The following is a 67603-nucleotide window of genomic DNA, read 5'->3' as shown; positions in this document are numbered from 1 at the left end:
CATGGCCAAGATCACTTTCATCCTTGCATGGTTGATAAATGCATCATTCTTTACATGAATGGTAACATCAACACCTCCTTTATCAATGCCTTCCTCCTTGGCAATACTTAACTTAACACGCTCCCGCAAGTCAATCACCAACTATCGGAGATTGAGCTTGTCTCTTAGCATACAAAAGTTAGGCTCTGAAATAGCTTTAGTGAAGATATTTGCAGGTTGATCTTTAAAAGATATAAACTTTATATCTATTTTCTTTTTGACAACTTTTTTCCTAAGAAAATGATAATCAATCTCAATATGCTTGGTTCTGGCATGAAATACAAGATTAATAGCAAGGTACATAGCCCCAAGATTATCACAACATAGTGTTGAGTTATCATTTGGGGTTATGCCCAATTCAATAAGAAGACTTTTCAACCACATTAATTCAGACATTGCTCCAGCTAAGGCTTTGTACTCTGCTTTTGTGTTGGATTTTGCCACAATATGTTGTTTATTGAAGCTCCATGATATGATGTTAGGCCCTAATCAAGTAAAGTACCCACTGGTGGATTTTCTATCGTCAGGGCACCTGACCCAATCTACATAAGAAAAGGTAGACAAATCCAGAAAATTGGATTGGAAAAATTTTAAACCATAATTGCTTGTGCCTTAAAATATTGAAGAATTCACTTGACATGGTGCCAGTGATCCTGAGTTGGTTCATGCATGAACTGACAAGCTTTATTCATAGAGACTACAACATCAGGTTTGATGAGAGTACACTACAACAAAGTAGTAGATTAGCGACGACCACATTCCATCGCGAATCCGTCGCTAATCCGTCGCTAACCATGTTAGCGATGGATTAGCGACAACGAGGCGACAGTATGCTTACGTCGCGAATATTTCGACGCTAACTGGCGACGGAATTATTCTGTCGCCAGGTCCGTCGCTAATTGCGACGGAATAACGAGCGCTATATTCCGTCGCCAATCCGCCGGTACTAAACGGCGACCACGACTTGGCGACGGATTTAATTCCGTCGCTATGCCGACGCTAGATTAATATGAATAGCGACGGATGGTTCCGTCGCTAATCCATCGCAAACACGAAAAAAAATTTAAAAAAAAATTTATTTGAAAATTAATTACCGAGAACTGTACAATTTCTATTTCCTGTACAATTTATATTTCCTGTAATTAAAAAAAAACCACACAAAAAAATTCATATAACAAGTATCTACAACAATTAATCGTTCCACCTTAAAATTAAGAAGTTTAATTATTTACAATTCAACAATTACAATTAGGAAAAATAAAAAAAATAGAACTTCTTCAGCACAGTCCTCTAATCATCGCCAAGGTTTTGTGCGTCTTCTTGTTCATTGTCTTTATCTGTCCCTTCAGCTCCACTACCCTGATTATCGCTAGCAGCCTACACAAGAAAAGAACAGTCAGTATTGATAAACAAAATATAATGAAATAAATTACACACTATATGTGATTCTATCATGTGCTCATGTGTGATCTAAGGCAATAAAAAAACTCTATATGTGATTCTATCATGCTCATATGTGTGCTAAGGCAGTCAAAAAATTGAATATGTGATTATAGCATGTTCATATGTGTTCTAAGGCATCTAAAAAAACTCTATATGTGATTCTACCATGCTCATATGTGCTTTAAGGCAGGCAAAAAACTATATATGTGATTCGATCATGCTCGTATGTGTGCTAAGGCAGTAAAAAAATTGAATATGTGAATATAGCATGCTCATATGTGCTCTAAGGCAGGCAAAGCCAAAAATTTTATATGTGATTCTATCATAAATGATATATAACATGTTCATATGTGTTCTAAGGCAGTTAAAAAACTCTATATGTTATTATAGCATGCTCATATGTGTGCTAAGGCAGTCAAAAAACTGAATATGTGATTATAATATGCTCATATGTGTTCTTAGGCAGTCAAAAAACTGAATATGTGATTATAGCATGCTCATATGTTTTCTAATGCAGTCAAAAAAACTTTATATGTGATTCTATCATGCTCATATATGCTCTAAAACAGACAAAAAGTTTTATATATATATATATATATATATATATATATATATATATATATGTGTGATTCTATCATGCTCATATGTGTGCTAAGACAGTCAAAAAATTGAATATGTGATTATAGCATGTTCATATGTGTTCTAAGGCATCTAAAAAAACTCTATATGTGATTCTACCATGCTCAAATGTGCTTTAAGGAAGGCAAAAAACTATATATGTGATTCGATCATGCTCGTATGTGTGCTAAGGCAGTAAAAAAATTGAATATGTGAATATAGCATGCTCATATGTGCTCTAAGGCAGGCAAAGCAACTTTATATGTGATTCTATCATGCTCATATGTGTGCTAAGGCAGTAAAAAAATTGAATATGTGATTATAGCAAGTTCATATGTGTTCTAAGGCATCTAGAAAAACTCTATATGTGATTCTACAATGCTCAGATGTGCTTTAAGACAGTAAAAAAAACTATATATGTGATTATACCTGAGAGGGACCTGGAATCGAAGATCCCTTATCCTGAACAGCGGCCTTGATCTCATTTCGGAGAAAGGGGGTGACGGTGTATTGGAAGTAGTTATTCAGTGATTCATTAATGATCTCGCGTACATTATCACCGGAAAGAATATTCGGCTGCTTGGAGCTTATGTCGGCGCAAGAAGTCGGTGAGCCGTAACTGGAAGAACCAATAACTGGTGAAGTGTTCATATTACTCCCAAACCCGAACACGCGACCTTTTTTGGGTTCACCTGCTGCAGTCACCCATGCTGTAGGATCAAATGATGGATGTTGAGTAGCGTCTTCGCCATATCGCTCTACCATCTGTTGCTCATATGCCTCCTACAAAATAATGTTTAAAGTATTCATTAATAATTAATGATAACATTATGATAACTTGCATATATATTGCAATGATTATTAATAGAATTAATACATACCGTTGTCATTCTCGCCTTCTCTGATACGAAGACTCCCGTGGTCTTCCGTTTATGTGTTTCTACAAACACATCCTTATATGGTACACTGCCTCCTTTTTCTGCTTCCTGCGAAGTTAAATGACAAAAGATTTAGTACACAAGTTTGCAACAATACTTATAAAATTAATATTATATATTGATGAGTTACCATTTTCTTTAGGTGGCTCCCAAATGTCTTAGATCCACCTGTGTGTAGATGGGCTTCGGGCATCTTCGATCGATTTTGTGAAGCCTTCGCAGAGAGATTTTTAAATGCATCTCCCGCCCACTTATCGCACATTTCATCCCAGTAATCTCTCCTGATAGTAATAGGACCATGGCCCTTCCACAGTAATGAATCATCTACTACGCCAGATGCTTTTTTTGCTGTAGTCTTCATAGTGTGCAACATGTCTGCAAATCGATTGGCAGCCACCTTCTGCCACACCTTCCTTGCATCATTTTCTTCCACCGTAGTTGCGAAGCGATTCGAAACCTACAAATATTTTCAGAAAGTTAGTAGACATTGCTTAAATAAATTAAATATGAAACACATTAACTATATGGAACAACTGTATACCATGAATGAGGACCACAATCTGTCTAACACCTCCTTTGGGTACTCTTTCCATTGAGCAACTGGTCCTGGTAGATGTTGAAGAAGTGAATTCCTAATCTCCCGTACTACTTCTTGTGGCTCAAACCTCGTGCTGCACATGAATTGTTACACAGTAAATATCAATATAAAATATTTGAAAGATATGCAATAATTGAAAACAAAATACTTACGGTCGATTATCGATATACACTATTCGAATGAGTCTTCTTGTGCCAACATGAGAAGACCCTGTTTCCTGTGTTGGCTGTTGACTTGTGTGATGAACTGGTGTAGGTGGGTCGTGTACAGGCGCAACATCATCTGTAAAAAAATACATTAGAAATTCTCAGAATGTGCATTTGAACTAATCAAGCATCTAATTAGTTATATGATATACCTATCACAGGAGCCCGTGAAGATGAAGGTTGAGCCTGGCTACTACTGGATGAGCGACCACTATAACCTCCACGAACCATATTCTAACAAATAACATATGTCATACAATACATTCAAATAATTCACATCAAGTATTACAATGCATTCAAGTCATTCACATCAAGCATTGCAATGCATTCAAATAATTTAAATCATTGACATCAAGTATTGCACTAATTCAAATCATTCGTTAATTGCATAAATTATAATACATTCAGATAATTGAAATCATTCACATCAAGTATTACAATGCATTCAAGTCATTCACATCAAGCATTGCAATGCATTCAAATAATTCAAATCATTGACATCAAGTATTGCACTAATTCAAATCATTCGTTAATTGCATAAATTATAATACATTCAGATAATTGAAATCATTCACATCAAGTATTACAATGCATTCGAATCATTCATATCAAGTATTACAATAGAGCCTTCAAATAAATTTTTTAATCATTCACACCAAGTATTGCAATACAACCCACATCAAGTATTACAATGCATTTAAATAGAGGTTTGTAGTATAAGATTTTGCTCACTAGCTTGAGAATTCTTCCTCGTCACTAGTTTGACTTTCTTCTTCTTCTTCTTCTTCTTATTCATTTTTTGCCCATCCACTTGGTACATCATTTGGATCACATTCCTCTATGAATGTTTCATCAGCCAATGGAGATATGACATGCATATCATGCGCAACATCGTGACCATAAGCGAAGTCACAGACATCATCTGATTGATAGTAATCACTGTCTTCAGCTAACTCATCTTCCTGTAACTGATCATACTCGGGGTATAGTTTGGATTTCACCTTGCAAACTGCCCACCATTCATTTCTATCTGACTTTTTTATACTCGGATATGAAGTATAATAAACTTGTTGAGCTTGCGAGGCTAATATGAATGGTTCATATGTTCCAAACCTGGATTTATGATTCACCTCCACAATGCCTGAAGCTTTGTTGAGTCTTGTTGCAGTTGGATCAAACCAATGACACTTGAATATCGTAACCCTGTTATTCATGCCTAAGTAAGTCAACTCCATTATTTCCTCTATAACACCGTAGTAATCATGTTCATTTTCACCGTAGCTGCTACCCTTGACACACACGCCACTATTTATCGTTGATTTGTTTATACCGTAGTCTTTTGTATGGAATCGATAACCATTTACGATATACCCGTTGTAGCATTGCACAACTTTGGTCGGACCATTTTCTAAATAACATATTCCTTGATCTTTAACATCACCATTGCGAACCTACGCACAAACATAAACAATGATTGTGATCACGATCAATTAAGTAACTTAGTGTTGTTTATAAGTACAAAATTTATGTTAGCTTCTTTACCAACTGTTTCAACCACTCCATAAACTTAGTTTCACGTTCTTTTTGTACTTCTGCATCAGTGAGATGTGAAACTTCGTTTCGCAACTCCAGATCAAATCGTCTGCAAACCACAAATACTTATAATACCGAGTCATGTATCCACATATAGAACATAAAAGGATTTATAATTGAGTTGCATATACATATACTTACTCGATGTATGGGTCGATCGCTGAGCAATTAAAAAGAATATAGATGTGTGCTGCATCTTGCTCTCGATCTGTCAATAGCCTTGATCGGCAACTACCAAATACATGCCCAAGTGGTTGAAATATCGACAGCTTGTCAGCTACAGTTACTTGTTCTCCATCATCGTTACGGGGCAGGCATGTGTAACGTGTTAGAATATGAGGTTCGAAGTACATAGATGAGAAATTTGAAATCTCTTCTAAAGTGTACGCCTCACAAATAGAGCCTTCTACTGTTGCTTTATTACGAACCTTTTTTTTTAGGTCGAACATGCATCTGACAAGAATATACATTTCAAATTTTAAATATCTGTCATTAAAGAGACAAATATAAAAAAACATATACCTTTCAAATGGGTACATCCATCGATATTGCATAGGGCCATCAACCCTTAGTTTATATGGCAGATGTATGATCAAATGTTCCATAACATCGAAAAATGCTGGCAAAAATATCTTTTCTAACAGACAAACAGTGGTGATGACAGAGTCCTCGAGATTCTTTACATCTGATACAACGACCTCCGATGCGCACAATGTTCTGAAAAATCCGCTCAACTCAGACAATACCCCCCATATAGGTTTGTCTAACATATCATGGAATGCTAGGGGTATCAATCGTTGCATAAAGATATGACAATCATGGCTCTTCAACCCATATAACTGTCCATCGTCAATCTTCACAGCCCGAGCAATGTTAGAGACATATCCATCTGGAAATCTCAGTTGTCTCAACCATTGACATACATGTTTTATTTGATTAGGTCCGAGCACGTACTTTGCCTTTGGTTTCAGTACTTTGCCATTATACTCTTTGAGTTCCAATTCTGGTCTTTTACATATTAATTTTAAATCCATACGGGCCTTCAGATTATCCTTCATTTTTCCTTTAATATTCATTACTGTATTGAACACATTATCAAACACATTTTTTTCTACATGCATCACATCCAAATTATGTCGTATCAATAGGGTCGGCCAATACGGTAGTTCCCAAAAAATAGATTTTTTCGTCCAATTGTGATCCTTCCCAAATCCACGGAAGGGTGTAGGACTGCGGGCATCTGTTAATACATCTGGAAAGTATCGCAATCTTCTTAGAATCTCTATGCCAGACAATCTTGAGGATGGACCTTCCGTTTCAGTTGTGCATGCTGTAAATGCATTCTTTTGACGTCGGAACGGATGATCGCTGGGTAGAAATCGACGATGGCAATCAAACCAGCAAGGCTTCCTTCCATGCCTCAATCTAAAAGCTTTGGAATCCTCCATGCAGTACGGACAAGCCAACCTCCCATGTGTGCTCCAACCAGATAACATATCATATGCAGGGAAGTCACTGATTGTCCATAGAACAACGGCCTTCATGTTGAAATTTTGTTTTTTGTGTGCATCATACGTGGTAACACCGTCATCCCACAGTACTTTTAATTCATCAATCAATGGCCTTAGATATACATCAAGATTTTGGCCAGGTGAGGTCGGACCAGGGATCAACAGAGACAAGAAAAGATTTAGACGTTTCATACACAAGCTTGGTGGAAGGTTGTATGGAGTTACAAATACTGGCCAGCATGAGTATGGAGTTGATCTACCCCCAAATGGATTAAATCCATCTGTACATAGACCGAGTCTAACATTTCGCACTTCCATTGCGAAGTTCTGATGAGTACGATGAAAGTGCTTTCAAGCTTCAGCGTCAACAGGATGCGTGATCTTGTTTTCATCGTGTCGAACTTTATTTGCATGCCATCTCATGTGTTTCGCTGTCCTTGAAGACATATACAATCGCTGCAATCTAGGAGTGATAGTTAAGTAGCGGAGCGACTTGTATGAAACTTCCTTTGATCTCGTGCTACCATTGCCTCTTGTCTTTGGCTTGAACCGAGGATGCCCACATGACGGGCATGATATGTGGTTTTCCTGCTCCTTGAAATACAACATGCAGTGATTTGGACAAGCATCAATCTTTTTGTAACCCATACCTAGAGCGTTGACCATAACTTTCGCACGATAGAAATTTTGTGGCAATTTCTCATCTTTAGGCAACATACTCTTCACAATCATGCACAAACGGTCAAAACATGATTGACTCAAATTATACTCGGACTTCAAATTCATTAGTTGAAGAACTGCAGACAAGATAGTGTGACTCTCATAACCGTTCCAAAGTGGCTCATCAGCATCTCTAAGTAAATCATAAAATCTACTAGCTGCATCGTTTGGTGATTCTTCATCTACGGCAGTTCTTACATCACTAAAACTCATAGCAGAACCTAGTTCTGTTCCTGCAGCATCAAATATCAAATTCGTATATGGATTATCGTGCACCACATTCACCCGTGCATTAAAATCGTTTCTAAATTCTTCTCCATGAAACGTCCAGTTCTGATAATCACTCACAAAACCCTTCTTGTATAGGTGATGTCTAATGCCATGAGGTTCTACAAATCGATTATTCTTACAAATCTTGCAGGGACACCTAATCCGACCTGTGGGATCTACCGTACTGACACTTGCCGTTGCAAATTCAATAAAACTATCGACACCATCCATATATTCATGCGATAACTCACACCATCTACTAACCTACGGTACATCCATTCACGGTTTATAGTCATTTTGTCGTATGATGTTACGAATAGTATCCTAACCAGTTAAAAGAGAACCATCAGAATGCTATGATGAACAAAATATCAAATTTATCATGCAATATATGATGTCATACAATCACAAGAATTATGATGCATGCATTGATAACTTAATATTTTCATGTGCAAACTATTCATGACACGATACATTCATTTGAAGCATGCTTTCAGTATACAATTTCACATGGAAGACATAATCAAATTGAAAGTAACTACATGTAAGCATGGATACAATCACATCAAACATTGCAATACATCGAAATAATTCATATCAAACAAATGTCAAACATGTACCTGCAGCAAACACACTTCAATATCCCACTAACTACTACCATGCATAGCATGGACTCCGTACTCCAAAAATAAGAACACTTCTATTCTCATACATTAAAATCATGCTCAGCATGATCTCCGAACTCCAACAAAGCAGTCCTAGATATCAACAACTAAGTGAGTGTGTGAACAATAAAGTGTTACATTCAATAAATTAAATAACATGTGATGCGCTTGCATCACTTACTCACCACGGGTATTTACCCGATTTGCATTGTTTTTGTCACTTACTTACCACGGGTGGCGGGGCACAAGCGAGTTCCGTTGAGAAATCTGCAAAAAACACTGTGTTAAAATGAATATTGAAGCTAATTAGGGAAACACAAACACTTATGCAATGCAAAAAACAACTAAACTGTTGATGATATATCTAATGATGAAATACGATGAAATAAAGTGAAACAGAAGCATTGGACATCATGGAAAAAATGAATTAAGAAGAAGCAATTCACATGTGGAGGGATTGTGATTTCTACCCTGACATAGCAATTGATACCTTATCGCATAGGATTGGTTAATTACATAAATAAACCCAAATATGATCAGATCCAAACCCACAATCAATTATATCTCAGTTCGATATTGATGGCTTTACTAAAACCATGATTATTCTATTTGTCATTTGCCTAAACATAGATAAATACTAGGATTAAAAGATTCTTTATAAACTAGTAATTCTAAAAAATATTCACAAAATATTCACAAAATAATCAAACAAATGTTTTGTTTTTCTAATCTAGTTTATGCATGCAACAAGAGTTTCTAAACTTGCTATTATTTTTGAAAAATAAAACTCATGCAATTCGTAGCAAAATGACACTCCAGGGGGTAATAGGCAAATCAGAGACCCTTCTGCAATTTCTAGAAAGCAAAAAATGATTCTATAAAATAAATATCAAAATAGAAGTTAGGAACTCTGTTTATACAATTTTCGCCAAATCAGAACCAAAATCTGAATAAATACGTGGATTCAGTTGTATCCCAATCCAACCATGGAAAACCGTTATCTAAATTTCAATCTGATGATACAATCATCATCGGAAATTCGAAGCGGACACCTGCTTATATGCTACAGGCGGGTCATAACTTATAACAGAACATTTAAAACAAAAAAAACAGCCTAGTCAACCAACCACAGACATCACACATCTTCACATTCACATGCTCAAATCAAACAAAAAAAAAAGTCCAACTGAAGTAACTGAACCAAAAGAATCTGTTGCAATGAGATGCATAAAAATCCCAAACATATTCTTTTAGCAACACTATTTCAAGAAATCAGAAAAAAAAACATATATAGCCATCTACATGACACTGAGATCCCATCTAGCAACTGAAAATGTGATGGACAAACTGTGCAAAAAATTCTAAACTCTAACTTTATCATTCATGAATCATTAACAAGCAGCAACTAACAAGTAACAACAAATTAATCAAATTAGTTTAGAAACAAAATTCCTATATATTTGGAAAGCCCCATCAAGCCATCACCGATTCATCGTTCACCCATGTCCAAAATCGAAACACTAAAAATCAAAACCCCAAACAAAAGTATGTATTTAAAAATCATTCGAAACCTACATCAACCAAACCCCGAATTTCTCCCAATTTTCGTAATCATATGAACTTCAAAAATAATGACCTGGAGGCTGCAGATGAGGAATCGGAGGAAGAAGAAGAAGAAGAAGAAGATGCAAGTGATTACCTGCGCGTCGCCGGGCGGTGGCGGGAGGCTGACGGGGAGCGGCAGCTGGCGAGCGGTGGACGGCTGGCGAGCGGCGGCTGGCGAGCGGTGGACGGGGAGCGGCGGCTGGCGAGCGGCGACGGCCGGGCGGTGGCGAGAGCCGACGGGCGGTGGCGAGAGCCGACGGGCGGCGGGAGGGAGAGGGAGAGGGAGAGGGCGGCGGGCGGGAGCAAGACAGCGAAACAGGAAAAAGAGAAAGAGGGATGGGATTAGGGATTTACGCGACATTTAGCGACGGCTTAGCGACGGAAAAATTCCGTCGCTAAGTCGTCGCTAAATCAAAATACCAAAATACCAAAAAAGCGACGGAATATATTCTGTCGCTACACCGTCGCTAATTAGCGACAGATTAGCGACGACAGAGTTCCCTCTCTAAATCCATCGCTAAAATGGTGTTCTTGTAATAAAAATTAGCGACAAAAAATTGCAGTCGCTAATCCGGCGCTAAGTAGCGACAAATTAGCGATAAAAGTTGTTTCCTCGCTAATCCGTCGCGAATTAGCGACAGATTCTATCTCTAGCTAATCTGTCGCTAATTAGCGACGGAAAAAATCTGTCGCAAATTTCCGTCGCTAATCAACAATTTTCTTGTAGTGGTAACATATTGAAGAGAACCTACCACACTTCGATAGTGAGTAGCATCAAGCATAGGATCACCATCAAAATTAGAAAGTGACATTGGGAGCAATAATCATGACCATAGGTTTGGACTCTGTTGTGTGGGTCTTAAGCAGGAGATCATAAAATGTATTTCTTTTGATACCATATGATTTCATTTGCAACTCTATTTACTTCAATGCCTAAAAAGAAATTCAACTCACCAAGATCTTTTATAGAGAATTCATAACCAAAATTACCAATGAGATTTTGGACTTCTCTTTGAGAACTCTTAGTGACTATGATATCGTCCACATACACGAGAACATATAACAACAATTCTTTGGATATATGCATCCGAAGTTGAGCGAGGATCACATTGAGGTCTTTCTAGGTCCCCGTTTGAATCTACCTAGAGTCATTCAAGGAGACGTCAAGTAGACATGCTTAATAGAATCTCATACAGTCTAAAGCTGAGCGAGTAGAGAAACTAAGAATAACATTTGATAAACCATTAGGCCATATCCCACTGCAAACACCATTTTCCATCAAGAAAGGGAGGATCGGCAAACCAAAGGAAGGCTCAAAATCTATAATCGATGACAATCGACGACGTTCTTTCTCTAACGACGTTAAAAATCAACGGCCCACACAATACTTGCTATTGTAAAGTTTTAAATGCATTGTTAGCTGTCCAGTTTTCATGTTTCGAAAAACATATTTATATGTCATAAAGTCTTCATGTAAGCATTTTCTAACTAAATAAATTATACAAACCAAATATATGAGGTTCGATGAGATGCTCAAGCATTGGAAAACGAAAGTCATCTAATCGTCATTGCTTGTAGATTTTGGACCTACCTTTGGTTGGATGGTCTTCCATCCCTATATATATATATATAGATAGATAGATAGAGAGAGAGAGAGAGAGAGAGAGAGAGAGAGAGAGAGAGAGAGAGAGAGAGAGAGAGAGAGAGAGAGACGAAAGTAATTCAACATTACCACTCATGAAGATCAACAAACTGTTGAACCCATGAACTGAACAAGAGCAAAAGCTAAAAACAAATAAAGAAAGCACAAGAGAAAAAAACATCAGACAGATAAAACGGGCTCACGCCGAAGCCGCTTGCCCAGATTGCGGCAAAGGAAAGGTAGCATCAGCAGGAGGGAGCGAAAGATCACTAAGATGCATACGCAAGATCGCATAAACATCTACCAAGATTTTATGCACCAGGTTATGAGTGTTAACTGGAATATGACGAAAATGAGCATCGTTTAGTGCCATCCAAACAAACCACCAAGAAGTAAGCAACCACGCCCGCCAGATGAACCTCCACCTCTTGCTGCGCCTAATACAAACTGACCCCAAGATCAGATCTAGCGCAAAAGACTCCTCCTGAACAAATACTTTCGGATGCCTCCAGGTCCTGCTAAAGATTTTCACAAATATTGGGCAAGACCAGAACAAGTGAAACATAGATTCTTCAGCAGCCTGACAAAGCACGCACAAACTCTGGAGCTGAATGCCCAACTTCTTTAAATTATTGTGGGTCTGGATCCTATTTTGCAAAATTAACCAAGCCAGGACTCGAGAACAGGGAGAAGGACGAGAGAGAGAGCGAGAGAAGGCGGTAGTTGCTAACCACTTTTCTAGCTAAATGTGCTTTTGAAAGGTGTTTCTTATGTTTTACTTAAATCTATCAATACAAATGTGTTTGACATGAACGATTTACTAGGAAACGGTACTTGGATCGTGTATGTTTTTATAAAAAAATATGTTTTTTAAGCCTTAAATATTAAAAAAAATCTTAGACGGTCAATTTGTAAACATTATAAAAACAAACATGCATTTCGAAATCAGATTTAAGAAAACATGGAAAAGCCCTTGGAAAGCCAAGTTAGCAGGGCGGTTAGCTAAAGAAATGGTTAGCAGCTGACACCTTGCTTTTCACATAAAAATTTAGAAACTATTTATGTTTTCTTAAATTACTCATACAATCCATGTCATTATAACTGTCAAATGAATACTTCAATTAACATACGTGAAAATAGTCTAAATTAATGTCAACCTTTTGTTTTACCCTTATATCATGAAAACTAAAAAAAGGATGCATTTTTCTATAATATTGAGGTCTTCCAATTTTGAATCTTTGATAGAGCCCATTAATAAATATTCTCTGGCACTGATGGAGATTTTCAAGTGCTTGTAGAGGTCTCCTAGCGTAAGAGGCTCTTAATGGCTGAGCACTTACAGGTTTTGTTGGACATTAAATTCTAGATGAAGTGGCATTAACTGAATGGGGATAAGATTAGGTTTGTTTTCTACCACCGTTGAGGTGGTATCCCATGTGGTAAGTGGGGTCCTGTGCCAAGCTGTAGGCCTAGGTTCGAATCCCTCTGCCACATGGGGCTTAAGATATATCTGGTAGGGGTATGCCTAACCCAGTTCGCCTTTCAAACAAAAAGTATGTTTGTTTTCTCTTCCAATTAAAAAAACAAAAACAGACCAGATCTGAAATCGTGAGAAAGACGTGTGATTTTTTTTATTACAGGTGAAGGTTCCCCAGTCCTAACTCATCAGTAAATCAACCAATCGGATTTGGATCTTGATATCCAATGAATCTAGATACAATTAATTGGATTAGCTAAAGCAAGTTGGAGCTGCTGTAATAATTGGATTCAAATTCATTTTTTCTTACATCCAAATCCAATGGATATTGAGACAGAATATGTCATTCTTCCTAATTTGGCATTACCCTTTTCCCATCTGACTCTGAATTCAATCAGTCGGTATCCAATTAGATCGGATCCAATAAAAGCTACATCAAAATCCTCCAGTTTGGAATCCTCCCAGCTGGCAGCTGCTTAGTTCAGTTTATTTGGTATAACTCATGCAACAAGTACTGCAAGTAATTCTCAAGCACATGGTTTATCAAATTTACTGTAATGCGTGTTAGGTCAGTAAACAAGGGTTTTGATTTTACAACTTAGACCAATCTTAGTTTTACTCATTTTTAAGATTCAACTCCGCCAAGTTTTTTTTTTTTTTTGAAATAAAGTAAATCCAATCAAGATGGGAATAACTTTTACGTATTGAGCTTGAAAATATGTAGGTGAAAAATGATGTTAGTGCTTTGAGGATTATGAAAGTAAGAACAAAGTTTGAGAAAATTGATTGAAGCTTTCTTAAATACATTAAAGATAACAGAATTTCTTCATAAACTTACTTATGCATTACTCCTTGATTGTTAAAGTAAGAACAAATTTTAAGAAAATGGATTGAAGGTATCACAAATACATCAAAGATAACGTTAGTTTCTTCATAAAGTGCTTGCGCATTTGCTCCTTCATTGTTGACAGTTGAAAATAATAATGCAACTCAATTGTGAGTGATGGTATTTGCACATGGAGTGCACCTAGTGCACCCAGTGAACATATAAGGTTAAAAAAAAATGTAAATTCATATTGTCGACAATTGAAATTTATAATGCAACTGAATTGTGAGTAATGATATTGCACATATTGTACGGTATTGTGGAAAATATAATGCAACTGAATTGTCAATGATGATATTGCACTTGGAGAACTTATAAAAATGATACTTGAGATTCTTCTAACCATCATAATTTTGTACAGGATTCTGAAAAATATAATGCAACTGAATTGTCAATGACATTGCATGGAAAAAATTTGATTGAAAAAATATACTTTTTGATTTACGAGGGGGAGTAAAAAGCTTTCGAGAAAAAGTGTGAAATCAACAAACCAAAAAATACGGATGTCAACATGTCAAATTTGGGATGGATTCGGATGGAAAAGAGGCCCACCAATCATTGGGCGTTAATGGGTTCCACAACTGGCTGTGGACCCCACTTAAAACACTGGCCATGTGATTGGGTTCCATGGCATCCTGAGTTCGACTGCCCTATGTGCAGGAATGCTCTATTTTGACTGTCATTCCGTATCTTTTTATATGCAAGTTATATTGAAAACATGATATCCCCATGTCTACAGTTGCATCTATTTGGCATAGATTAAAACAAAAATTAGTGAAACTCAGTATGAAAATTCTTCATAAAATCCCGATTATTTGTCAAGGTAGCAAACTGTGATTGATCAACAAAGTCATGAATTCAAATGTTTAAACATCCCTATAAAACAAAATATATATATATATATATATATATATATATTAATAAAAAATAATGTAGGAATTCTCTTATAATTGATGGTGTATTAGCAAGATTCTGTCAAAATTATGCTACTCTTCAATTTTATATAAAGGTTATATTGGTAAGCAATAAGACCTATTTTTAGCCTATATATATTGTCATGCCCAAAAACCGTCCACCCAAGATTTTTACATAAAAAATTGAATTTTTTTATTTCAAACTATCAAGAAGTAGAAAACAGAGTTTTTTGGCTTGATGTTCATGTCGAATGACTTCGGTAGGTGACAAGTGATGGAAAAATACTTTTCAGAGATCAGAGCACATTCAAAATTTTCATAACAAAATTTACATATTTTTATATATCAAAGTTTCAAAATTAGTTTTATAACTTCAAGAAGGCTTAAGATTTAAAATAATATAAAAAGTATCCTAAGGTGGTTTTGGGATCCTAAAAGTTGTTGATTTTAAATGTTGCCCTTATCTCGCACCATCTCGATCATAAAAGAAAGCCTGATCTGAATAGAGAACATAGAGTTTTTCTTTCTTGTAAGTGTTTTATTATTATGTCTGCCTCTTATTGTAAAAACCAAAAAAAAATCGCTAATAAATTTTGTTTATATTACAAAATATGTAATTTGGGCCTCAGATCCACATTTCGGATCTAGGACCCATAAAGTGGTCTTTATATCCACATTTATAATAAAACTAATAATAAAAATAATAAATATTTAAAGCAAATAAATACATATATATATATATATATATGTATATATAAACTTAATACGAGGATCCACAGTTGGATCCATTTGGATCCAACTTGTGGATCCATATAAAAGGGTAAAACACGAACCCCACTCGGGGTCGGTTACCGAGTCTCGGGTCCGGACCCGGACCACACCCTATGTAACGAGCATAAGAGTAAAAAAAAGGGGCAACCCGATAAGGGTGGTATTTTTTGTAAAGTGAATGTTTTAAAAGTATTTATCTCTTTGAAAATACTTTATTTTTTCTTGAGAATATTTATTTTCTTGAAAATCACTCATTACTTGTAAAATGTTTGTAAAATGCCCATACTTCTTGGAAAATATCAGTGACTGATCAATTATTTTGTGAAGTCATGATGGTGCAAATATTCAAAAGAAATAATTGAATAAATTTAATTACATATATCAAATATTATACATTTTATGAGCATTTGATAAGAAAAAATTCTACCTTTGAATGCTTATCAAAAAGAGTAAAAAATTGTTCAAATAATTCAGGAGGAATTTTCCTCTAAAAATACTATGATAGCTTCAATGATTCCTCTAAATGCGTAACTTTGTTGATGGAATCGAGTCTTACTGGGCTGAGCTAAGTTGAGCAGAACCTAACTTTGGTGGAGGACAATGGAGCCGAGCAAGCTAGGCCCGAACCTAGTAGTGAGTTTGGTCAAACCTAAGCCTAACCAAAATCGAGTTAGGTCTAAGAGGGCTCTCTCTAACCTAGTGGTTAAGAATAAAAATCAAGGCAATGGGGACTAAAAAGGAAGATAGTGAACCACCACAAGAGTGACACCACTCTAGAGAGAGAGAGGGGGGAAGAGAGAATAGAGATGGGGAGCTTTGAACTGAGAATAAGAGCAATAAAAGGAGAGGGGGTATTTATAGGGGGTAGAGGGTGATAGGGTGCAGCCAAGTGGCAAAGAGAGCTTGCCACTTGGTTTTGGGCCAAGTAGAGAGACCGGTGTGGGCGGGGGGGGGGGGGGGGGGGGGGGGGGCATGTTTCCCTTTTGGAATACCATGGGCCAAAACCATGGCTAGCCCATGGTGGTGCTTATAAGGGTTTGGACCTTGGGTAAAAACCAAGTCCACAACTTCAAAACCCAACCAACATCACGTTTCCTTTTTGAAATACCATGGGCCAAAACCATGGCTAGCCCATGGTGGTGCTTATAAGGGTTTGGACCTTGGGTAAAAACCAAGTCCACACCTTCAAAACCCAACCAACATTTAACTAGGTTAGTTCTTAGTTTGATTAGGTTTTCAATCTAGTTGTTTAAGCTAGTTTCTTTTTCTAAATAAACCCCTAATGAAAAATTTATTTCATTTATAGGCCAATATATACTTAGGTTATGGTTTGAATAAAGAAAAATTTTAGGGGATTGATTGAGCCTAGGGGTGGCAATCATGTCGGGTCGGCGGGTCAGAACACCTCAACATGAACCCAACCCGTTTATTAAACGGGTCGGATGTGGCAAACACAAACACAACCCGTTTATTAAATGGGTAACCCAACCCAACACGGTTAACCCATTTAATAAACGGGTCGGGTCGGCGGGTCAGAACACCTCAACATGAACCCAACCCGTTTATTAAACGGGTCGGATGTGGCAAACACAAACACAACCCGTTTATTAAATGGGTAACCCAACCCAACATGGTTAACCCATTTAATAAACGGGTCGGGTCAACCCGACACAATTACACAACACAACAACCCGATAACACTATAACACAAGTTGACGGGTTCGTGTTAACAAGTTGCAGGTTCATGTAAATAGGTTGACCCGCCCACCTAACCCGTTTACTAAACAAGTCAAACAGGGTGGCAGGCAGGCATACCCCTAACACAAACCCGACCAGTTTAATTAACAGGTTAGGCCGGTCAACCCATTTACGACACAAACCAATTTAAGCCAAACCCGAACCCGGATAAGAAGAGGGTTGGCGAGTCATGTCAAATTTTGCCACCCCTAACTGAGCCTGGTCAACGTGGAGTTGGCCAACTATAACTTTCATGTCATATTTGTCCTTGAAAATCGATAAAAATTACCACTATGCTCACAAAGCTGGACGGGAGCTTTCCGAATGTGATATAACACCGATTTTCATGAAATCCAGACTGGTTTTCTTAAAATTTTGATACGAATGCAATCCAATATTTAAAGCTCCGAAAGTAAAACAAACCATGACATCAAGTATTGACCAATCATTTTTAAATTATTGAAATAGAAAATAATTTAAATTTTAAAAGCTTAATAAACAACAGAAGAAATGGTTCATGTTGAGAACAGGCACCTACCAACCACATAATTTGACAAAAAACAACGAAAATAAGGCAAAGTTTCATGAACTAAAGATGCTTCCTAGTTTATGTGTTTAAATTAAAATGTATAGAAATCTCTTAACTCTTTTTATTAAACAAACAAGATTTCTGATTTGTTAATGAAATTTTCCAGGCCTAGAAAGTCTGGATAACAAGATTCGTGGCTAATGATATAGACACCAATCTGATGGCGCATAAAGGTCTGTAACTACAACCAAGCACAACAATTAAAATTAGTTTATATTTGGGAAAAAGAATCTAACTAAATTCCAAAACAGAACTAACCCAACCATTATCCTTCCTGATCCAAAATACATGTAGTGACATATTAGAATTGCCATTTATCCTAGTTAGAGAGGGCTCCTCAAGTGAGAGTTCGGGGCAGGTGCAATCATGTTGCACAAGATTGTAATACCGAACCTGATGCGAAAACTCAAGATACTGGCCCCAATAGGGGGTGCAACGGGATTGTGCACTTTTAGTATGCTGCTACACCTCATCATCCACCACCCGACTGTTGGACCCACATCTCAGAGGATGTCCTCCATAGATGATGGGTGATCAGGTGCAGCAGCACACTTAAAAGTGTTCAATCATACATTGCACCTAATATTCAAATATATCTGTATCAGAGATGCCAACTGTGAGTAAACCGTCTATCATGAGGCCACAGTCGACATGCATCATCACGAAGTATTCATTTCCATTCCCTATTACCCTCCTTATCTCATCATTCTCATCCTTCTCTCCTAATTTGAAAAGAATTCTAGTATTCCATATCCTATTGCTCAAAGGCTCGCCTTTGACGGTAGTCTGAAAGATCAAACGGCCATCCTCCATGAATTCGATAAGACCAGTTGGTTCCTGCTGCTCATGGAAGTCTCCTGTTATCATAACTTTAACCATTCTTAGGTTCAACCCTTTGGGAAGGACGAAAGACATCCTTTTGCGCTCGGATGAAGAAAGCCTCAGGCTTCCTGAAATTGCGAACGCTGACAAATGTTCAAAACTTGCCTCCTGAACAAAAAAATGAGGAAATCAATGAGTAACACCCACATGTTTCAAGTAAAACCAATACGGGACTGTTTTTTCTTTTCCAAATGCCAAGGAAGTTATTACCTTTATTCTGTCCCACAGAGCATCGGGAAGGTTTGTCCATAATGTAAGATACAACTCTTCCAGGCGTTTCAAATTTTCAAGGCCTGGAACATCCTCAAGTTTCTTGCAACCTTCAATACGTAATATCCTCAAGTCTCTCAAATTCGAGACATCTGAGGTTGTTCTCAAATCACAGCAACCACTTGCGTAGAGACAAAACAGTGACGACGGAAGTGGAGGGATAGACCACAGCCTTTCACAGTCAATTAGTTCCAGTATCTGGAGCCGAGGGCAGCTATCCAAACTTTCTGGTAGGCTGCAATAATTTGTCGCATGGATCTTTAATGTAGTTAATGAAGACAGATTACTAAAATCAATCCTTTCTCTCCCCTGTAACCAGTTCCAGTTCCAGACAATCAATTCCTTCAACGAGTGCAGATGGAAAAAACTAGGAGGCAGCACTTGGAGATCACCCATTTTCAGCACCCTCAAACTTGTAAGGCTTCCAAAAGCATCAGGGAGTCCCGTAATACGAAAGCATCCATCTATATGCAATTGCTGGAGATTTCTCAATGATTCAATTGAATTGGGCACCTCTCCAATTCCAGTATCACTTAAATAGAGCTTTCGCAAATTCTTTGCGTGGCCAATCGAACTTGGCAAAGCCTCTAATTGATTGCAATTAGTTGCATCCAGTATTTGGAGGTTGGTCAAATCCCCGATGGATTCTGGAATTCTTCTTATTTGGGAGCATCCATCAAGGATGAGGGATTTTAGTGATGTCAAATCTCCCAACCGTTCAGGCAAAGTTGAAATTTTGGAGCATCTAACAAGGTCAAGTGTTTCAAGAGAACTCAATTGGCAAACACTATCGGGTAGTTTCCAAACACCACTGCAACCTCGCATGCTCAAGTAAGCCAAGCTCCTAAGATGGCCAATCGATTCATGAACTTCAGCCAACTTATCACATCCATCCAATATCAACTTCACTACATTGGGCATGCTAGTAAAATCTTTAGTAGTGATGAGATTTTTGCATGACTCCAGATTGAGGACTCTCAGTCTGTCGAAGTTATATGGAAAACTAACCTCAGAAGAAATGTTTGGAGATGTATCCATCATGTCACTTGATGTTTGTTGATTCCAAATTTGGGTAATGTTGCCAAAAGACAGGTCCAGGATAACAACTTCCTCCAGATCAAGTCCTATTGGCAATGACTTCAAGGGACTTGATCTGGTGAAGCACATTCCTAACCGCATGGTGAAACCCTTCAATATTTTTCAATTTGTCATTTAAGGAAATTGTTAGTCCAACCTTGTGACAAAACATGATTTCAGAAAAGAGATCTCAAGCCTAGAAGCATGTTCTTAAGATCGCTATCTTTAGAACTTCAATCACCCCACTTCGGGAAGTCCAAAGAAGCAAAAATGGGTTTGTTGCGACTGAATTCCCAAGATACAACTAGGCTTGAACCTCAAGAGAGTCACTGCTTCGCAAGGACAGATGATCTCTACCACACTTGTACTCTACAAGCCAAATCGAGAAGAAGGAAGAAGAAGATTGGAGAGTCAGAAAATTCTTGTGTTCCCAAAAGACGAAAATAGAAGATATTTATAAACTTTTAGAGAGGTCAAAACGTTTTGTGATAATGAGATTAATGGCCATAAATCTGACGGTTTGAAAATAGGACGAAAAGGTACCTGAATGGTCACCCACATTTGACTATCAATCAAAGGCCTTCAAAATCGTCCAACAATCACAATGCAACATAAACTCGATATACATGCAACTCAAAGCCTTTCAAATGGTCAGTTAACACAAAACCGAAAAGTCAAAACAGACATTTGCACCTCGCACCGCTACGAGCATGCGAAGTGCGCCATCAAAATGCCACATTGCGCCTCAAGCGTCCTTCCGCATACATGCGCATGTGCGCCCGAACGGCGCGTTCGTTGCTGCACGATGCACAACAACGTCCGCAAGCCACCCAAAGACACAAGGCTTACCAAAGTAAAGAATAGAGAACAAAGCCTGTATTTAAACCACTAGAAAAACTGATTTCTCTTAGATATGAGACTAAACTTTTAAAGCACTTTTGGTGGAAAGAAATCACCAAATTTAAAACTTTTATAACAATCCCCACTAGTTTTAAAATATATTTGGCTTGCATAGAAACTTATGCATCAGTGAGAGTGTCTGCATGACTTGAACTCCCATTTATTGAAAGAAAACCTAAATTAACCAAGGTGCTAAGTGAACTTACCTTGAACTTAGCTCCTTATATTGTTAACGAAGTTTTCAATCATACATAGGTTTGCAAAAGTTCAATTGTGTGTATTTCATGTTGGCACATTTAGAGCCTTGTGCTTCTATGGATTCATGAGTGCTCTAGAGAATTGTCAATTCTCATAAAAAATGGCTCACATTTCTACACTCATATAGGTGAGTTTGTCTAGGTGTACTGTAACACACACCCTAGCCTTAAGGCCTATAAACTCATTAAGAGCTATTGGACCAACCCTCACATTAGTTACAGCTCATGAGCACACATCAGTAACGAGCTTACATAAATATGCTCAATATCTGTCATTCACCAATTCATTTCCCATTGAACCTTGGCATGTGGGATCTCCAGCGCTCTAGGTTGGATATCCTTAGGTGATGACTTAATTGGCTTAATTCTCATTCCCCTCAATGTTTTATTGATGACATCTCTCGAAAGGCCTTTCGTAAATGGGTCTGCCAAATTTTGACATGACTTCACATATTTCAATGATATAATATTGTCATCAATTGTTTGTCTTATAAAACTATGTCTTAAACTAATATGTCTAGACTTCCCATTGTATTTCATATTACCTGCTTTACATATAGTTGATTGGCTATCACAAAACATTGAAATAGCAAGTATAGGCTTCTCACCTAGTGAAATATTCATTAGCATATTCTTAATCCATTCAGCTTCTCTACAAGCAGATGTCAAAGCAATAAACTCAGATTCCATTGTAGAATAAGTTATACAAGTCTGTTTCTTAGACCCCCATGCAACTGTTCCTCCACCAAGGGTAAAAACCCAACCACTCGTAGACTTGGAATCTTCAAAATCGGTATTCCAACTTGTATCACTATACCCCTCAATAATAGCAGAAAACTCGGTATAGTGGATTCCGTAGTCTAAAGTATGCTTAAGATATCTAAGAATCTTGTTCACTGCATTCCAATGTTGATGACCAGGATTATTAGTATATCTACACACTTTACTCATTGTATAGGCAATATCAGACCTTGTGCAATTCATTGCATACATAAGACTACCTACAACACTGACATATTTTAATTGTTGAACACTTGCACCAACATTTGAAGTCAATTTCATATTTGGTTTATATGGTGTGCATGCTGGTGAACTATTCATATATTCATACTTTGTAAGAATTTTCTCAATATAATGTGATTGACATAGTGCAATGCTATTATTATTTCTTACAATTTTGATTCCTAAAATAACATCTGCCACACCCAAATCTTTCATACAAAACACTGAAGATAAAAAAAAGTTTGTTTGATTTATGCATTCACTATTGGAACCCAAAATAAATATATCATCAACATATAAACAAATAATGATAATTAAGTTACCATCTACTTTACTGTAGACACATTTGTCAGCATCATGAATTTTAAAACCATTATATACCAGAGCACTATCAAATTTTTCATGCCATTGCTTAGGGGCTTGCTTTAATCCATATAAGGATTTCTCAAGTTTGCAAACTTTACGTTCTTTCCCTAGCACTACAAAACCTTCAGGTTGCTCCATATATATCTCTTCATCTAATTCTCCATTCAAAAAGGTCGTTTTCACGTCCATTTGATGGATTTGAAGCTTATATATAGCAGTCATGACAATCAGAATTCTAATAGTAGATATTCTGGTTACAGGAGCAAAAGTATCAAAATAATCAATACATTCTTTTTGTTTAAAACCTTTTGCAATCAAACGAGCTTTAAATTTATCGATTATACCATCAGCTTTTAATTTCTTTTTGAAAATCCATTTGCAGCCAATAGTTTTGCAACCAACAGGTAAATCCATTAATTTCTAAACATTGTTAGACATAATTGATTTTATTTCATCATTAATATCTTCTCTCCAAAATGTGGCATCTTGAGAAGACATTTCCTCTTGAAAAGACACATGATCATTCTCAATTAAAAATGTATAAAAGTTAGAACCAAAATTAGTTGGTTTTCTAATGCGTTTACTGTGTCTAACTTCAGTTTCTGGTTCATCAGCACAATCATTAGAATATTCAATCATGTCATTAACAGGATGTTCATCTACTGTAATACGACTACCATCAAGAAGAGAATCAAATGCATTTTTATGTTCTATGAAAGATGCATCTCTAGATTCTACAATAACATCATTAACAATGTCCAGAAATTTATATGCTTTACTATGTTCAGCATACCCAACAAATGCATATTTAAATACTTTAGGTCCAACCTTCTTCCTTTTATTTTCTGGAATTTTAACATATGCTAAACAACCCCAAACACAAAAATAACTAAGATTAATTTCTTACCAAAACACAATTCATAAGGTCATTTTTTAGATTTGGAATAAGGAACTCGGTTAAGAATATAACAAGCAGAAAGTATAGCCTATCCCCATAAGTTGGAATGAAAATCTGTATTAAGAAGCATAGCATTCATCATTTCTACAAGTGTTCTGTTTTTTCTTTCTGCTACTCCATTATGTTCAGGAATTCTAGGAGCTGACGTTTGATGGATAAAACCATTATCTTCACAGAATTTATCAAATTCTCCACCTAAGCATTCACCTCCTCTATCTGTTCTTAAATGTACAATCTTTGTTTTAAACCTATTTTGTACTTCAGCTAGATAAAGAAGAAATTTGAAAAATGCTTCAGATTTATGTTTCAACAAATAAACATAACAGAATTTCGAGTAATCATCTATAAAGGTAATAAAGTACCTATTGCCACCATGACTCAAAACATTATCCATCGTACACACATCAAAATGCACTAATTCAAGAAATTTATAATCATTTTCTACACTAGGAAACGAGAGTCTAGTTAGCTTAATTTGAATGCATGTCTCACACTTATGTTTATGTTCTATTCTAACATGACAAGGAAGAAGACCAAAGTTATTCATATTATGAATGCAACAAGAATTTATATGTCCTAATCGTGAATACCAAAGAAAATAGGTGCCAACCATATAAACAGAAGTAGTAGCTTCATTTATGCTCATCTTGAACATACCACCAGTGGCAAACCCTTTTCCTACAAAGATTTTTCCTTTGGTCACAATTACAATCCCAGACTCAATAACAATCTTAAAACCATTTCATGACAGAACATCTGCAGAGATTAAATTTTTTCGAACTTCTGGAGCATAGTGGACATTCTCAAGTGTTAGGACTTTCCCGGAGGTGAACTTAATCTCCACACTCCCTTTTCTCACCACTTTAGTTGAGAAAAAGTTTCCCATAAAGAGATTGCATCCCTCCCCTGCTACTTCATACGACTTGAACAAGTTCCTATCGTTTGCCACATGAACAATGCTTCCAGTATCTAGGTACCAGTCCTTATTTGCAGCCACCATGAAGGTTTAAGAGATTACAGCAACAAGCTTGTCCTCTGACTCATTTGGCTTAGGACCAGTCCTCTTCCTTTCTCTGCATTCTCTAGCAAAATGGCCAAACTTGCCACAAACATAGTAACTAATTTTCTTTTTATCAGTTGACTTTTTCTCTTTCACGAAATTCTTTTTGATTTTCTGGGTTTTCATGATTTTGCCACCCTTATTACTAACAAAATTCACTTTAGGATAACCCTCTTTAGGACTCGAGTTCTTTTTGTCACGAAGATGAGTCTCCTCATCAATTCAGATGTCCTTAAGAAGACCATCTAAAGTGATTTTCTCATTTTTATATTTTAGGTGATTCCTATATTCTTTCCAGGAATCTGGTAGTTTCCCAATGATGACAACAACTTGGAAGTCATCATCAAGATACATACCTTCTCCTTTGATCTTATAGGCCAATATTTGCATCTCGTGAATTTGAGCAAGTATAGGCTTATCATCAATAATAGAAAAATTAACATACTAATCTACGATAAACCTTTTGTTACCAACATCTTCTGCATTGTACTTGATCTCGAGAGCATTCCATAATTCTCCAGCCGACTCCAATGGTGAATACAAGTCAAAGAGATAATCAGCTAAAGTGTTCAGGATATGCCCTTTGCATCGGTAGTTGTCAGTATGCCACTTCTCTTGCTCTTTCTTCTGTTCTTTTGTCTCAACTTCTCCAGCAACGACAGTGGGACAAGCCTTTTTGAGAACATAGTCGATATGCAGCTCGGACAACAAGAAAGAGACCTTTGATTGCCACCGCTTAAAGTTTGACCCATCAAATCGATCGAGTTTTTCAAGGTCACGACTAAGCAGATTGATGGAGTTGGATGTCAAACCAGATGCCATATTAAAGTTCTAAAATTGTTAGTCCAACCTTGTGACAAAACATGATTTAAAAAAAGAGATCTCAAGCCTAGAGGCATGTTCTTAAGATCGCTATCTTTAGAACTTCAATCGCCCCACTCCGGGAAGTCCGAAGAAGCGAAAAGGGGTTTGTTGCGACTGAGTTCCCAGGATACAACTAGGCTTGAACCTCAAGAGAGTCACTGCTTCGCAAGGGCAGATGATCTCTACCGCACTTGTACTCTACAAGCCAAATCGAGAAGAAGGAAGAAGAAGATTGGAGAGTCAGAAAATTCTTGTGTTCCCAAAAGACGAAAATAGAAGATATTTATTGACTTTTAGAGAGGCCAAAACGTTTTGTGATAAATGAGATTAATGGCCATAAATCTGACGGTTTGAAAATAGGACAAAAAGATACCTGAACGGTCACCTACCTTTGACTGTCAATCAAAGGCCTTCAAAACAGTGCAACAGTCACAATGCAACATTAACTCGATATACATGCAACTTAAAGCCTTTCAAATGGTTAGATAACACACAACCGAAAAATCAAAACGGACATTTGCACCTCGCACTGCTGCGAGCGTGCAAAGTGCGCCATCAAAACACAACATTGCGCTTCATGCGCATGCGTGCGCGCGAACGACGCCTCTGTTGCTGCACGATGCACAGCAACACCCGTAAGCCACCCAAAGACACAAGGATTACCAAAGTAAAGAATAGAGAACAAAGTTTGTATTTAAACAACTAGAAAAACTGATTTCTCTTAGATATGTGACTAAACTTTTAAAGCACTTTTGGTGGAAAGAAATCACCAATTTTAAAACTTTTATAACATAAATAAGGCACAAGAAGTATTTCAAAACTATGAAACAAATGGTTGCAAGACAAAAGGATGAGTTTAATGCCAATGAATGATCCCTCCATTCATTTCTCTACCCAATTAGGATTTTTTTTTGGCTCTCAATACCAAATATAAATTAAAACCTGAATAAACAATATTTTCAGACTTGATCTAAGACCCAGTCTGAAGCAACCGACTAAAATCCTGAGTTTTTAAGTTACAATTTGAAATGTTTTCTGAAGATACCTTTCAAAAATTTTGAGAATCCAACTTATGGCAGTTCTACGATAAAATATAACATCTCAAAGGAGTTCACACACATATAAACAAATCTTGGTCTAGCCTAGACCAATAAATCAATATTAGGAGACCATCATGTTATTATTGAGCTAATCTGCAAGGATAAGATTCCATGGAACCATTGTCTCTAGTCTTTACAGAACTCTCGTTCATCCAGATGAATTCATTCAATTTAATACATTCAGTTTTTTGACAAATTGCTTGCATGAGAGAGAGTATTTATTTCATACAATCTAGTAGCCCCAGTGATTTTCTAGTATTGCATTGATTATGCTGTAAATTAAACCATAAAAATGGGATATCCATAGTTTATTTAGTAGAGGACATGCTATTATGTGGGAAGCTTTTGATGTTTAGACTGACTTGGGAGTGGACAGCTGCCTGCTTTTCAAAACAGAAGTGGTCATAAATCATAAGTCCGATAGATCTTAGTTCCCCATAGTTAGGAATCTCAAGTCTTGAGATTAAGAAATAAAGTTTTTTGAAGTAATTGTTGTATAGATTTTAAATATTTAGTTGATAAAAAGTATCAATCGTTAACTTAAAATATTTATTTTGAGTTTGAATGAGATAGCTGAACGATGAGGTCACGCTACCATAACCAAGAAGTCTTGGGTTTGAATCCAACAGCTTGCCTATACAAAAAAAAAATTAACAATATTTGTTTAGATATGCTAAAAAGCATTGCATAATTTGCCAGTTGTTAACAAAAAGTTTCTTAAATATTTTTATCACCTTGATATACAAAGCATAATATTAACAAATGTTTTTCTTGTTCTCAAGTATTTAAAACATGCCCCAAGGGGGGTTGTCATAGTGGGGTGGGGCCTTAGCTGCTAGACGGGCAGTCAAGGTTCGATTCCCATGGGCGTCACCCCTCTGCACAAGCCAATTCGTAGCATAGGCCCCGGGGGCAGGGATCCTAGCCTCAGAGTTTTACGCAGCCGGCATGACGACCAAAGGTATGGTAGGCTGAGCCAGCGCGACCAGGTCTTCGTGCCGGGTGCGGTTTCTTTGGGTAATAAATTTTTAAAAAAAAGTATTTAAAACATGATTGAGATCTAGGATTGCTTAATATAGTTTCACACACAAATCCCGTTTCACTTCCCAAAGAATTCCCCACTTCACTTTTCACTTTTCTTCCCCAAATACTTTTAAAATTTAAATGTCACATGCTACTTTGATCCCCGATTGTTTCCTAATTTCGCTTCCCACTTCATTGATTATAGTTTAGGCAGGTTTCTAAAAGAACATAATAGTCCAAATTGCATCAAAATTTTCCCACTAAAAAAGATGATTTTACATCAAAAAAATTAGGTTGAAAACATGTTTCATAGTTAATAAACCATGGAAAGCACATCTCCAAGTTTGATTAAGTAATTGAAAATCCAAAATGCTTCCAGTGTGCTGCAACATATATACATATTATAAAGCATATAAGATGCATTTTACTCTTTATATTTTAGTGGATCTTTCTAGTTGCAGCATATACAACGTATATGTTCTGTGTGTGTGTTTGTTCGACACACACAACCCACCCAATCACAATACATAAACACCATATGCACACACCTATGTATGAATACATGCATATATGTAATTATGTGACACCCTATCCACATCAAGCACACATAAATACGTGCTGACCCACCACAAGCACTTTGCACGAGGTCTACCAATTCAGTTATAGAATGCAATCTTCCTCCTAAGCGAGCCCTCATGATTTTAGTCTGCAGTTTGTGCCAATTGCTCTCCTCCTCATATTCACGCAAAATTCGACCAACTTCAGCCTCTGGCCAAGAATTCAGGATATCTTCTGCTTTTAGACTTGCCTGTCACAGACCTGTCCAATCAGTGAAATAAGGGGTCTTCGACACAGTCTGAACTCTTATCATAAAGTAAAAAAGTTCAAAACTAAATAAATGAACTTCCTACACATGCACAAAGGCATACATAGTGAAGATATACCAACTCTTTTAAAAACATAAGATTCATAGAAAAATAGAAATTGCAAAAAAAGTGAGGCACTCATGCACATGTGCAGAATGTGTAAGGGTGCACACAGACACAAGCATCAGACATCAAAATCAACAAAATAGTTAAGTTGTAGGCTCAAGGAGCAATACAATGGTACTTGACACATGATCACTTGTGCAAATACTACATAACATACAGGAAAACTATCTTGCATAAATATGAAATTATCGTGGATGTAGCAAACGTGCAAATGCTACATAACATACAGAAAAACTATCTCGCATAAATACAAAATTATTGTGGATGTAGCAAACAATGCAGAAACACTGACTTTGATCAACCAAGTTGATCAAATGAGCTTGAGAGAGAGAAGCGCTCAAGGAAGACAAAAATGTGGTGTGGAGAGAGAATAAATGAAATTAAACAAGGAACGTTATACAGGTGGAGAGAGAGGGATTTGTGAAAATCCTTCAGAGATATGTTCCTGCACAATAAACAAACAAGAAAAGACGAAAACAAAGAAAGCAAAAGAGAGAAGACCCGTGGATTAGAAAGGAAGACGTCACACTAGATCTGACATCTTTTCTTATATTTATATGTGTGTGACGTGTTATGTTATGGATCTAGATCTAGATCCAGATCCATATACAAATAGTGAGTATTCTTAACATGCTCCCTCAAACTGAACATGGTGATGAACCATGGATAGTTTGGATTTCAAGTATCAGTGTCACTGCATAGTAAGAGCTTTGGTAAAAAGGTTGGCAACCTGATCTTCTCCTCTAATGAATACCGACTGAATTTCTTTTGCTTCCACCTTTTCTCTGACAAAGTGTTGATCAATTTCTACATGTTTCATCTTACCATGTTGAATTGGATTGGTAGAAATGGTCACTGCACTTCTATTATCACAATATAATAGTGAGCTAGAGATGTGTTGGTGGAGACCAAAAAGAATATGCTTAATCCATGCAACCTCTGCAGTAACTACTGCCATAGCATGATATTCTGCCTCTATGTTCGAATGAGCTACCATTTTCTGCTTTTGACTAGCCCAAGACACTAAATGAGTTCCAGAAAAACTCCTTAACTAGTCAAAGAGCATCTTGTAGAAGGATCATGAGCCCAATCGACATCGAAGTAGGCAATAACTTTAATGAAGACTTGAGAACTCAAGGAAGCAAGTATGACATAAATAAGGCCATTTGAAGGCATACCTCCAATGTACCTGAGGATTCTCTTCAGTGCTTCCATATGTCTCACCTATGGTTTATGCATAAATTGGGAGACTTGATTCACTGAAAAAGCCAAGTCTGGGCGTGTAAAAGTTAAATATTGTAAGGCTCCAATGATACTGTGATATTTCTCAGGCTCTGGCAAATCAACATCATCTACAAGAGTATTACCCAATTGGGCCTAAATTGCCATAGGGGTATGGACTGGCTTACACTCTAGCATGCCACTACAATGGAGTATGTCTCTAGCATATTTGTGTTGTGAAAGAATGAGTTGATCCGCTCGGTGATTCACTTGCACACCTAAGAAGAATCGAATAGGGCCCAAATCCTTCATGTGAAACTGCCCATGGAGAACGGATTTCAACTACTTAATCTCAATACCGCTGTTGCTGGTAATAATAATGTCATCCACATAGACCAAGATAATAGTAATATCGGATTTGTCACAATGAACAAACAAAGAATAGTCGCAGTGGCTACACTCAAAACCAAGAGACCGGACCCTAGTACTAAAAGTGTCAAACCACGTACACGATGCTTGTTTCAGCCCATATATAGACTTCTTCAATTTGAGCACAGTACACTGAGTATCACCCTCAGGATAGTCAGGTGGATGTTCCATATATACTTCGAATAAATCACCATGAAGAAAAACATTTTTTACATCTAACTGAAATAGATCTCATACATTTAGTACTACTAGAGATAAAACAATATGAATCATCCCCATTCGAACTACTGGGCTAAACGTTTTATCAAAATCGAGCCTATGTTCTTGAGTGAAACATTTGACTACTAACCTGGCTTTAAAACATTCAATGCTGCCATCATATTTTTGTTTGACCTTGTACACCCAATGACATCCAACAATATTCTTGTCTACTGGTCAAGAGACTATCTTCCATGCATTACATTCATGAAGAGCTGCTATCTCTTCATTCATAGCATCTGTCCATCGAGGATGTTTGCTAGCTTCAAGATAAGAACGAGGCTTTTGTATGGCATCGAGAGATGTGGCATACACCTGAAAATCCAATAAAAATACTTTATAACTGACCATTTATCAGGTGGGTGACAAACATGAGTGGATGTGCGAGTAGAGACAACTGGTAGTTGGATAGCATTATCATTCAAGGAGGGAATAGATGCTGAAATCGATGGACTACCAACGACTTGATTTGGCTGAATTGTAGGTGTGCTGGTATCACACATGATAGAAGGCTGGGCAGCATTATGAACAACATCATCATTGAGCTGATTATGTAAATTTGATGGTTGATTACCCACATCTAATGAATCCAGATTATTTCTGCTGTATACCTGCTTGAAGAACTGAAAACTGGGTTGCTGTATTGGTGGTGGTTCAACAAAAAAAGGGGTGGCTGCAACATCATCATTGAAGGCATGCTATGTATTTTGAGAAGATAACAGCCAAAAGGAGTGTAACGTGGAATTGCCAGCATCGGATGATATTGCTCCACATGCATTCTCATGAAAAACATGTGAGATAACAAATTTATTTACAGCATGATCAAAACAATGATACCCCATATACTTCTAATCATAGCTAATGAATTGACACATAGTTGCCCAAGGAGATAACTTATGACACAATGAATCATCAATGTAAACAAAACATTGACACCCATATGCACACAACCAAGAGTAATTAGGATTGAATCATGCAGCAAAGATGAAAGGCACTCTATTTATCAAATACACGGCTGTATGAAAAGCTTTCATCCAGAAACCAGCTTTGAGATTAACATCATTCATCATAGTTAATGTTGTTTCCACAATATGACAGTGTTTGCGTTCAGCCACACCATTTTGCTGAGAAGTCCTTGAACAACTCAACTCAGGATGAATTCCATTATTCAATAAAAATTTTGTGAATTGAATGGACATGTATTCACCACTACCATCATTCTGCTAAAATTTTTCTAGAAAATTGAGTTTCAACAAGAGCGTTGAATCTACAAAAAACATAAAATACTTGATCCTTGGATTTCAAGAAATATATCCAAATGAAATGAGTAAAGTCATCCACAAACATAACTAAAGGTGCCCAAACATCAGAATGAACAAGCTCAATAGGAAAAAAAGCTCTCTTATTAGATCTTGAAAAAGGAAGTTCATGACTCTTATAAATACGACAACTGACACAAGAAGAATAATTTTTTTTGACATTAATTAATTCTTTATTACATAGAAGATCAAGAAAACTCAAATTACAATGACTTAATCTACGATGCCAAACATAAACTTGTGAATGAACTTCTGGGTCTGACGACGACAAAAAAAACAAATGACATAATAGGGGCTTTGGAGCTTCATTTAGGGCATATAGATTTCGACGTCTTCTTCCCTCAGCGAGTGTCTGATTCATGTGAATTCACTTCATAAAAATAAAAGACGAAGAAAAAGAGATATATGAATTAGTATCACGACAGAATTGGAAAACAAAAATAAGATTTTTATGAATGTTAGGATCAAGCAAAGTGTTGGGCAAAAAAAGATATCACGTACTTGTGGGAACAATGGTTGTGCCTATGTTAGTAATATGGTGGTATTTTTCATCTCCCGTAATCACACTCTCATTACCATGATAAGGTTCAACATGAGACAGTTTACCTTAATCACATGTGACATGGTGTGCTGCCCCTGAGTCTATAAACCAACCATGTGAGGGGATGCAAGGAGCGGATCTTGAATACCAGCTCAAAGATTTCTAACAGGATTATGATGCCGTTAGTAATTAAGTTGACCAAAGCCAGCAATAAGAGTTGGTAAATCATGTGAATCAACAAGCGTATAATATGAGCCAGTAAGAGTAGAAGCTTGAATAAAATTTTCTAAAGCATGCGAACCTGCACCTGTTAGAGGTGGGGAAGCAGCTGCAAGTGCTGGAAAATGAGAAGGAATCAGTATTGTAGGTGGGCGACAGGTAGGAACATAATGCCAATAACAATTGAAATAGGTAAGGCCCTTCTTCCTACACATCTAATATACTACGATTGTTTGATTGGAAGAAAAATTCAATTGTGGGGAGAATACCTGCTCCACAACTACCAAAATTATGCTCGTGACCACACCCACTTTTTTAATAGGGATTGGAATTTTGGGCTACAACCATAACCTCATGATGCACTTCTTCTTTCTGAGATCTGATGTCTTCTTTTAAATCGTTGTAATTTTGAAAAAAATTTTATATGTAAAACATGTGAAAACCAGACATCAAATAATAAAAACCGGTTCTCACTAGTGGATGAGACCGGGTCGAACTCAGGGAATGGGAATATTTCGTATTCAAGTACACAAATCTAAACTAATCTTTATTGTCAAATTATTTGAAATGTAAAATGTTCAAGAAAAGTAAAAACAACTAACTATTACAACAAATGAATACCCTTCGCAGAGGGCATAAAATGCAATATTTACAAACCCAATTAAATTCCTAATTCTAAAAATAAAAGCAAAAAGAAGCTTTATTCTTCGGGCTTTGTGTCACGTAATCACTTCCGCTCCACTCCTATGCTATCCTGCACAATTCAAATGAACACGAGCAGTACCAGAGATAGAAGGAAAACTATACTAAACAGACTAAATGCTAAAAATACAAAAGAAATTAGGCAAGAATTCTAAATGACAATTTCATATGAAAATGAATTCTAATTAAATCTAATTAACTAGTTACTAATTAACTAAAATTAACTGTAATGTAAAACAGAGAACTCAGCATGTAAAACTAGGAAAAACAAATATTGAACAAACAAAAATTTAAAGAATGAACAACAAGAATTCATATAGTGAAGAAACACGAAAATCAAGGAATGAAAAAAAATAAAGAAAGATGCAAATGCTAACCAGGGAATTAAAAAAAATTTAACAAAAACAGGAAAATCAACTTTAAACACAAATTGAATGTATTAAAAGAAAATAAGAAATAATGACATGTAAAAACAAGAAATGAATTATAGACCAAAATATGAAAGAATTAAAAAAAAACTGGTAATTGAGATGCAAGAACAAACAAGAATTTAGAGAAAATAAAAACCAGACTCAACATGTAAGAAAATTATATGAATAGTAAACAGGAAAATTAATAAACTCACATTTAATGAAAAACGGATTCAGCATAAAAAAAACCCAGAAACAAGACTGTAAAACAAAACAGGAAATGATTAACTGAACTATGTAGAAGCATAAAAAAAATTACATGGATTAAGCAAACAGGAATTTCAGAATGAACAAAGAAAACAGAAAATCAAAAGAATGAGGAAACTGGAATTTAATGCAATGAGTAAAAACAGAATGCAAAACAATGAATGAATGAAAATTATGAAAATAACATGCTAAACAAAACAGGAAAATAGATGCATAACAGGAAAATCAATCGATGAACATAAATTGCAAAAACAACAGTAAAATAACAGGAGAACGAGTAAAATCAAATGATGAACATAAATTGCAAAAACAGTAAAACAGGAAAATAGATGCATAACAGGAAAATCAATGCATAAACGAAACAGGTAATCAATGAAGAGCATAAAATCAAATGCATAATTTTTTTTCGTTGTTTCTTTTCTTTTACACAGAATCAATTAAAAAACGAGGATGATAAATCTGCAGAAAAAGAAGAAGAAGAAGAAGTAGATGAAGAATTAGAAAGAAGAAGATGCTGAAGATCGGAGGAAGAAGAAGAAGAAGAACATGAAGAAGATCTAAAGAAGAAGAAAAAGAAGAAGATGAAATCTAACTTACCGTGAAATGGAGCTGGAAGAAATCGGGGAAGAGATTGTGGCGACCTCCACCGTGCTGTCACCGGACAGAAGAATCCACCATCGCCGGCTGCTGAAATTTCATTAGAGGAAAAGGGAGAAGGGGAAGGTAGGGAAGGGAAGTAGCCACCGGCGATGGTGGAGGAAGAAGAGAAGAGAGGGAATAGAGGGATAGAGGGAGGCTTCAGCCGTGTGGGGGAGGCGCCCTTTTTTTTCTTATTTTTGGGTTTTTAAAACATTCAAACCGGTTCACCAGTTTGTAACAACTTTTATTTTGAAATGCAAACCGGTTAAACCGGTTTGTGTTATATTTTTTTCAGTTTTTTAACAAATGCAAACCAGTTTGGTTTATTATTTTTTTTCAGTTTTTTCAATTTTCAAAAATTACAAACCATGTAATGGTTTGTTTTTATATTTTTTTATTTTCAAAAATCTACAATAAACTATTTAAAAGTTTTTATTTGCTAAAAACTCAAAACCTCATTTGATTATTATTATTTTAATGATTTAACTAACTTGCAAAATGAAACTATGTTTCTCTATTTTCTTTATTTTTTTTAATTTTTTATTAACAACTAAAACTACTACGTAAATACAAACATTAAAATATGTACTAAAATGCAAAATAAAGCTACTTTTTCAAGCATTTTCTAATTTTCAATCATTTTAGCTCATTTACTCGAAAACTAACATAAAATTGGGTTTTTGAAACATTATTTTATAAAATCATGCATATTTTAATGTTAATTAACCCTGAATTATATGCATGATCAAATACCCCCATGCTTATGTTTTGCTAGTCCTCGAGCAAACTCGAAAAATGCATGAAATCAAACTATCACCTAACTCACTTTCGTAGGAATCACGGTTGCATTTAGCTCATGCAACAAGCCCTTTCAACCCCTGGGTTACCCCAGTGGACGAGTAAGGTCTCATGAGGGTTTGCAGTGATGCTACCCACAAACATCTCTGTCATGTATGCAAAATATTACACATCCTCATAAGTAGTAGGTAATTAAAGACTTTATTTTCACAAATATTTCCTGTTATTTCAAAATCAAAATATAATTAGTCTTTTATATACCACCACAGAAAAGAATTTCTTTCACTTTTCTAAATATCACAATTATTTATGTTTTATTCTTAGAAAATCCAATAAAAACATATTATTATTTACTTATCCTCACTCATATGTTTTCTGCACAAGTTTTCTCAATCACACTTCTAAGCACTGAACTTTTCTTTCTTTTTCAGCTCTTTTCTCAATTTTTTTTCTTTTCACGCTTTTTTTCTTTTTGCGTATTCATTCTTCTCTTATAGCTTGCGTGTGGTCTGCTTTTATGCCTTGTGCAATGTCAATATCTTCTATACTTTTTCAATACATACCAAAAGATATCAACTAAGACATAAAAGTGACTTCCTTCATTCACCTTTATAACGTGAGAGTCAAACATTTCAACTTGTATCTGTTCTCAGTTACTTAGGATCACGAAGTTTTCCACTCTCCTTTTCGAAAATGGAATTAAAAGTTTCAACTTACATCTAAGTTCCATCTACTAAGGATTGTGGAATTATCCAAACAACCTAACGCATGCTATATATTTTTTTTCTTTTGAGCTCATTTTTTACGCTTTTGTTCATTTGCTTAGTTTTTCAAAAATACAACTGTGCATATTCATATTTATGATTCAAAATAAATTCTAACATGTATCTATCATCATTTCTTCGAAATCCGCATAAACAACCATAATTTTTAGATCTATGTCAGAAAAAAAAATTCGCGAGGCTTAAAAATCCTCTAAAAACATCAGATTTGAAATAACATTCATATAAGTTCAAACTATTTCTTTAAAAATCTACTTTTCATGAGAGATGTGTAAACATGTGCAAGAATGTAAACAGAAATATCAAGGTGTGCAAACTACACCCTCCCCCATGCTTGAATGACACTGTCCCAGTGGCACTCCCCCATGCTAATATGAAACTACGTGAATGCACATGAGAGAAATAAATGAGGGAAAAGAGTAGAATAACCTGACATGAATTAAAAATATACGTTCTATGAATGTAATGAATGCAATGTATACATGACAAAACATGAAACTCAGAACATGAAAAACTCATGAAGAAAACTAAAAAGTAAAAACAAAAGATACTCTATAAATTTTGAGCAAATCTAATATAATACAAGATATGGGTTGCCTCCCATAAAGCGCTAAGTTTCACGTCCCTAGCCAGACGGATTCTTGAAAAAACCTTCATCGTCCATGAGATCAATGGACATGAAGTCAGGCTCAACCGGGCTCTATGAAGAAAAGAGTGTCATCTGTGACACTACGCGCTGTGTTTTCATCCTGTCTACCTCTAACTGTAGGATCATAACTCACTCGACATGAAGAACAGAGATTAGTCTCATCTGAGAGCCTGGTCACGAATCGAGAGTTTAGGACCGACCGACTATCAATGAATGCAACTTCAGACAAGTGGTGAATATGATCAGGCTTGACTTGGTCAAGCACCTTCTGCATCTGTACCTCTTGCTTACTGAAAACAATCGGTGATCCTAAAGGCTGAGAGAATGGGGCTTTATATGATGATAATGCATGATGTGGGTCAGGCCCCTTCTGTTGAGGTATCATGGAGATCGACTCGTCAGTAGAAATGATATGAGGTTCATGAGTCGATTCCTAAGTGGAGTGACACGCCTTCCCGCTATGAAGGGATGTAACAGATTTGACTTGCTCATGATGTGAATCGGTGGGTTGCAAGTCAAATGACATGGAATCCTCTCCCTTGGATGTGACAACAGACTGACTATGAAGGTTTCCCTGACTTTGTCTACTCAATGTCTGAGCTAACTGTCCCATTTGAGTCTCTAGCTTGGCTATTGACTGTGTATGGGAACAACGAGTGGCCTTGATATCAGAAAAGGCTTCTAACATCTTCTCTTGAAATGATGAACTTGGAATGGGCTCCTGAGGAGAAGGTAGACAATACTGGGGATGAACCTGTGGAAATATAGGATGCGAGTAACCTTGTGAAGGGTTACTGGGTCTATACTGTGTCTGGGAGGGCTGATGGGATGGGGGAATAGGCTGGTTTCGCCAACCTGGGTTATATGATGATGTAAATGAATCAGGCATGGGTTTAGCGAAACCTTGAGCAACATCCACCTGCTCCTGAACGAATTCAGGATATAATGGCGCTGCCGAACAATCCGCAACACAATGTGCAGGGCTAGCACATAGCTCGCACACTCTTTCTACTGGATTTCTCGAGGAATTGGCTAGGAATTGATCTAACTTCCTAGTCAACTGGTCAACCTTGGTACGCAATTCTAATTCGGACCCTACTTCAGAAATCCCTATTTTCCTAGGACCACTAGACAAAGATGTAGTCCTATCGAGCCGTGAAGACAAGGTATGATGCATCGTGTTTTCACTCAAGGTCTCGAATAGAGACCACGCCTCGTCCTCACTCTTGAGCATAAAAGTGCCCCCACAAGACGAATCAACCATTTGACGATGCTTCTCAGTAAGCCCGTCATAAAAATACTGCACCAACTGCCAACGAGGCACTTGGTGATGGGGACACTTGCGGAGAAGATCTTTCAATCTCTCCCAAGACTCGTGAAATTGTTCTCCCTCAATTTGAGAAAAACTGGCTATAGCTTTATGAAACTGGTTCATCTTACCAATTGGGAAATATTTTTTTAAAAATTCTTTTTGCATTCCTTCCCAAGTAGTAATACGAACCGTCTCAAGAGATTTTAGCCAGTGCTTGGCTTTATCTTTGAGAGAGAACGGAAACAAAGTTAACCTCATAGCGTCGTCTCCAAAATTATTGATTCGCACAGTCGAGCAAATCTCAAGAAATTCGTCGAGATGACGATATGGGTCTTCATTGCTAAGGCCATAAAACGAAGGTAACATTTGAATCACACTGGCCTTAATCTCAAAATGGCTCGCTCCTACATCAGGTCTCGTGATGTAGGAGGTGGGAGTATACGTATTTGGCATGAAGTACTCCCTCAAAGGACGGATCAATTGATGATCATTAGCCATTGCATACACCTTGGAGTAGACCGGTGTAGCACACATCCTAACTTTGGGTTTTCTACCTAACTAATGCACTAAGCGGCCAAACCACGCAAACCACAAAGCGAGTGAACTAAAAACAACAAAAACTAAACAAACACCACGCATTTACACATAACAGAGATTATGCAAAGAAATATGAAATGTATGTGTACGGTACCAATCGTACACAGTCACCTCTAAGGGGATCCTAGTAGGTGGGCTGTGCAGAAAAGTAAGCTCGTCTCTAAGATATGCACATACGTGGTTCTAAACCTAAATGCAACACCAACACTAGGCAATAAAGTGAATACTAATATTACGCCGTTCCCCGGCAACGGCGCCAAAAAATTGATGTCTTCTTTTAAATCGTTGTAATTTTGAAAAGATTTTTATATGTAAAACATGTGAAAACCAGACATCAAATAATAAAAATCGGTTCTCACTAGTGGATGAGACCGGGTCGAACTCAGGGAACAGGAATATTTCGTATTCAAGTACACAAATCTAAACTAATCTTTATTGCCGAATTATTTGAAATGTAAAATGTTCAAGAAAAGTAAAAACAACTAACTATTAGAACAAATGAATACCCTTCGCAGAGGGCGTAAAATGCAATATTTACAAACCCAATTAAATTCCTAATTCTAAAAATAAAAGCAAAAAGAAGCTTTATTCTTCGGGCTTTGTGTCACGTAATCACTTCCGCTCCACTTCTGTGCTATCCTGCATAATTCAAATGAACATGAGCAGTACCAGAGATAGAAGGAAAACTATACTAAACTGACTAAATGCAAAAAATACAAAAGAAATTAGGCAAGAATTCTAAATGACAATTTCATATGAAAATGAATTCTAATTAAATCTAATTAACTAGTTACTAATTAACTAAAATTAACTGTAATGTAAAACAGAGAACTCAGCATGTAAAACTAGGAAAAACAAATATTGAACAAACAAAAATTTAAAGAATGAACAACAAGAATTCATATAGTGAAGAAACACAAAAATCAAGGAATGAAAAAAAATAAAGAAAGATGCAAATGCTAATCAGGGAATTAAAAAAAATTTAACAAAAACAGGAAAATCAACTTTAAACACAAATTGAATGTATTAAAAGAAAACAAGAAATAATGACATGTAAAAACAAGAAATGAATTATAGACCAAAATATGAAAGAATTAAAAAAAAATTGGTAATTGAGATGCAAGAACAAACAATAATTTAGAGAAAATAAAAACCAGACTCAACATGTAAGAAAATTATATGAATAGTAAACAGGAAAATTAATAAACTCACATTTAATGAAAAACGGATTCAGCATAAAAAAAACCCAGAAACAAGACTGTAAAACAAAACAGGAAATGATTAACTGAACTATGTAGAAGCATAAAAAAAAATTACATGGATTAAGCAAACAGGAATTTCAGAATGAACAAAGAAAACAGAAAATCAAAAGAATGAGGAAACTGGAATTTAATGCAATGAGTAAAAACAGAATGCAAAACAATGAATGAATGAAAATTATGAAAATAACATGCTAAAGAAAACAGGAAAATAGATGCATAACAGGAAAATCAATCGATGAACATAAATTGCAAAAACAACAAAACAGTAAAATAACAGAAGAACGAGTAAAATCAAATGATGAACATAAATTGCAAAAACAGTAAAACAGGAAAATAGATGCATAACAGGAAAATCAATGCATAAACGAAACAGGAAACCAATGAAGAACAGAAAATCAAATGCATAATTTTTTTCCGTTGTTTCTTTTCTTTTACACAGAATCAATTAAAAAAATGAGGATGATAAATCTGCAGAAAAAGAAGAAGAAGAAGAAGAAGTAGATGAAGAATTAGAAAGAAGAAGATGTTGAAGATCGGAGGAAGAAGAAGAAGAAGAAGAAGAAGAAGAAGATGAAGATCTAAAGAAGAAGAAGAAGATGAAATCTAACTTACCGTGAAATGGAGCTGGAAGAAATTAGGGAAGAGATTGTGGCGACCTCCACCGTGTTGTCACCGGACAGAAGAATCCACCACCGCCGGCTGCTGAAATTTCATTAGAGGAAAAGGGAGAAGGGGAAGGTAGGGAAGGGAAGTAGCCACCGGCGATGGTGGAGGAAGGAGAGAAGAGAGGGAATAGAGGGAAAGAGGGGAAAGAGGGAGGCTTCAGCCGTGTGGGGGAGGCGCCCTTTTTTTTCTTATTTTTGGGTTTTTAAAACATTCAAACCGGTTCACCGGTTTGTAACAACTTTTATTTTGAAATGCAAACCGGTTAAACCGGTTTGTGTTATATTTTTTTCAGTTTTTTAACAAATGCAAACCGGTTTGAACCGGTTTGGTTTATTAATTTTTTTCAGTTTTTTCAATTTTCAAAAATTACAAACCATGTAATGGTTTGTTTTTATATTTTTTTATTTTCAAAAATCTACAATAAACTATTTAAAAGTTTTTATTTGCTAAAAACTCAAAACCTCATTTGATTATTATTATTTTTTTTCTAAAAAATATAACTATTCTAATATTTTTTTTTCTTTTCTATAAAGAAAACCAAAATGATTTAACTAACTTGCAAAATGAAACTATGTTTCTCTATGTTCTTTATTTTTTTTAATTTTTTATTAACAACTAAAACTACTACGTAAATACAAACATTAAAATATATACTAAAATGCAAAATAAAGCTACTTTTTCAAGTATTTTCTAATTTTCAATCATTTTAGCTCATTTACTCGAAAACTAACATTAAATTGGGTTTTTGAAACATTATTTTATAAAATCATGCATATTTTAATGTTAATTAACCCTGAATCATATGCATGATCAAGATCCTAGTGATATATTAAAATGACCTCATGCTCCAAGAGTGTGGTTCTCAATTTATCAAAAGGTGGGTGAGGTGTAGTGCTAGTATAAACAATAATGAACATGTTATATTCTTGGTCAAGCCCTCTGATGGTTTTCATGCATATATCTTCATCTGATAATGGTGATCTGATGGCATCAAGTTGATGCACTAGAACGTTAATCTTGTCCAAATATTTAGCTACTAGCAAATCCCCTCTTTTAATCTCTACAAATTCTGCTTTCAGCTGATATATCCAAGGAGTAGAAATCTCTTCGTAGAGCTTCATAAGAGAGAGTGAATATGACTAAGGCTACAGTCGGTTGATCATTCTTTCGCCACATGATAAAATCTAGATTTCTGACAATGGTCTTCGAGGATTTCTCTGTACTTCCATCATTCACTTAAATTGTTTGAGAAACCAGTTCCGGAGCCACAAGGATCATCCCATCAAGGTGACCCATTAGATCATGACTGGAAAAGAAAGGGATAATTTGCTTCTTCCAGGTGATAAAATTGGAAGAGTTAAGTTTTTCTGTAACTAAATGGCTAAGAAAAGAGGCATTGATAGCAATCATTTGATGAGATGACAATTTTTTTTAAGAAAAGACCGATGTGCACGTGCACGATAAATAAAAGAAGATTCAGAGATTAGTGAAAGAATAGCAAAGTAAGCACACAAAATCAGTCTAACAATAAAGAGATTTTTTTTTTACCTTAAATAATCTATGTATTTTTTGGCAGGCTTTTGCTTTGGTCAGATCAAAGTTCAACAACAAGAATACGCATCAAAAGTGATATGACGAGTTTGGAAATAGAAAAAAAATTACGTCAACTAATATTGACATGTTTTTTTTAATCAAGATCACGCCAAACTGATTGGACATGATTAGGGTTTTTTTATTCAAAACCAAACATAAGGAAACAATTTTGATAAAGGAGTCTGATCATTTTTTTTTTAAATCGACCTAGGCAACGTCTTGCAAAGAGGAAGGAGGATAAGATTTTGTAAAGAGAAAGGAGATCAAATACAGCTAGGATCTTATCAGATCTATTGTTGATTATCAGATTTGAACCTGACACAAAAGAAATCACTTCAAATCTTACTAGGCTCATATTTGATTTGAAGAGAAAGAAAAAGGGATTTAGGGTTAAAGAAAGAGAAGGATTTAAAGGTGAAGTGAAGAAAGAATAGCCAAGATCAATGAGGTTTACCTCTTTTCAGGTTTTGATACCATGTGAAAATCCTCAATAAATAGACAAGAAAAGAAGTAAACAAAGAAAGAAAAGAGAGAAGACATGTGGATTAGAAAGGAATACGTCACACTAGATCTGACGACTTTGACATATTACATTATGGATCTGGATCCAGATCCATATACAAACAATGAGTATTCTTAACAGGATTGACTTCTATAAATAATAAAATCCTCTATTAATTGGTTAGAAATGAGGGAATTGGTAATCTAGATTTTAGAGCCCTCCGAGACTATGGGGCTTATATTTATATTTATATATATAGGAGTCTGATTCTAAACACATAGCAGCCTTATATACTCTACGGTTTCTCAGCCATTGTGCTACTGGAAGCTGGCAAAATCAATACCATCTCAAAGGGTGTGATGTCCTATACCCATATGGGGTATTATCACAACTCTTAACTGGCCATAGATGTTTAGACTCATGAATGTCCTTCACTATAATAATTGGGACAATTTTGGACCCAGCTTGACTTGGAAGAAGTCACTCCTTGACTTGCATTATTCTCACATCAAGGTGGCAGCTTCCATGCAGACCGGTATGACCCTAACGGTTACAGCCAATCTGATGCTAATGTGGCCAGAAAATGCTAAAGTGCATCACCATCCTGGTATACTCAAGTGTAATAAATATTTTTCCACACACATATATAAAGTGAATCTAATCCTCGCGAAGATTCAGAGCATCATCCTCTTCATTGTCTCTATTTGCCCCTTTATCCATGCCTTCATCAGCTCCTCTACGTTGATCATCTCCAGTATCTTACAAGAGAATCGAAATGTTAGTATTGATAAACAAAATATAATAAAATAAATTATATGCAATGCACCTAATCTAAGAAAATCAAAGTAACATGGCTGAATGACACATAGACTAGCAATAAAGTGAAGGACATTAACAGAATTCAGATATGTATTCTAAGGCTGACAAAAAAAATCATAGTGATTCAATCATGCAGATATGTGTTCTAAGGTTGTCAAAAAAATGGCATAGTGATTCAAGCATGCATATATGGTTTATAAGGTTGTCAAATAAATGTGTTATGTATCACAATCATGCATATATGTGTTATAAGGCATCAAAAAACTTTCATAGTGATGAAATCATGCTTATATGTGTTCTAAGGTTGTCAAAAAACTTTCATAGTGATTCAATCATGCATATATGTGTTATAAGGCAGTCAAACTGTAAAACCCGCAAAATTTTGACAATGATCAAAATAAATAAATATTAAAATTCCTGGAAATGGATACGATAAATGGATGTAAAGTCGATCCAAATGGGGTCAAACAGATCCAATATTTGGATCCAAAATTTAATAGATGGATTCAGATCTCAGATGGAGTCAAAACCCACTTAAAATCCAATTTCAAATTTTCAATTTCAACTGTATTTGCAAAGCACATCTCTAAAGTATCATCTCTTGCAAATATCGCCCTCGTTATAACCATATCTTATTATGTGCTTTTCAGTAATTTACATGAAGTAACGAGGGTTTTTTTCCTCGTTTGAGTCCCGAATTCGGGGATTTACTATTCATATGTACTATGACATTGATTTATAATTTTTGGGACTTAATTCTTCATAAACAGTGCTCACACCACTTTGTACGTCACACTTACGCAATTTTGAACATAACTCATCGTTGAAGTGGTTTTAGTCGCAAAGTGTTGCCAGGTAAGAGTTGGCACACTAGTATGGGTGGTTGCCTCAGCAAGAAGAGAACATGCGTCGAATCCTCATGTACGCCAGAAGTTTTGAAGAAAAAAAAATAACACGTCAAAGGAGGATAAAAGAATTATTGTTGCAAGAGTATGCAACGAAACAAGTGGTGGTGCATCAGTGGGCTCGTTACCCCTCAGGGAGGAGATCTCAGTTCGAATCCTCTGAGCGCCAAGACAACCTTTTTGCCAAAAAAGAAACATGGATTTTAAGGGAGCATTAAAACAAGAAGTTTCGTATTTCTTTTTTTAGATAGAGGGCTGAGTGGATGAACAAGGTTGGAAATCCAACCGTTTGGAAATTTGAAGGCCCATCCCAAGACTTTTCAAAAAAGGGCAGTTATATTCCATAATGGGCTGGGAGTTACAAAGAAATAATAAGGAAACTGGTGGGAATTCAATGAGGAGAGGAGTTACAAAAAAAAAAAAAAACAGAAACTCAAGAGGGTTTACAAAAAATGAGTTTCATTGGAACTCGTCCCTCTCTCTCTCAAACTTGTTTTGTTTCCCTCTCTCACGCCTCTCCTTTCAGCCCAATCGTGTGACCCCTCCTCTCTCTAGAGTTTTTCCTTTTCTTTCACAAACCACCAACCAGCCAGGCGACTCCTCACCTTCATTGCTTGCCGCCATTGACTCCGACGAGGAGCTCGCATGTGGGTACCCGACGTCCGTAAGGAAGAAGGGTGCCATACCCTTGGATTCACATCTTCACAAAGTAGGTGTTACCGTCCCTTCTTATATATGTGTTTTGCCATTTGATATCGTATGTGAATAATTTTTTTTTATAAATCGTTAAGATAAGTCCCTCTTATTCCTGAACATATACATGGTAGGGATACAATTTTTTTTATCTACCTGCGTGCAGCGCCATATGACCTAGTATGTATGAATAGCATCAGTTTTGTCTCGCTGAGATTTGATTTTTTTTGGGGGGTTTACATACCATCATCTCAACCATTTTCATATTATTGATAATCTATTTAGGATATGCATACAAATTGTGCAATCAGATTTGGATTAGTAATTTTAATGTTCTTGCAGAAAAAAAAAATCAGAGGGATATGTGTTACACCTATAGATTTGAATACGTGATTTACAATACTACAAAAATGTATTTAAAAAGAACATAAAACTTTTAAGCATCGGGTTGCGTTGCTGCATAGTCCGGCTGGTATACCCACAAAAAAAATTTCTTGGTGTTCCACATCGGATTTCGAGTTTCGATTGCCCTCCTATTACGGCACGACATAGGTCGGACCCAATCAGCCTGTACACCTTCGGCTGTGTGAACACATTCACAATTATCTTTACCAGGGATTGTGTTACCCTGTTAGCCCTTAATAGACGTTGAGTATATAACAACCTTCATCCAATTATTTCATAAGTTTAGAGATCCAATTTACAAAAAAAAAAGAATAATGTAACGTCAGTTCTTGTGGTAGCGTTGAATTGGCCTGTAGATATTTCTTACCACATGATGGATGGTGTGTTACATCAAGTAAATCTGATTCAATGTAGTTATATAGAGGTACTTGAAAAGAAAAAAAAAAACGTCCAGATTGGTGACGTTATGGGCAAGGTATTTACAAGAGGCATTGAAACTTAGTTCAATGCATAATCTAATTGAGTATATGCAGTTTCAATTTCCCTATGTCCAGACCCATAGTGTTTCAACGTTAGTTAAAAAGGGTCATTTAGTTAACCAACATCAACCTATTAAAGTCAGGGCAGAATTAGAAGTTTTATTTCCCAACCAAATAACACTTTCGTCCATAAATAAAATGACACTCAGAACTTACCCTAGTGGTCGGTTTGACTGGGCTGAGCTCAACAGACCTGACTCACTACTGAAGTCGTGATAACAAAAGCTAAGTACTATGACAGCAGTGACCAGCCCCTGTAGGTACTTCTGGTGGCTGCTTGGGATAGATTTGGTGGATGTACTACTTCACAAACGGTGGTGATTGCAGCCGACAAATGACTCCACCATACGGGATACAACAGACTCCCTCACCCCCTCACGCCCTGTTGTGAGATGGTGGCTGGACCATTATGGCAGCAGTTATGGTGGGTCATACCTAGTAGCGGACGCCCATTTTGTACCAACACCGAATTGGGAATGAATCCAGTTATTTGGAGCTAAGTCGTTGGATGGTGGCGGTCGCCGCTACCTCCTCATTTCAGGGTCCGGGGCAGCCTTGATTGCGACCACGCGGTTGATGAAAAGGAATGTCGGCAAGGTGCATCTCATTATAACAAGAATGACAAGTGAGCGTCGTTTGGCGATTGTTGCCTAACCATAGATATATATCTTGGTTATGTATCACCACTCACCTATGAAAAAATATTCATGGCAATAGCTACATTTTTATATATGCAGCCACTACGGTGGGTTGTGGGATGCATGGTCATCCCTATGAACCAATAAATAAAGCAATAATAAATAAAGGAATATTTGATGAGAACTGGGTATACCGAGAAGAGTGTATGTTACCGGTTTTTTTTCATCGGGTCTCTGGGTACACCATGACGGTGTATGTTATTGGATTCTCGGGTTTTGGGTACACTGGATCACAATGTATGTTACCAGACCCATGATCCACTTTAGAGAGAGTGGGTGGTACACACTCCGTGGGACATTCTTGTGTTGTGAGAGTGAGGTGTCTCACCGAGTCCCCAGTCCTCGGAGTTAGGGGACCAGGACCAACAGTGAGTCCTAGGTGGTGGGTCCAAGTCTTCTGCAGAAGAGTTATGGGTGCATCCAATGCTAGTTCTTGCCAATTGGGGATCTCTCTCGGTCGAGCACCGTGCCCCTTTTGGGTATCCGTACGGCTAGTTATACGGGTTATATGTAATGAACTCCCATATAATCTCGGTCCGCTACAATGTCGAATGTCTGTGCATACCTACAGGGTAAGAATGAAATAAAGATTCAAAACAATAAATATGGTAATAACTAATGAGACAAATGTGGGTTCAAGTGAAACAAAACTTAGAAAGTTGAAATCATAGGATTTCTTACTCAGAAATCATATTAGACATGATAGCCTTAGAAAGAAAAGTATTTTTACATAAGTATTAAATCTCTGTTAAATCATAATTCATACATACTTGTTCGCATGACACTGCACATATGTATTTTGGACTGTATCACTTACTCAGACAGTGGTAGTCTGATTCCTTTGTGGTTTACTGTTTTCAGGTGAAGCAATAAATGAACAGTCAGAGAGAGGGCGGCGACATCGTCAGGCGGTCATGACGCTACTACTTTTCTGTTTAATGTTTCTGGACATCTGAACTTGATGTAGTAAAGTTTGTTATGATGGAATAAGATTGAAGCTCTTGGTAACTCCTTATTTATCTAGTTGAATGCCTTAAAAAAAAATTGTTAGATTTTTCATTAAAAATAAATGGGGTGTTACAGAAACAATTTCATAGTGATGAAATCATGCTTATATGTGTTCTAAGGTTGTCAAAAAGCTTTAGTAGTGATTCAATCATGCATATATGTGTTCTAAGGTTCTAAAACACCTTTCATAGTGATTCAATCATAGATATATGTGTTATAAGCCCGTCAAAAAACTTTTATAATGATGAAATCATGCTTATATGTGTTCTAAGGTTGTCAAAAAACTTTCATAGTGATTCAATCATGCATATATGTGTTATAAGGTAGTCAAAAGAATTGATAGTGATGAAATCATGTTTATATGTGTTATAAGATTGTCAAAAAACTTTTATAATGATTCAATCATGCCCAAACCAACCATGTGAAGTGGATATTTCTGGTACGTTTTTGAAAATCCAACACTGTATATGTGTTTCTCGTGATTGATTTACAAGGAATACGCACATGTATCATGTTTTCATGGTTTATAAAAATTATACTACGAAAACATGTCGACATGTCAGAATGAACGATCCAAGAACCAATCCCTACGTACCACGAAAATCTAGACTGCATAGTTGGTTCGCATATTCACATCACCAATGCTTATTTTAATTACAAAGACACCCGACTTTTAACCATGTGATATATAGATCAACGTCTCATATCAAGCTACTAAGTTAACCGAAACCCAGTTTCTTAGTTGAAAATGTACAAAGTAGACTCAAAATCTTGAACAAAAACTGAAGGAAAAAAAAATGAAAGCGTTATTAAACTCTTTACTTACTTGCATGTTTTTAAGAACCCTCAATGTCACATGGTCTTCCCACAACCGGCTCTGCGTCCCAGGTTTTGTAATGGTCCCATCCATCACGATTTGTCTTCCCATCTCTCGAATTTGGTCATGCATTTGAAATTCACCTGTATGTTCATTTATACTAATCAGGGACTTGCGTTCTAAGACATTGATATCATCTTCCGGATAGAGCTCATCAGAATCCTCCCACATAAGAATTGCATTTTCTTTGCCTTTCCCAACAAAAAAACATGCTATGTCCAAAAATATGACTTTTTCACTCTCTTCAAGCCCATCGTAGCTTATTTTTAACCTTTTATGAACTTCTTCATCTTGAACTTTTCTCATCTTTTTTAACATCTTTCTCCGTTCTTCAGGTTTTCCTATATGAAAGAAATGTAACCCAAATACTGCAAGGCACAAGGGTAGCCCACCAGCAATAGATGCAACTTCCTCTGCAAACTCAGTATACTCTCTTGTCGGCCTACTTTTCCCAAATGCATGCCAACAAAAGAGTTGGAGGGATTGTTTGTCGTTCAGCTCTTTAAGATTATAGATACCATCTAGATTGTCTCCAGCTAGATATAATGTACTCTTATTTATTGAAGTGAAGATTATTCTACTTCCAGTAAGAAACCAAGCCCGGCTACCTGCTAATGCACCAATTTGGCTTTCATGATCAACGTCATCAATAACCAAAAGCACTTTCTTACAACGAAGTTGCTTTTTGATTCTCTCAACACCTTCACCAATGCTACTGATACTTGTTTCTTTTTCGTTGAGGAGATGACGAAGCAGCTGTTCTTGCAAGCAGATGAGTCCATTCGCTTGATTTGCTTCCTCCTTAACATTTTCAATGAAGGTACAGACATCAAAGCTGGAAAACAAAATATTGTAGACAGCTTTGGCAAGGGTTGTCTTTCCAATGCCTCCCTTTCCCCATATCCCAATCATTCGGACTTCATCAGCTTCAATTTCCTTTTTGACCTCTTCAATTTTCAAAAGTTGCATCAAATCAGCTATTGGAGAACCAAGACCAACAGGATACTTGGCTACATGGAGAGGGGCCTTGTCTACTTCATCTAATATCCTTTTCACAATAAGCTCAATCAGCTTCACCTCGTGCCTGCAAATAAAGCCCACAAGACAATTAAACAAAGTAGCAACTTCTGCTAACCCCAGCAATTAAAAAAAAGATAATAGGAATAAATGCTTTCAACTTTAAAACAATGCATTCATTTATAAATGAGCCTGTTTGAGCTTAGCTCAGTAGGTTTAGACTCCAATTCTATGATTCTCAATTTCAAAAATGATTTTCTTTTGTTAATTAACAAACTCATACTCGGCTCGCTTAACTTATACTTTTCATGAACTCCAACTCAGCTCAGCTAACTTGGATCTGATTATTTGGAGATAGAGAGTGTGATTTACATGTTTTTAGTGGGAACTGACTTTTGAATCCCCAAAATCCAATGTGTATAGGTTTTCTCCAGTAGATGAAAAAATCAACCATTGTAAATGCACCAGTTTTCACAAAAATATATTTTTTCAGATCCAAGGGATGCTCCCCACCAAAGGGGTAGCTGGGGGGGGGGGGGGGGGGGCAGGACTGGGCTGTAGCCCAGTCCTGCCACCCGAAACAGTTAAATTTTTTTTTTAAAAGCCCAGTCCTAGCCCAGCCCTGATTCCATATGAAATAGATTTTTATCCATTTTTGTAGCCCAGCCCAGTCCTAGCCCAGCCCTGACTGCAGCAAATAGTTTGATTTGTCCATATGAAATAGATTTTTATTAATAATTGTAGCCATTTTTTATTTTATCTCAAAAAACAACTTTCGGGGGCGCTGCCCCCGAACCCCGACTATCGCACAAATAAATTTTCTTTTGCTACACCCCTGTTTGCCACCGCCTCACATGAATCCTAGCTACGCCCCTGCTCCCCACTAATTCTAGCATGATGAACACATCTACAAGGTTGGATTGAGACAAAACAACTCACATTGTAATATTCCAACTAGATTGTGCCTACAATCAATTATATTATATAACAAAAGTGGTAGCTGGCTACCACTTTTCTAGCCTACCGCTAATCAAAAGATTTTTCATGTTATTTTTTAGAAGTCTGGCCTGGTATGTGTTCAACATGGTTGATTTGCTTGGAGTCGATATTTGGATATTGTTTTTTTATTAAAAATATGAGTTTTTAAGCATTGAATATTTATGAAAAATGTTAAAATGTTTATTTTTAAACATTATAAAACCTACTTGCTTGTCCGAATTGGATGATCCAAAAGTCAATTCCTATAAAATAAAGCAAGTAAAACACATATGTACATACAATATTAGGGAAAACATGAAAAAAAAACTTCAAAAACTGGTATATATATAGTGATCCACACTTGATTTATATAGATCTAAGCTTTAAAAGCAAAATCTAATGGTTGGATCATGTTTAGCAAATCTAAAATATGAGAACTCTCGTGTGAACTGATAATTTCATTGGTTTTTTGTTCTTGTCTTGAATCTAGCTATATAGATGTGATTTTGTGGACACCCCAATTTTGACTTCAACTTGTCCAAAAGATGGACTTCAATCTTGAATCTAGTATTTTTGAGGTTTTGTCCAAAAGATGGATTTCATGAAGCACAGACTTTTTTATCTCCAAATAATCAGATCCACTTCAAATGTACTTTTGGCCTAAAAATGATGTTCTTATGCACCCACCATCGTGTGACTTTTGAATTTTCATTTGTGAGACCCTATGGCTACGCAGTGAATCTCTCTTACCTTTATCCAACACTCTCTATCTCTCTCTCACAGCCACCTCTATTAGTTGGCCCATTGGCCACCTCCTGCGTGTGTCCCTCACTCTCCCTATATATAAATATAATACAAACAACCTATGAAAGCTCCATAGATGTGATGATGTACATGTTTCATTTAGTGGTAACAGGCTTTTGGAATGCCAAAATCCCACCTGTATACAGGTATTTTTAGAGATCTAAAAAACAGCTGCTATGAATATAGTGATTTTTCTTGGCTAATAAAAACACATGATCCAAGAGTCCATTTATGCTAAATCGAGCATGTTAAATACATCTATAAGGTTAGATTGAGTCAAAACCACTGGTGTCATTAGACTCCACATATATATATATATATATATATATATATATATAAAGAAAGTCAGTGGGTGTTCCATTCCTAATGTATTCATAGGAAGAATAATATTTTTCCTTTTTTATTCTCAAAAAAAGGATGGAAATAATATTTTTTGTTAACAAGGCTAGACTCAGCTTGTCAGAAGCTCGAGATTGATCTTGGTATAGCAAACACCAGCCTAACCTGAACAGGGCTCGACGTGGTAGGCTCGTTGACCAGAAAGGCATTGAGAGAGAGAGAGAGGCTACTGATCCATCTGTGTCTGTCATGAGATTGTACCCGGAAATTTCCCCAGCTCTCCTCAACGCATACATCCATCCATTGACCTCCTTTTGTTCCAATTTCTGGTTATTCAGGTAAGTTGTGAATGCTGATTCAAAAGGACCTGTCTGATTACGAACATGGGTCGGTTCGACATCAAAGAAGACGGGAATGATCAGCCTTCCGCACTCCACGATCTTCGCGATCTCCTTCAAGCACCATCTCGAATCGGCATAGCCCTTGGAGAAGATGATCACAAACAGCCTGGATCTCAGGATGTACCCAAATAGCTCATCCACCCTCTCTCCCTTCTCCAAGTCCTCACTGTCTATGAAGACACGAATACCCTTGTCTACTAAGGCTTTATGGAGATGACCAGTGAAACCCTTGCGGGTGTCGGCACCTCTAAAACTTATGAATACATCAAACTCCCATCCGTCATCCCTTGATGAGGATGACCCTTCTCCTCTTCCACTGTTTTTGGACTCCATTGCTTGGTATCAGTTAGTGAGAACTAATGCTCTCTCACAATAAGAGAGGAAAAGGATGAGAAATGGAAACGAATCCTTCTCTATGTATTGAGTTTCCACTCACCGTCTGGGTTTTATAATGGAGGTGAGAGAGCCAGAGAGGGCGTAGAAGTTTGTCTCATGCTAGTAAACGGTCAGATCAACCACATCTGTCTTCGGATTTCAATCTGATTGGACCATATTTAACAAGATCTAAGTCCATATTTTATCAGAAAGGGAATTAAAACCTTTCACACAAAACCACAATTGTCGATCATGATTCATCTTGGGCTCGTCTTTGTGGGTAGGGATGCTGTAGTAAAAGACAACGTGTTAATCAAGGGATTTGCTGACGATTCAGATAATCAAGGTATCCGCTGCATTCCAAGGACAATTAAGGTATTCAGTTGCAGATTTATGAAAATCAAGAATCACCAACTACAGTCTACAGCCCACGCTATGAAGGGAATTAAAACCTTTCACACAAAACCACAATTGTCGATCACGATTCATCTTGGGCTCTTGCATTTGTGAGTAGGGATGCTGTAGTAAAAGACAACGTGTTAATCAAGGGATTTGCTGACGATTCGGTTTGATCAGATAATCAAGGTATCCGCTGCATTCCAATGACAATTAAGGTATTCGATTGCAGATTTATGAAAATCAAGAATCACCAACTACAGCCCACGCTACGAAGGGAATTAAAACCTTTCACACAAAACCACAAAATCCAAGGACAATTAAGGTATTCGGTTGCAGATTTCACGGGAGGGTGTTGTGTGTTCTCCCAAAAGACGCACTGTTTGCTTGTTGGGGTCCCAAAGAGCGTCACTTACAAGAGCTCTTGGAGCTCGTATGTGTTTCGGCGTCACTTAGCATCAGAATCCTGTGTGATTGCAAAGACTTAAGTACCATTTCTTGTTATTTTAGCCATGAAACAATGGTTCGAGAAAATGACAAAAATATCTTTCATTCAAAAAATAACGAAACGACGGTTCGAGAAAAAGACAAAAATGTTCATTCAGAAAGTCAATGATGATGTTAACTCTTCAAAGTCCAAACATTTTATTTTCACCATAAGCATTAAACTTTTGCATCCCATCTGATGTAGCAAGAGCTCTCTTTGACGACACACCCTTTACCGTCATTTATTGTCGTCGGAGCAGCCTTTGCTGTCGTCTCGAGTTCAGGTTCTCGCCTTGGTTTTTAGCTTGTGTTACAACACATTGTCGCCTTCTCGTTCATGCCTTGTGTTACAAAACATTTTCAGGTTCGCGATCGACTGATTCAATCATTGGTGGGCATCATAGGGGCATTTGTTGGCCTCTTATTTTTCGTTGTCGTTAGGTAGTATGGAAGAAAGCAATGATGCACAAACATTCCAACAAGTGCTATTAAGGCATTGTGAGTACCTTTCCATGTCATCATGTTATTGTTGAAGAACGTATGTCATCGTGAGTGCCATTAAAGCATTGTTTTGTTATTGCAGGTCGATCTTGTCCTTTTAATGATTCAAAACTTAACAATATTTGTAAGATGCTAGAACCTGTTGACAAGAATGCTTGTTTACATATGCAAGGAAGGGCCTCTACCCCATCCGGTATCGTCCATTCACTCAGTATATGCAATGTATCACAAGTCGCAGTTTTAGTAACATACTACCGATTTGTGAGATATTGTTTTGTTTGTTAATATCGATTTGTAAGCTATTATACTGAATTTCTTATTCGATTTGAAATATATTTTGCAATATATATATATCGATTTATAAGAAATTATGTATTTTATAGTGTCGATTTGAAAGCTATTATGCTGAATTCCCGTATCGATTTATAATATATTTTGTGATATGTATATCGATTTGTAAGATATTATGTGTTTTGTAGTGCCGATTTGTAAGCTATTATGCTGAAGTATCGTATTGATTTGTAATATATTATGTGATATGTATATCGATTTGTAAGATATTATGTGTTTTCTAGTATCGATTTGTAAGATATTTGTAAAAAGAATTTTAAAACGTGTATGTGCGAAAATACATTATTGTGCGCTTGCGGTGGCGATTTTCGTATTCAAATCACTGCTCATTTAACGATTTCTATTGAAATTGCTTCATAACGTTATAGATATAATTAAATCGCTATCGTCAACACATATACGACAAATCGTTTCTTTTATTGGCATGGTAAGTAACAACTCGATGCATGGTATAAGCAAATAAGAAATCGTAGTTGTTTTTATAATGTGATTCATTCAATCATTGCTTTGACTTGCTTAACCTTATTAGTATCCGTTTAACGCAAAATGGTATCTTGCTTATGGCAATGGTGAACTTATCACCTGGTTGCAATGAAGATGATCTATCTCAATCATTGGAAAGTTATGGAGAAGTGAACATGTGCACTAATGATGCACATGATAAGAAGGGTGCATGCATTGGATTCATTCTTGACTTGAATGTTCCAGCAGAAGAAATATAATTTGATAATGAGGTAGACGATCATAACAGTACACTTGATAAAGGTGCAAACACTGAGAATGAACATGATAGTACACTTGACTTTGTTCTCGTATAAGGAACGTAGTTTAATAATGAGGAAGCTGCGTATAAATTTTACAATGATTATGCCTTAAAACTTGGCTTCAGTGTTAGAAGGTATTCTTGGTCAAAAAATGCAAAGGGTGTCGTGGTGAAAAAGATATATATTTGTTTTAAGGAAGGTTGAAAGAAGTCAAAGTGGAAATCCAACAAGGAGCAAGTCAGATTCAAGATGTGGATGTCAAGCGAGAATGGTGTTAAGAAGACTTCCGAATGAGAAATATATAGTTTGTACTTTAATCAGTGATCATAACCATGATTTATCTGCTTCATTTATGACTTCTATGTTAATGTCACATCATAAAGTAACTAAAGCGCATGTTGCAATTGTTGAAATAGTTGATAATGTCAGCATTATACCAAGGAAGACATACAATTTGTGCGTGCACATAGATGGTGGTCATTAGAACATATCATTCACACCTATGGATCTAAGAAACCACTTGAGAAGGAAGAGGACAGATAACACGAAGAATGTAGAAATATGTTCTTTGATTGATTACTTACAAAAGAAATCAAGCATTGACCCTAGTTTCCTTAGTGTAATGCAAGTAAATGAAGATGGATATGATGTGAATATGTTATGGGTAGATTTAAAGTCAAGAGTAGATTATGAATGCTTCAATGATGTGTTTGTTTTTTATACGATAGTAAAGATTAATATTGAATAGTGGTCATTTGTGTAGTTTGTCAGAGTGAACCATCACTCACAAAGTTGTATATTAGACGATGCTTTTTTATATGACCAGACCAAAGAAACTTTTGAGTGGTTGTTCAGAGTATTTACACAGGCAATGAATGAGAAGCAACCTGAAATTGTACTTACAGATGGTGATCACGCAATTGCAGCTGCAGTGTCTCATGTATGACCAGATGCACATCATCGCCTATGTTTGTAGCATATCTTTCAAAATGCAGCAAAGAACATAGGACACATATTTAATCAGAAGACAGGGTTTGACAAAAAGTTTACAAGGTGTGTACTTGAAAGCGTAGATGATGTCACATTTATGTATGATTGTGAGGAAATGATTGAGATGTACGACCTTGAAGAATGTCTGTGATTACAAAATTTATATGCAGAAAAAGAGAAGTGAGCATTGTCATATGAAAGCAATACTTTTATGCAGGTATGATAAGCACACAAAGAGCTGAATCTATGCATGTCACACTGAAGAAAACCCTGTATTCATGTTTAACAATATTTTGCTTCATGGAACAATATGAATTATTTATATACGATTTTAGACAAAATGAGCTTGAACAAGATGTGAAATGCTTCAATACACGCCCTGTAACTTTGGACATAAAAATATTGATGCGACCTGCAGATCTGTCTATACTAACTATATTTGAATGGATTAAGAAAGAGGTTATACAGGTCATGAATTGAAACATAGAAGGACATGCGCAAATCGAGAATATGCACAAATATCATATTGTATAGGAGGGCGAAGAGCATCAGAAAAGGCAAGAAGCACATGTCACGTACAATGTTGACAACAAAACAGTTGAATGTACGTAAAAAAAATATGAATTTAAAGGTATTTTATGTCGTCATAAATTAAAGACACTTAATCAAGAGAAGATACAAGAAATACATGAGTCATATTTAATGTGAAGATGAAAGAGACAAGCAAAGATTGAACTGCTGGATACAGATAATGTCAGTCAATCTGGTGTTGATGAGAAGTGTCACATAGCCTTCTGTTACCAACAATTATGTAGGTTACTTATGCATATTGCAGATTTGACATCAAAAAGTGAAGAAGCCAATGTATGCATGAGAAAAGCGTTAAGGGAGTTACTTGAAAATGTGCAGTTGATTCACCATCAATCTGTTGCAGCTCATGAAGACCAGTTCAAGAAAATAAGAGCGAACAACGGAGGTGAAAATCAAGCTTCCCTTGACACTCATAAAAAGTTGCGCCGAAGCGTAAACATTATCTTCAATAAGTCAGGAGTGAACGTTATAGAATATGATAGAAAAATTCAACTAGCGAATGGTATCAAAAAAAAATCTGCCTCTGATCGCAGTCATCGGAGGACAAAGGGTGCACTAGAATTGGTTAGTAAGAAAGGGTTTAAGAAATAACCAATCTTTAAGCAAAAACAACCAAACCCTTCACATGAATATGTATGTAATACATTATATTGTTTCCCATGTAAATTGCATTATGTGCAACTTATCAATATCTAACTTGTGTAATTTCCAACATGCAACAATACCCTATAGACGTAATTTTCAACGTTGTAACCTTCAATCCTCCCAACCAATTTTTTCAGAACGATAGCTTCAGTTCTACAAGTCTTTTGGTATGTAATTAATGTTGGAAGGATGTTTGTATTTCTTGTGAAACTTAATGTAGTGTCTTATAGTATTCTGTTTCATGACAGACTCATATCAATTCGAAAGTGAACTATAAAACACAGGAATCACATGTGAATTCTGTTTAAGTCTTACCATAAAGTTAGTTGTTATGCCTCTTTGCATGACCCAATTTCCACATTATCAGATTTGTTAAGAGTTTAACAAAATAGGAGGTGAATATGCTTATATACTAAATGGTCTTATTAAGAAAGAGTTTTTGGATGAAGCCATTTTCATGAATTGCGAGCCACAAAAATAGAATTGTTAATATTTTTGTGGATCATGAAAATGACTTTATTTAAAAAGCTATGGAATAGGTATGTAATACATTATATTGCTTTACATATAAATTGCATTACGTGCAGCTTATCAATATCTAACTTGTGTAATTTCCAACATGCAACAATACCCTATAGACGTAATTTCCAACGTTGTGACCTTCAATCCTCCTGACCAGTTTTTTCGGAATGATTGCTTCAGTTTTATAAATCTTTTGGTATGTAATCAATGTTGGAAGGATGTTTGCATTTCTTGTGAAACTTAATGTAGTGTCTTATATTGTTCTGTTTCATGACACGCTCAGATCAATTCAAAAGCGAGCTATGAAACACAGGAATCATGTGTGAATTCTGTTTAAGTCTTACCATAAAGTTAGTTGTTATGCCTCTTTGCATGACCCAATTTCCATATTATCGGATTTATTAAAAGTTTAACAAAACAGGAGGTGAATATGCTTATCCACTTGATGGTCTTATTAAGAAAGAGTTTTTGGATGAAGCCATTTTCATGAATCGTGAGCCATAAAATAGAATTGTTAATACTTTTGTGAATCACCGTTCATGAAAATGGCTTCATCCAAAAAGCTATGGAACACAGGAATCGCATGTGAATTCTATTTAATAATGTATCTTTCACATGTATAAATCATTGTAATATATATCATTCACATGTATAAATCGTTGTCTTATTTAGCCTTCACATATACAAATCGTTATACATATACTGTATCGTCCATATTATATGGGAGGACCTCTACCCATTCGGTATCATCCATTCACTCAGTATATGTAATGTATCGCAAATCGTGGTTGTAATAACATAATACTGATTTATGTGATATTGTTTTGTTTGTTAATATCGATTTTTAAGTTATTATGCTGCATTTCCTTATCGATTTGTAATAAATTTTGCCATGTGTATAATGATTTGTACAACTGGATGAAAATCGTAATGTGCATGAGTATAAATCGCAATAAAAGTGCAAGGACAAATCGTTGTCTCGTCTACAAATCAACGTAAAGTTCAACAAAAAAAAATCGAGGTAAATTTGAAGTGATTTATAGCATGATACCAATTTACGTTTTATACAGAAATAATATTTTAGTAATAATTAAAAATCAATGAGTATATCACAATATTATATATCAATATCGTTCAAAAAGACAAACAAAGATATATCGTCATCGCATAGCTTCTTAAATACAAATTGACGTTATTTACAACCATATTCATTTATCAAAAATATCAGTATCTAGTTACAATACATCATGACCAATGGCCGAAATGACTGATTAATAAATGGCCAAAAAGAAAAATAATAAACAAAGCCACACGTTGTATAGACTTAGTAAAGAACAAATCAAGAATAATTCAACGATAAAAATCAAGGTAACTTTATAAATATAAATTGATTTCGTTCACAAAGACTAACAAAAGACATATCGTTATCGCAATAACTTCATAAATACAAATCGATTTTGTTCACAAAGACTAACAAAAATATATTGTTGTCGCAGTAACTTTAAAACTACAAATCGATGTGATTTACAACCATAATCATTTACGAAAAAATCTAGTCCTTTTTACCTGACCACAATGGTTTGGCTTAGATAAAATACATGACCATCATCATAAAAAAAACAAATATCATCACCAGTAGGTAATTATTGGGATGTCTAATTGTAATTATGAATTAATTACGACAATGATATGTCTTTGTTTTTCTATGTGAACGATATCGATATGTAATATCATGATTTACTCATAATGTTTTGCAACTGTTACGTAAATCGATTTGTACTTTAAGTCTAAATATCATGTCGATTTGTGTACAAGTGCATAAAACCCTGCAAAATATAAAACCCTAATATAGATCTATATATAAAACCCTACCTGACCCATTGTCCAGGTCTAAAACCCTAATCTATTTAACCTTTCTTTCTCTTTCTTTTCTGCGGCAGCGCAACTTCTTCTTCTTCTTTTTTCTCCTCTGCCTTCATCTTCTTCTTCTTCTCTTTCTTCTACTTCTTCCTTGTATTATTCTTTCTTCTACTGTGTTCCTTCTACCTGTGCTTAATAGATGGGGTTTGATGTTGTTAACGTAGTTATTTCACGCCGTGAGAAAAAATTTGTATAACGACCATAATTATCTTCAATCGTTGTCGCCATATCGAAGCAAGCACAGATATTCTGCATGATAGGGGTGATGCTGATGTCCATCTATTTGATCTATTCCTACTGTTGGACCCTCTATTGTTTGCAAACCATACTTTACAGTTGAAAAAACAGTTGTTTAATCTTCGATATACTTCATGACACATACGGTATAATGTCTTTGCTGAAGTTTGTGAAGCATATTTTCAAGAGTGCACCATTGCTAGAGTCTCTGAGAATCAACCTCAGTCCGAGAAAAATAGTACAGTAGGCTGCCATTACTAATGAGCTCATTTTCTTAGAGATGATGTATCCTCAGCTGCACATAGAATCACTTTGTAGTAGGAAATGAACTCGACGATGAACAATATAGATGTTTTGGTGATCTCTTCTGTAAAAATGGGAGTCTCTAAAAGATAGATATGCGCTTGACAGAAATGTCCTCCCATACATATTGTAACTAAATACTAATATTTTTTGTATATGAATGTGGTTGTAAATCATGTGGATTTGTAGTTACGAAGTTACAACGAGAACGATATGTTTTATTTGTTTTTTATAAACGAAATTGATTTGTATTTAAGAAGTGAACTCATTTTGTATCGTTGAAGTAAAACTCAAAATCCTTAAACCTAAAACCTAAACCCCAAATTCCAAAACCTAAACCCTAATCACCCGTAAAAGCGATTAGGAAATATTGTTGACATAGACGTAGCCTTCATACGTTATTGTGTAAATCGCGATGGTACAACTGAATGAAAATTGCACTGTGCATGAGTACAAATTGCTGTAAAACTGCACGGTCAATGTTTTTGCAAATCGTTTCAGCTGTTTATCAATATTTGTGCAAATCATTTCAAACTTATATAAATGCTTGTTCAATTTTTATTTATGAAGGTCGATCATTACAATGATTTGTTCAGTGACATTTATGTGCTACACTTATAGAATGTCACGTTAAAGAAAATAACACATTTTCACTATACACAACGCTAATCACTTTTACAATTTTCATTTACAAAGGGAAAACATAACAATGATTTGCCTTTACTATTAATAAAAGTCCAACTTATTGGCGTGTTTAGTAAAATTAAAATTTTATTTATTTCAACCCAGAGAGATTTATATAATTTGTATACAAAGTCTTACAAAATTTGTATACAAATTTTGGTTGTACAGTTTATAAAATCTGTTAGAAGTCGATGTACATCGTATTACTACTTGGGGGGTCACGTCGTTCATTGTCTTCTAGATATTGTTGCCGAATGAGTTTTTTTCTCTTCCGTAATTAGAAACTCCATCAATTTTTCACATATTTTTTTGTGAAATCCAGGTATATCATCCTGCAACAAAAATATAATGTGACATCAATACATAAATTGAGTCTCGAATAATAGAGCATAATAAAGAGCATACAACATCGAAATCAGGTTCTCGTCTATTGTATATTACTTCAATATACTTCATTACAAATACGTCACAATCGACACCATTATTTTGTTAAGGAGCATCGTGTGCGGAGCAAAACCTCCACTCGCCAATGTCAACACCCAAAACATCTTTGATGAATCTCATGTCTGATTAATGCAAAAGCAAGTAAATTCCTTACCACCGTACATGATACGATACCCTTATAGATGAAAACTTACAAAATGCAAAATACCACAATCTACACCAGTGTAAAAGACCAATGAGTTGTAGGACCATATTCATTTTTTCTGTAGATCCATCATGTATAAGACCCAATGCTGAACAGTTTGCCAGAGTGTAGGAATCAATATCTGTAAATCGATAAAATATCTTATAAATCGATTGGACAAATCGTGTTAGGACTGTTATGCTTAAACCTTGGACAAGTGGTTTCTTCACTTACCCTTTCACTTGACCAAAAGTCTTCGCAGTGATCATTGTTACCCCAGTATGGTAGTCCATCTTGAAATCCAATGGAGTATGGAAATCAGCGGACGAAACTCTATTGAACGAAACAGTGATAATAGTAAGGTTAAAACATGAAGCAACAAGAGTAAATCAAAAAAGAAAATAAACATATAAAAGAACCGATATACTATGAAATAAGGGGTGACAATGCATTTAATATTGATTGTTGCCTTGCTTTGAATATACACGATAAAATCAGATATAGTTTGTTTGCAACAAATATGCACGTGTTGACATACATATCCATGACATATGTAATATATAACTGATAGTGGTTTCATACGTACAAAATTACTGATAGTGTTTCTTTTTGCAAATTCATTTTGCAACCGTTTGATGTTATCTTGGAGTTCTTTGTTAAGTTTTTGGGCACCGCTTTATGTGGATGTTTCACTGACATTAACAGAATATTCAAGAAACGATATTGAAATTTCTTTCTACAATACACAACACAAATCAAATATACGCTATAAAAGAGACAAATTTTAAAGAAACTCATCATGAGGTTTAGAAAATATATCTCTGATTCACCATCGCTGGTTGTGCAGTTATCGTCTTCTCCTTCCTCGTCTCCTTCCTCGCATCGATACCCCCTTTACGATGAAGCAGGTTATATATTCGATTCACGAACAAGTTGTTTATAAAGGAAACATTTTTTTGTTTGTTCCTTATTTATGAAGCAAAGCGAAGCAACACCGTCCTGAACTTGTGCGATGTGTCATTCATATATAAAGGAAACGTCATTTCACATACCATGATATGTCAGAAAATATTGTCAGTTTTCAAAAAGTGTGAGCAAATAAATTGCATTGTCATTTTATCTGCCTTTTACAAAACTAGTCAACGCGATAGGACATATCAAGCAAATCGCGATAGCGCATATTATTACAATGAAATTGATTTGCAACTAAGTCTCAATTTATAGTTTACTAAGTCTAAACATCGTATTGATTTATTTATGGTTTTTCTTGATATATCATTCACATTGACAAAGCGTGATAGAAACATCATTCACATTATCAATAAACATCATGTCGATTTATTTTTTTATCCTCTTTTTCATCTTTTAGCAGTCATTGTATAAATCATGATAGGACAAATCGTTAACATAGACAAAGCTCATCAAAGCAAATCACACTAGGACAAATCGTTGCAGTGAAATCAATTTTCAACTGTCACTTAAATCAGTATCAAGTTGTAAATCGATTTGTATTTAAGAAGTAACCTCAATTTTTACTGTAAAACCTGCAAAATTTCGATAATTATCAAACTAAATAAAGGATAAAATCCTTGAAAATAAATATGATAAAATGATATGGAGTCGATCTGAATGGATCTTGAATCCAAACTGGATAGAATGGATCCAGTATCTCGATTCAGGTACAACAAACAGATTCGGATCCTGGACGGATCCGAAACCCAATTAGAATCCAATTGGATTTTAATGGATCCAAATATGGTCGAATTTCAATCAAGAGACAAAAATCTAGTTAGAAGATTTAGAAGATCTAAAATACAATTTGTAATTGAAATTCGTCAAAAAATCAATTCTTATATAAAAGAATTAAACATGGCCAATAGTGCAACAAGATGAGAAGCAATGTTGTGGTGAGGTGTATTGCCTAGTGATGAGGCAACCTGAGTTCAAATCCCATGAACTACACTCACACAGATTTTAGAAAAAAGATGTGTCTCTTTGTCAAAAATGTTATTTTTGGAATTTTCGCCGAAACCTTACTAAAGGTTAAATAAATTAACGTTGCAAGAATATGCAACGAAATTCAAAATAGCACACTGGTGGGGTTCGTTGCCTCTTAGGGAGTAGGACCTCGGTTCAAGTCCCCTTGTGTGCCAGGGATACTTTTTACAAAAAAAAAAAAATCTTCCTTTGGAAAGGCCCTTCCACTAATTCGACAATTAAGAAGGGGTTTTAAAATAGTAAAGAGGAAGGCTCCTTGAAATGGGCAGAGGGAAGTTTAAAAAAAAAGGTACGATTTTAGAATTGGGAGAAGGAGGTCGGTTACTAAGAGAAAAAGAAATAAATACATAATACGTCATTTATGGAAAAATCCACCAGACGTCTATAAGTGGTTAAATAAAATTTTGTTGCAAAGATATGCAATGAAATTGTGTATGGCACACTGGTGGGGCTTGTTACCTTGTATTAAGAAGGTCCCCAGCTCAAATCCCCTTGTGCACTAGGATTTTTGTAGAATAAACCAACAAAATCATTTTTTTTTGTAACTCCTCATGAATCCAAAATTTAGGGCGACACACGTTTTAAGAAAGTGGTGTTTCACCTCCCCATTTAAGACCGATTAAATGGGGGGGAGGAGACGCACAATGAAGGATAGGGCTGGGCGTCTTTCCCAAATGGGAGGCCCAACCAACCAATTCAAAGAAAAAAAAATGGTGGGCATTAAACCAAATAATTAAGAAAAAAAATTGAAGGCTCTTGGGTATGAACGGTTGGTGGGTTTATAAAGAGGTCCCTTGGAACTTTTTCTCCTTTTCCCTCAAACCCTTCATCTCCCATATAAAACTCTTCATCTCTCCAGCCAGCTGCGTGATCCACCTTGGTCGAGCACTCCGCCATTGATTCCAGCGAAGAAGTGGTGCGAGGTTGTCGAACGTTCATCCTCAGATCCGCGTCTACACCAGCCATTGCCATCGCCATCGCCATCTTTCTATCTTCGCTTCTTGTTGATGCTGAACCTAAAGACGAAAGGAGACGTGTGGAGCAAGAGGAATCACTCTCGCAAACTCTTTCGGTCTTCAACGAGGTAGGGGCATAATCTCTTTATGCTTGTGCATAGTGTTATGCAATAGGTATATATGTTGGACAATCAAATTACATATACCATGATACATATAGATTTGGTTGGTGCGGAATTTCTGTGTATGGCTTCACGAGCACCATGGTACGTGTAAAAATACAGATATAGGGGTTTGAGGATCTGTATAGTTATACATATGGTGCAGACCTAAATTTGTTCCTAGAATAATGAAAACCCAACCGGGTCATGTGTAGACTATACTACACGACCAGCGCCTATGACCACGAATCTGTTAGAAATTTAAGTATACTTTGAAATGTAGTTATAAACTTACACTTCTTCCCGATCCAATGAGATTTGCCTTCATCCGGGTGATACAAAATATAAATTTCTGCGGGTAGTCATCGGATCATGAACGGGCGCCTTTCAGCGTGGATGTCCCTGTTGAGTTGTTATTATTTTCCTTGATGCATAACCGTAAGAACCTGATTATTAAAGTGCAAGCGGGTTGCTCGTGAATTTCCGGAGGCATAGGTCGGACCACTCGACCTATACCCCTGTACTAAACAATCGACCACCCACCGTGGTCATAGATCTTGTACACATACACTCAACGGTAGGTATTGGTCAGGGTTGATCTGAAAAAAAAAAAAAGAATGAGAAAATAGTTTGATCTAAGGTTTTAGGAAGAATGATATGCATGTTGTCTCCCTTTTAAAAGAACGATTGCATTCCCATGTGATGTAGTATAGAGATATCAACTATTTAGTTGTGCATATACTTATTAGTATCTTGTGTTAATTCTATGCCACAAGATATAATTTCTGTATTGTGGTTTGGTTGAATTCATTTGAAAAGTAGGTACCAGTTTTATTTAAGGGATTTTTTGTTTTTTTTGTAATCACAGTCGTTATGAAGAGTTGACATACCAGTCCGATTCATGCCACTTTTATAAGAAATTAGAAATAAACCTACCAGATGATTGTTTACTAGCATATACATGGACGTCCTAGATTTATATGAACTTAGCTTCATATAGATGAGTTATAAGTGTTGACCTGCATGATGGTTCTAGATGTACCTATTCATGTAATGGTTCCACTACTGGATCAAGTAGCTGAAGGCACAAATTCAGTTATCAAGTAAAGCTTGCGTCGATTCAAGCTGTGACTAGGGCCGACTCGAACTGGGGTCATATTCAGTTTTCATTGAGGTGCTGACCAGATTTGATCATGGTGGTCGAGCTCATTCAGCCTGACATCGGTTGCCTAGAACCAATAGGGGCTCCGCTTGTTTGTGGGCTGCGGGCCGCACAACATGGTAGCTTATGCTGGATATATCAGCCATGCCTGATCGGACCGACCAGCATGACATGGGACTCTATCGACTCTTCTCGGGTTGTGTGCTGTCATGTTTTTGGCTCACAGTCAATGTAAGGCGTTAGGTTGGCTTGGGTGCTGCAAACCGGAATAGCACTACGTGTTATCTCTATGGGGTTTTCTGTGGTACTGATGTCTTCTTTTAAATCGTTGTAATTTTGAAAAGATTTTTATATGAAAAACATGTGAAAATCAGACATCAAATAATAAAAACCGGTTCTCACTAGTGGATGAGACCGGGTCGAACTCAGGGAACGGGAATATTTCGTATTCAAGTACACAAATCTAAACTATTCTTTATTGCCGAATTTATTGAAATGTAAAATGTTTAAGAGAAGTAAAACAACTAACTATTACAACAAATGAATACCCTTCGCAGAGGGCGTAAAGTGCAATATTTACAAACCCAATTAAATTCCTAATTCTAAACTAAAAAGTAAAAAGAAGCTTTATTGTACTTCGTGTCATGTAATCGCTTCCGCTCCAATCCTATGCTATCCTGCACAAGTAGAAAGAACACGAGCAGTACCAGATCTAGAACATAAAAGAAATGCTAAAAGACATCTAAATGACTAATAACTAAGTAATTCTACGATTAACTAACTGATTATTAAGCAATTAACAATACTAATTACCTATCATTTACTCAACTAACAACTACTTAAAACTCAATGAACTAGGATCTATCAATAGAGTAAGCTAATTATGAAAACAAAACATGAGATTAAAATTTCAAGAATTGAAAGAAATGAAAATATCAAGGATGTAATGAAAATCAAGAATTTCAATATGTAAAGAAAGACAAATAGGAAATGACTAAAATTGATTAGAAGAAACTGAAACATGAAATAAAGCAAAAACAAGAAATGAATTTGTAAGAAAAACAAGAAAATTAAATTGAAAAACAAGAATTGAATGCTAAGAGCTGGAAAGTTAAAATGAACAAACAAGAATTCATTATTAAGAAAAAAACAGGAATTACAAATAGCAAGGAATACAACATCAAATAGTAAATCGTGATAATCTAGAAGAGAACATTACTGAATGTAAACAACGAAATTGAAAACAGTGTGCATTCAAATCAAAAACATATGAAATGGAATTATAACAAGAAAATAAAATCAAACACACAG

At 36.0% G+C, this 67603-nt stretch overlaps 1 protein-coding gene across 1 annotated transcript; it reads right to left on the bottom strand.

Moving 5' to 3' along the window:
- Positions 1-18801: 18801 nt before the first annotated feature.
- On the bottom strand, positions 18802-52955 carry LOC149815610 (disease resistance protein Roq1-like). Its single transcript, XM_089990582.1, has 4 exons — positions 52483-52955; positions 49033-50167; positions 19315-20562; positions 18802-19212 (listed from the first exon to the last, which is right to left on the bottom strand). Exons 1-4 carry the CDS (start codon positions 52953-52955, stop codon positions 18802-18804), a joined length of 3267 nt encoding a protein of 1088 aa, XP_089846708.1.
- Positions 52956-67603: the final 14648 nt, after the last annotated feature.

The sequence above is a fragment of the Nuphar pumila genome, chromosome 15 (genome assembly GCF_984573655.1).
Source record: "Nuphar pumila chromosome 15, dmNupPumi1.hap1.1, whole genome shotgun sequence".
Taxonomy (NCBI): Eukaryota; Viridiplantae; Streptophyta; class Magnoliopsida; order Nymphaeales; family Nymphaeaceae; genus Nuphar; species Nuphar pumila.
Note: the sequence above shows the minus strand (reverse complement) of the source record. Positions and strands in the feature narration are given on the sequence as shown.

What these genes read in the sequence shown, in the direction of transcription:
- LOC149815610 (XM_089990582.1), bottom strand. Translation starts at nt 52,955, where the DNA reads ATGGAGTCCAAAAACAGTGGAAGAGGAGAAGGGTCATCCTCATCAAGG. An exon ending in AGAGCTGGGGAAATTTCCGG is followed by an intron (nt 50,168 to 52,482) that starts GTACAATCTCAT and finishes CTTTATTTGCAG; the next exon opens with GCACGAGGTGAAGCTGATTG. An exon ending in CTCTGTGGGACAGAATAAAG is followed by an intron (nt 19,213 to 19,314) that starts GTAATAACTTCC and finishes TTTTTTGTTCAG; the next exon opens with GAGGCAAGTTTTGAACATTT.